The sequence below is a fragment of the Hyperolius riggenbachi genome, chromosome 1 (assembly GCF_040937935.1).
Source record: "Hyperolius riggenbachi isolate aHypRig1 chromosome 1, aHypRig1.pri, whole genome shotgun sequence".
NCBI lineage: Eukaryota > Metazoa > Chordata > Amphibia > Anura > Hyperoliidae > Hyperolius > Hyperolius riggenbachi.
The window spans coordinates 557,823,062-557,884,517 of record NC_090646.1 but is presented as its reverse complement, the minus strand read 5'-3'; the positions used below and the strand labels follow the sequence as shown (position 1 = coordinate 557,884,517).

Below are 61,456 nucleotides of genomic sequence, written 5' to 3'. Positions count from 1 at the left end.
CAAGTGAGAGAGTCACACAGGAGTTTATAGGAGTTCTGCTGGGTCTCATCACAATGATCTTGGTGAGACATCTGCTTGTATCACACATTATGCATTGCATCAGCAAAGTACATGAGGTTTTTGTTCATGAACAAACTATCATAGCACACAATGGGGTATATTCACTGAACCCTGTTAGTTCAGAAACCCACTAGGAGCGATTTCTAATCACTCGTGATTTATAAAAGTTCTTGCTAATGCAATGCTATGGGGGATTTTTATAAAATCACATCGCTAAAGTGGGATCACATCCATAGCATTACATTAGCAAGAGTTTTCAAATCACAAAGCGCTCAGAAAATCGCTCCCAGTGGGTTTCTGGTCTTAAAGAGGCATATAGTTAAATGTAGTAAATTATACAGGATACACACTTATGTTAAAGGGAAGGTTCAGGGAGGGGATTAAAAAAATAAAAATAAATTTCCACTTACCTGGGGCTTCCTCCAGCCCGTGGCAGGCAGGAGGTGCCCTCGCCGCCGCTCCGCAGGCTCCCGGTGGTCTCCGGTGCCCGACCCGACCTGGCCAGGCCGGCTGCCAGGTCGGGCTCTTCTGCGCTCCATTTCCTGGCACTTGTGCGTCCCACGCCGGCGCGCTGACGTCATCGGACGTCCACCGGGCTGTACTGCGCAGGTGCAGTAGTTCTGCGCATGCGCAGTACAGCCCGGCGGACGTCCGATGACGTCAGCGCGCCGGCGTGGGACGCAGAAGTGCCAGAAAATGGAGCGCAGAAGAGCCCGACCTGGCAGCCGGCCTGGTCGGGTCGGGCACCGGAGACCACCGGAAGCCTGCGGAGCGGCGGCGAGGGCACCTCCTGCCTGCCACGGGCTGGAGGAAGCCCCAGGTAAGTGGAAATTTATTTTTCTTTTTTTAATCCCCTCCCTGAACCTTCCCTTTAAATAGCCTGGCTTTTAGCATCAGAAACACTTCCTATATCTATATATTGATTTACATTTTTATGTAACCCCGCCCTACCAGCGATGCTTAGCCTAGGCTGTTTATTATGCAAAGTTCTCATCCCAGAGCATTCTGGGAGACCAGGTGTTTTTTCTACTCACTTCAGAACACACAGTAAACAAATATTTTGCAGTGATGCACCTGCCAGCAGTAACTATGTTCCCACCAGTGAAACATTTCAGAATGTAAATCAGGGTGATGAAAGATTTTACAATGGGCATACACTGACTAACTCATTTAGAAACTACCGTTATATTGTAAAAAATAAGTACTGTATATACTCGCATATAAGTCGACCCCCCACTTTTACCTAAAAAAAACAGTAAAAAATGATTTACCCCCATGTAAGCCGGGGGTAGGAAATGCTGGCTGCCTTATTCCCCTAGTGTGTCCCAGTATAGCTAGTATAGTGCCCAGTATGGGTAGGTAGTGCCCCAGTATAGCTAGTATAATGCCCAGTATAGCTAGTATAGTGCCCCAGTATAGCTAGTATAGTGCCCAGTATAGCTAGTATAGTGCCCAGTATAGCTAGTAAAGTGCCCCAGTATAGCTAGTATAGTGCCCAGTATAGCTAGTAAAGTGCCCCAGCATAGCTAGTATAGTGCCCAGTATAGGTAGGTAGGTAGTGCCTCCCCCCCCCCGTCGCCGCCGCTGCCTTTACCTTAGCCGGCGCCGCTTCTTCTATTCCCCTCCTTTCCGGCTCCGTAATTCACAGCAGTGCTCTTCACGGCGGCTGCTGAGATGAGGCAGGAAACAGTAGAGAGCGCAGCTTCCTGTAGCAGCGGTTACTATGGGAACCGCTCTCTCTCTACTGCAGCAGCCGTGAAGAGCGCTGCTGTGAATTACGGATCGCGGACGGGAGGCGCGGACCATATGACTCGCATACAAGCCGACCCCCCAACTTTTGACCCACTTTTTGGGGGTCAAAAATTCGGCTTGTATGCGAGTATATATGGTAACTTTATTCATTACAATATAGTCAGTAAAGTTCCTCTATAACATGTATAGGCAGCGCATGCTAAGTTTACCAGGACTCAAGCAAATTGCTTATAGAATAGGCAATGTAGGTGTTGTACAGCAGAAGGAAATGACAGCGCTTCGACGCCCATGGAGGCAGCTAGCCTGAAGTACACTAAAAGTGAACCTCCAGACTAAAAATCGACTCAGCAGCACTGGAAAGGCCTGGTGTTTCTTTAACAGTTTCACAGCATCAGAACTTTGTTTCTCTTATACAAGCCTCATTTTTAGCTGCACAGACGAAAACTGCCTGGGCATTTTTCCCCTGATGCTGTGCAAAGCATGATGGGATTTCTGATGTTGTTCTCATTCTGCTGTGTTGGTGCAATTTTTTTTTTCTTTACATTTTGAATTTGACATTTGAAGCCTAGCGCATGCAGCTGGGAGGGGTAATCAGGACACAGGACAGTTGGAACTGTGTCTCCTGCTCCTTGTCACCTCCTTTCAACCAAAAACATGGCTGCCCCCATGACAAAGATGGCAGCCCCCATGAATCACAAACATTTGCCTGTTCTTTTAAAACAGGGTGGGTAAGAGATTATATTACCTATCTATTCTAATTAACATAACTAATGTAACTTAATGACAGTATGTTTGTTTAGGCTGAAGTTCCCCTTTAAGTTTTGTACAGCAGAATGTAGGTGTTGCATATAGTGATGGTCAAGTAGATGCAAATAACTTCGAGTTGATGCACATTTATGCAGCTTGAAAATTAACCAATCGAATTTTGCCTCAGCAGGATTCGATTTGTTCATTTTCAAGCTGCATAAAATTTGCATAAATGTGCATCAACTCGAAGTTATTTGAATCTACTTGACCATCACTAGTTGCATATGCAATGCGAGTTTCACAAATTACACAATAAGTGGCACAATTTGAGTGAATCCCAGCACCCTTAACAAGTTTCACAGGGTTTAGTGATTATACCCCAATAAACTTTATTCAGGCCACATAGCTTTTGCATAGCATAAACATGTGCTTCCTTGTTTACCTATTTACCTACTGTACATACAGTACTAGTGTTTGAAAGGATTACCTCATGCCACCTCTTGCAATGCTTCTGCTGGTCAGCGTACAAAGATTGCCTCAACCAAACTTTGCATCACTGCAGTTACAGTGCTGGACTGTGCTGATGTTGCAGCTCATGCTCCTATTGGAGAATGCCCTCCAAAAACACAGGCTAGCCAGAGGAGGCCCCACCCACTAAAGTGCTGATGTACACCAAGCAAATCTGGCTTTTGGCACAGGCTTTACATTAATTATATAATATACCAGTTTCTGTTAAAGGAACCATTCGAGGAAATGTAAAAAAAAATGTAAAAAAAAAAAAATTCTTACCTGGGGCTTCCTCCAGCCCCTTGCCGCTGTCCTATGCCAACCGGTCGCCACCTCTGGTGTAGATGCCAACCTTACCAGATCGGCATCCACTGTGCCTGCGCAAGAACCGCTCGCGGTCGTGCTGACGTCATCTGGAGTGTATTTTTGCAGGCGCAGTATTTCTGCGCCTGCGCAGAACACTCCAGATGACGTCACCGTGACACCAATTGGCTCTTGCGCAGGCACAGTGGATGCCGACCCGGCCAGGTCTGCACTGGAGGGGACCGGGAGCCACCGCAGCTTCGGCGAGGGCACAGGATGCCTGCCATGGGCTGGAGGAAGCCCCAGGTAAGTTGATTTTTTTTTTCATTTCCTCGGACATTCCCTTTATCATTACAGTGGCTAAACGTTTTCTTGTATGTAATGATTTATGAAAAATAAAAAAATAATTTCTATATGAATTAAAATATAATCAAATAAATTACTGACTTATGAAGACAGTACTTAACGCTACACAATATTATAGATTAGAATGCATTCCAATCCAGTATTTTATTAACTGGTAAGCAATTGCTTGTCTTGGTGGCACAAACAAAGTTTGATGGTTTCCTTTTATCATGGCATCTACAACCTGTAAAAAGCAAAAAAACAAAACAAAGCTGTAATAGTTTGGATGCAATAAATAATCTTTCTTAAAGTGAATGTACAATCAGCTGCCCATGAATTGAAGTTCAAACTAAAAAAAGTTGATCAAAAAAACACAGTAAAGCATAAACCTAAGCAGTTCAAGTAAAAGAAAATGAAAGGACAACCAAGGTGACATGTGACATAATGAGATAGACGTGTGTATGTATAGCACACAAATAACTAGACTGTGTTCTTTTTTTCTTTCTCTGCCTTAAAGAGAATCTGTACTCTAAAATGTTTACAATAAAAAGCATACCACTCTATTCCTTATGTTCTCCTGGGCCACTCTGTGCTGTTTCTGCCACTCCCTGCTGCAATCCTGGCTTGTAATTGCCAGTTTTAGGCAGTGTTTACAAACAAAAGACATGGCTGCTAACCAGAGTGTAATAGGCTGAGAACAGCTCAGTCTGTGACTCACACAGAGCCTGCAGGGGAAGTGGAGAGGGTTTGTATAGCTTCTATCCTATCACAAGCAGACCAGCACATTCCTGCCTGAGTGCCTGAGCCCGACAAAGCCATCAGAGGAAAGAAGATTAGATTATATAACAGAGATAATACAGCCACTGTGCAACTAGAAAAGGCTGCAGTAAGACAGACCACATTAGAATAGGTATAGGAACTTATAGGATAGAAGAAATAAGGCTGAACATTTTGTTACAGAGTCTCTTTAAAGAGTAAAACATCAGGTATGCAAGTGACAGTTTCTATCCAGGTTGGGACCGGGTTGGACTGGGTCAGACTATAGCATAACCCTCACTGATAAGCAATTACAGCCATAAAATACATTCCGGTCAGTAAATGGAGCAGGAAAGAGATAAAAAGGGTCAATAATTCATAGATTTGAGCTTTGGCATACTTCAATAAAGGTGTCCTTGGGCAGAGACAATGAAACTGTAAAAACTTCAAAACTATATTTAAATATAAAATAAAACTGTGGGATATCTAAAAAAAAAGTCATTTTTAGGAGAAGGAGGATAGAAACAATTGTTTTTCTCATCAGTTTATTTTCACCTCGGATTTCCTTTAAAGTTTTGCAATGGCCTTCTAGACACATCCTGGAGCCAAAAGCCCACATATATTGTAATACAAAATCCAATTAGCAGGCTCCACTCAGCTCTACCCTTAAAACCCACCTATAAAATGGTAGGCACAGGAGAGCAGGTGGAAAGTCAAACTATGGGAGGATGGCCTGTGGATCCAGAAATGTGATGTCCTAGTGGCTGTCATAGTGGCTGGCCAACAAAAAACTGGTTAGAAAGCTGGAAGAGAACCATTTACTGAGCGCGCTCAAGATGGCAGCCTCTCTTTTTACCTGTTCCACACCTTGTCTCGGCTCTGGGAAGCATTAATCACATATATGCACAGAAGGAACAAAAATACTTAAGAGATTCCGCACCATGAAATCTCTGGCTACAACTGGAACCTCCTGGGAAACGTGGAAGTTTATCGATGGCTAAGTTACAAGCTGGATTGTACTCACCAAGTCATGTGTAGTTGACCTTGGTTTTGGAGTCCTGCATGGGAAGCTGAAAAGCCACACAAACAAACAAACAAAAGCCTTCTCTACTCCTACAAGGACACACAATGGAATAGGATTTCTCCACCAGGATACTCATGAGGTTCACAGCTTCAATCCTCCTTCCCCAAACACCAGTAATATCTTTCAGCTGGCAATCCGTTTTTTGCAGACTCTACAAATACTTTAAATGCATTCAGAGGCTGAAATTATATTGACTCCATTGCCTTTCTAAGTAAACCTTAAGGCCCATACACCCGTCGGATTTCCGCGAACGACGGGTCGTTTGCACGCCCCGTCGTTCGCCCGCTAAATCGGGCGTGTGTACAGGCTGTCGTTCGCTTGATAAGGGTGAGTTTGTCCTTATCAAGCGAACGACAGCCTGTACACATGCCCGATTTAGCGGGCGAACTACGGAACGACGGGGCGTGCAAACGACCCGTCGTTCGCGGAAATCCGACGTGTGTATGGGCCTTTAGTAGGCCCCATGCTTCTGCATATCAATGGAATTTTCACACCTCTTCTAGCAGATTTTCAAGGCCAGCATTTGTTTTTGTATACCCCCCACTGATAAACAACAACAATCAAAGGAAGAGCTTACTTAACCCATTCCTTCCCAAAGAGCAATGTTAATCTATATGGCCAGCTTCTTACCATCTCTCAGGCCATCAAGAGCTGCATCTCACATTGGGAAAAAACAAGCTAATTTGCTGGAATCTAGGGATTTTAAATAAAACGCACAGAGGTAAAAAAAAAAGGTGGCCAGGCCCATAAAAAGTGCCACACTCAGACTCAGTCCAACTTCAGGGAACCAGGCCCATTCAAGGAAAAGAACTTTCCAGCGATCTCCAGTGACGTTTACTGGAAATCAGAGGCTGAAAGTAGCAGAGGTTACCATGTCCCTAGTCAGGGATGCAGTAACACCCCGGCAGTGAACCCAGTCGCCAATGCTAAGCTCCATGCAGTCACCGCATTGCTCTGCAATGCCCGCTCTATAAACAATGAGACAGCCATTATTGCGGACCTTATTCAGACATGCGATTTTTCATGCATCACTAAAACCTGGATTGATGCCAATGCGGGCCCCACATTGGAAGCAACCATCCCATACAATTACTCAGTTCTAAGTGAGGGAAGACGAGACCACAGAGGAGGGGGTGTAGCAATTTGTGGCAAAACAACTCTGCAGCTCAGAGCCCTGAATGCTGGCTCAACAGCCCAGATCTCAGCTGGTAAAGGCTTCAAAATTTTAGTGGTTTATCGTCCCCCCGGAGATGCTGACCCATTCCTACAGGAATTCTCAGAACTTCTGGCAATGCTGACTCTGTCTTATCCGACATGGATCATCCTTGGTGACTTCAACGTCTGGGCTGATAACACTCAATCACAAAATGCAAATGAACTAATAAATCTCATGGGTGGACTAGGCTTCACACAAGTTGAAAAATCTGCTACCCACAGAGGAGGGCATACGCTAGACTTACTGTTCCACCTTGGAATGGACATTAGTAACATAACAGTAACCCCAGTGGTGTGGTCAGACCATCACATAATACAGTTTACTATTGAACATCACCCTATCAAGCAGCTCCCTAAAGAAACAATCAAAATCCGTCCCCCGAATAAATTAACACCGGAGAGGATAACTGCCAACCTGAATTTTACAAATCTGCTCCAGTCAAATGGACCCAAACACTCTAGTAAACCAGTACAACAACACGATATATGAAACACTTGACAGTATTGCCCCATGGCGCACCAAATCAGCAACCAAAAAGCAGAAAGCTAATTGGTTTGACAAAACCATCATGGATCTAAAAAAAAAAAGGGGCGCAGACTAGAAAGACAGTGGCGTAAATCAGGGTCTGAGGAGCACAAATCTAGCCTAGTTCAACACCTTAGACAATACCAACAAGCAATAACCAAGAAAAAATCAGACTTTATCTCGCACAAAATATCTACAGCAACAACAGAGCTGGTCAACTCTTCCACACAGTGGAATCACTCTGCAACCCTTCCTGCCTAAAAGCCCCAACCACATTCTCCAGGGAAAGGTGTGAAGAATTATCTGCCCTCTTCACAAACAAGGTGTCTACCATCCGTGCCAGCATTACACCAACAACAATTGACCACTGGACTTTGCATCTGCCTACTACCGTACCACCATGGCAAGACTTTGACACTCGGAGTGAAGAAGATTTTGGAATTCTCATTTAAAGTCTCCGCCCCACTACCTGCGACCTGGATCCTGGCCCAACTGGATCCTTAATGCAGTGCCCAGAGCTGATCAGGCCAGCACTTCACAAAATCACTCACTGCTCCTTGCAAAGTGGACTTTTCCCAGAAGAACTAAAGAAAGCAATCTTAAAACCCCTCTTGAAGAAACCATCACTAGATCCTGATTCTGTAACCAACTACAGACCTGTGGCAAACTTACCATCCCTATCAAAAGTTATCGAGAAAGCAGTCGCCAACCAGCTAGAAGCCAGGCTTACAGATAACAACATCTTTGATACTTTTCAGTCAGGATTCAGGAAAAGGCACAGCACTGAAACGGCAATAGTCCGAGTAATGAATGATCTACTTACTGCAAGGGACAAGGGTGATTGCTCAATTCTGATTCTTCTTGACTTGTCTGTAGCATTTGATACTGTGGATCATGAAATACTAATCCAGCGACTGAAGAATAACTGTGGCCTAAGGGGTACTGTTCTTAGCTGGTTTCAGACCTTCCTATCTGGCAGGACACAGCAAGTATGTCTGGGCACACACTACTCCAATCCAGTGCCATTTCCCTATGGAGTTCCACAGGGTTCTGTACTATCACCATTACTCTTTGCAGTCTACATGCTCCCACTGGGCAAAATAATCCAGAACTATGGCCTAGGATACCATTGTTATGCAGATGACACACAACTGTATCTGTCCTTCAAACCTGGCACCCAAGACCCATCAGCATCCATAAATGCGTGTCTAGTGGATTTACAAAATTGGATGAACACCAGCTGGCTGAGGTTGAACTCTGACAAAACAGAGGTGTTGGTGGTAGGTGGTCCACACATGATGGATAAAGTTCAAAACCCTCACCACCTCAAACTAGCAATTGGGGGAGGTACAGTATAAAGACTCTGTGCGAAACCTTGGGGTGATCCTGGATGGAAATCTAAAACTCAAACAGCAGATATCAGCTGTCGTCAAGTCTTCCTTCTTCCATCTAAGAAATATAGCGAAAGTCAAACACCTTATCCCAGCTGAAGACCTACCTGTCCTGGTTCATGCATTTGTATCCTCCCACCTAGACTACTGCAACACCCTGTTCATCGGATCTACAGATAAGGTTCTGCGCCCCTTACAGCTAGTACAGAATGCTGCAGCCAGACTCCTAGCCAATGCCCTCCGCAGCTCACACATCACCCCAGTACTGCAAACTCTTCACTGGTTGTCAGTAAAATGGAGAATCAATTTTAAGATCTGCCTGCTGACATTCAAGGCTCTACAGTGTACCACATGGGACCAAAATACATAGCGGATCTATTTGAACTTTATGCCCCTCCACGCACCCTCCGCTCTGCCAACAAGATGAAGCTGGTTATTCCCAGGATACACTTTACATTTGGTGCTCGGGCCTTTTCCTATGCAGCCCCTACTCTATGGAACTCACTTCCACAATCAGTATGAGAGGCTCCTTCTCTGGACAGCTTTAAAAAAAGGCTAAAAACTCACCTCTTTTCCCTAGCTTTTGAGACTGCATAATGCAGGGTCACAGCGCTTTGAGTCCCCAGGGAGAAAAGCGCTATATAAATATTATTGTTATTGTTGTGACCACAAATTTACATCTCAAAATAAGGTAGAAGCTGCAACTTTTTACAGTTACATTTGTAACTAGTGTTGATGTTTGCAGTCAGAATCCAGCATTCGGAAACCAGAATTAGGCAACACTGCACTTTAGCACCAAAGCTAGAGGAGAGGGTCATGGGGAGGTCACTCATGCAGTTCACTCTGCGATTCACGAGGCTGCGGTGCTTCATCCTTCTGGCTCGGAAGGAGAAAGCATCTGAGTCACGTGGAGCGCGACATGGACTACAACCCCGTGATCCTTTCCACAAGCATTGGTGTTTCAGTGCGGTGTAAGGCATTCAGTCTCTTAATAAAGAAACCCGGATTCGAACAACAACACTATTTGTAGTTATGATTCAAGAGTGATACAAGTCTGTAATGTGTGCTTATCTGAATCACTGACCATCTGCTATTATTAAAGGAAACTTGGATTTTAACTGTTAAAATCTATTGAGTCCCAGTATGTACCAATAATCTATTGAGTCCCAGTATGTACCAATAATCTATTGAGTCCCAGTATGTACCAATAATCTATTGAGTCCCAGTATGTACCAATAATCTATTGAGTCCCAGTATGTACAAATAATCTATTGAGTCCCAGTATGTACAAATAATCTACTGAGTCCCAGTATGTACAAATAATCTATTGAGTCCCAGTATGTACAAATAAGCTATAGAGCCCCAGTACATACAAATAATCTATTGAGTCCCAGTATGTACAAATCTATTAAGTCCCAATATGTACAAATAATTTATTGAGTCCCAGTATGTACAAATAATCTATTGAGTCCCAATATGTACAAATAATCTAATGAGTCCCAGGCCCAGTATGTACAAATATGATGCTAAAACAGTCTTACAATATAGTGGTGCGGTGAATAGCACTTGCAGCGCTGGTTCAAATCCCAGCAAGGGCACTGTCTGCACTAAGTTTGTATGTTCCCCCCGCATCTGCCTGGGTTTCCTGTGGGCGTTCCTGTTAACTCCCACATCCCAAAAACATACAGGTAAGTTAATTGGCTTCCACCTAAAATTGGGCTAATGGTGGCCATACATGGTACAATTTTTTTCCATCCAATACCATTTCTATGTAATATAAGGGAACTGCCTACATTATCCTTCCAGTATATTCACTTAAATTTACCCTTATACTACATAGAAATGGTAAGACTAGATGGATGTTTTTTTTACCATGTATGGGAACCATTAGACTACAATAGACATCTAACTATAGTAGGTGTTGGATAGTGAGCTCCTCTGAGGGACAGTTGGTAACAAGACTATATATACTCTGTACGCTAAACGCTGCAGAAGATGTTGGCGCTATATAAATACTTTGTAATAATAAATTAAAAATTAATAAACTGAGGCAAAAGAAACACAACAATTGGTAAACAGTCCAGAAACTACTTATAGTGATGGATTAAAAATAAAAATTCAAAATAATGAAATACATTAAGACAGATGGGGTAGCCCTTCCATCATGCAAAGAAACACAAAAGAAAAGAAGCACAAACAATCGTGCACAATATTTTTAATAACAGATATATTGTATTTAACAATGGTAACACTCACAATAGCAGATATCAGAGGACATATTGTCCCCACATAGGAGATCTATACATGGAATAATCACTGTAATGCTGCATAAACATCTGGTTTCCACCTGCTAGAGATGGTGGAGGAAGACTTTCTGGTAGCCAATAGTAGGAATGTCCAGGAATGTCACTAACCCACACGTGGATATGGTCTATTCATTTTGGGATAACACCCATTTCCTCAGGACTCTATTGCTGTCTCGCATGAGAACGACATGCCAGCTAACATCTGTCTGGCACTAGTATAGTTTAGGGGACCCAGCAGGAAACCTCATAGGGAACAGTTCTCCAATCACAGCACCCTCTACAGCATAAAGCATTGTGACTGGCCAAATAGTGTGGGTGTAGATTACTACAACCTATCTGAAACCTATGTAACAGGGATACAGAGGTGCCAGAAGAATAAAAATGTCTAAAAAGTTTAAAATTTGTGGAGGCAGTGGTGGACTTCCCCCTTCCCCCAACAGACACAAGATATGCCAACAAAGTTTAGCAGAACAAATTTATTTACATACTCCAGGGGAAAATGCAACACATTTTGCAGGTATGACCCCTCTTCATCAGGCAACAGGTTGGAGTGAGTACAGTGCAGGTCTGTAGCTGGGCCAAGTTCTGCTAAACTTTGTTGACATATCTTGTGTATGTTTGGAGGAGGTAAGTCCACCACTGTCTCCACAAATTTTAAACTTTTTAGACATTTTTATTCTTCTGGCACCTCTGTATCCCTGTTACATTGCTCTAAGTACACCCTTGGTGAAGGGGTGTCATCCCCCTTTTTCCTGATCTGTGGAGAGCGACTTCTTAATCCTGAGTGGGGTCAGGTCTAATCTCCCCACCTGCTATTACAGTGGTTGCCTTTGAGGTAACACTGCTTTGTGAGTATATATTTGTATTTACTCTCAACTTCATCCCATATTACCAGTACATACTACACTATATTTGGCTCTTGGTGTCCCTATCTTTGTTGTCTGAAACCTAACAGCTTGAGAGGGTATCGGGCACTTAAACACAAAAGCTACATTTCCCTGTGAGGTTTCCCTTAAACTAGACTAGCACCATCTATTTTTGTGGCTGTAATAATTTTGTAAGTGATCCTTTATTAAGGGACTCCCGAGGCCAAAATGACAAAAATGACACTTTACCTTTTTCTCAGCATAATCCATGGAGGACGCCCTCCGCATCCTCCGCTCCGTTCCACCGTCAATCTAGTCCTTTTAGTTTCCCCAGGGCTTGTCCCGACCCCACTGAACGGGTTGCATCGTCATTCCACCCCTAAGATGGCCGCCGCGTAGTGGTTCCCGTCATCCTCCTGAAGCGTACGTTGGGTGCGGCTGGAGGCGGGCTAAAGGCTGCGCAGTCGCACTCGCTGCAAAGCGTACTGCGCAGCCGCGGATCAAGGCGGCGGCCATCTTAGGGCTGGAAGGACGATGCGACCCGTTCGGTGGGGTCGGGACAAGCCCTGGGGGAACTAAAAGGACTAGATTGACGGCGGAACGGAGCGGAGGACGCGGAAGGCATCCCCCGTGGATCCTGCTGAGAAAAAGGTAAAGTGTCATTTTTGTCATTTTGGCCTCGGAAGTCCTTTAAAGAGATTAAACATAATTGGGTGCACCTTTCTATTTGTGCATTTACACATGCATGATGATATATCGAATTACAAACGCACAGCCATATCCTGAAACAGGAAAGCCAACCTGATCAAGACAAGATCTAAGATAAATGGAGAGCAATGAGTTAAAATGGATTATTTATGTTGTAACTAGGGTTCCAACTAGATGGGTAATAAAGTACTGCTCACAAAGTAAAGCACTTTGCAGAATCTGCGTTAAAAAATAAATTCTCGCCTGAAGCAAAGCTTTGATTAAAGAACTATAATGTCTCTTGGCTTTGCTGTCGAGCAATAATAATATTTCAGTTCACAAATAAAAGGGACTGTTTTACACACTCCATCAAACTTCAAGAGCTTGCAGAGGAATACATATCTTTCTGCCGAGGCCTGCCTTCCTTTAGGAGGCATACATTTTATGATTGCAGTCAAGTCATTTCCCTGGTATGGAAGCTAAACATTCTCCCATGTGGCCTAGTACGCCTGTGATATTTCTTGCTAAGCCAGCGTAATCAAAAAAGAATCAATACAAGCAGGAAATGAAATTGAACTTTACCTGTTCTCTAGTGAACCAACGAGCATCTTCTATTTCAATCTTGTCAACTGTAATATCTGTGGATACTGCGACACCCAGGCAGCCAATCATCAGAGAGGATGGCATTGGCCAAGGCTGGCATGAAACATACTGAACATGCCCAACTCTAACTCCGCTCTCCTCTTCTACTTCTCTGCGGACAGCATCCTCTATGGTTTCTCCTGTGGACAATCAATAATGTTCTTAACTATTATCTTAAACATTAATCTAGAAATCTAACAAATGCACTCCACATTGGTCCATTAAAGGATTTATTATTGTACTTGTTTTGATGGATATAAGATCAGAAGCTAAAGATGGACAAAAATAATAATAATAATAATAATAATAATTCCATTAGAAACCGCATAGAGACTTGTCAGGAAACCTGAAGTTGCCCATTTCACCAGTTGATGGCATTGTTCACTGTTTTGGGATAAGATTTTACATTGTGTGATAGGCTACAACTGGATGGCTGGATACAGTTTTGGGTCTCAGACATCATTTGTGTCTTATTGCTGGAAGGACTTATATTCTTGTTTGTTTCTGCCCAGAATGGTCTTAAGATTTTGGCAGTGACCCTGCCTGTGCTCTGACCTCTTGCTTCTCACTGTCCTATATCTGCACTTGTTCTAGTCCTGCTAATGTTCCCGTTTATACCTACATTATAATCTATAATTTACATTATTTATATACAGTGGTTTGCAAAAGCATTCGGCCCCCTTGAAGTTTTCCACATTTTGTCACATTACTGCCACAAACATGAATCAATTTTAGTGGAATTCCATGTGAAAGACCAATACAAAGTGGTGTACACATGAGAAGTGGAACGAAGATCAAACATGATTCCAAACATTTTTTACAAATAAATAACTGCAAAGTGGGGTGTGCGTAATTATTCAGCCCCCTTTGGTTTGAGTGCAGTCAGTTGCCCATAGACATTGCCTGATTAGTGCTAATGACTAAATAGAGTGCACCTGTATGTAATCTAATGTCAGTACAAATACAGCTGCTTTGTGACGGCCTCAGAAGTTGTAGAAGAGAATATTGGGAGCAACAACACCATGAAGTCCAAAGAACACACCAGTTAGGTCAGGGATAAAGTTATTGAGAAATTTAAAGCAGGCTTAGGCTACAAAAAGATTTCCAAAGCCTTGAACATCCCACGGAGCACTGTTCAAGCGATCATTCAGAAAGGTAAGGAGTATGGCACAACTGTAAACCTACCAAGACAAGGCCGTCCACCTAAACTCACAGGCTGAACAAGGAGAGCGCTGATCAAAAATGCAGTCAAGAGGCCCATGGTGACTCTGGACGAGCTGCAGAGATCTACAGCTCAGTTAGGGGAATCTGTCCATAGGACAACTATTAGTTGTGCACTGCACAAAGTTGGCCTTTATGGAAGAGTGGCAAGAAGAAAGCCATTGTTAACAGAAAAGCATAAGAAGTCCCATTTGCAGTTTGCCACAAGCCATGTGGGGGACACAGCAAACATGTGGAAGAAGGTGCTCTGTTCAGATGAGACCAAAATGGAACTTTTTGGCCAAAATGCAAAACGCTATGTGTGGCGGAAAACTAACACTGCACATCACTTTGAACACACTATCCCCACTGTCAAATATGGTGGTGGCAGCATCATGCTCTGGGGGTGCTTCTCTTCAGCAGGGACAGGGAAGCTGGTCAGAGTTGATGGGAAGATGGATGAAGCCAAATACAGGGCAATCTTAGAAGAAAACCTCTTGTAGTCTGCAAAAGACTTGAGACTGGGGCAGAGGTTCACCTTCCAGCAGGACAACCACCCTAAACATAAAGCCAGGGCAACAATGGAATGGTTTACAACAAAACATATCCATGTGTTAGAATGGCCCAGTCAAAGTCCAGATCTAAATCCAATCGAGAATCTGTGACAAGTTCTGAAAACTGCTGTTCACAAACGATGTCCATCGAATCTGACTGAGCTGGAGCTGTTTTCTGTTTTGCAAAGAATAGGCAAGGATTTCAGTCTCTAGATTTGCAAAGCTGGTAGAGACATCCCCTAAAAGACTGGCAGCTGTTATTGCAGCAAAATGTGGTTCTACAAAATATTGACTCGGGGGGCTGAATAATTACGCACACCCCACTTTGTAGTTATTTATTTGTAAAAAAATGTTTGGAATCATGTATGTTTTTCGTTCCACTTCTCACGTGTACACCACTTTGTATTGGTCTTTCACGTGGAATTCCAATAAAATTGATTAATGCTTGTGGCAGTAATGTGACAAAATGTGGAAAACTTCAAGAGGGCAGAATACTTTTGCAAACCACTGTATAGAGTTTGCAAATAGTTACCCCAGAAAAGGTCCATGAGCAGATGAACAGGGACCTGCAAGTTACCTGCCAGTACTATATCAGAAAATATATAAGTTTGTAACTGTGAGGTCTTTAGGGCGGCTTTGCTTGGCACTTTGAAAGCAAAATGATAGGAGATGGGACTGTGGGAAATTACGGGAGGGCTGCAGCTCCTTTGAGAAAGAGGGGGGTGCTAAGGGGAGATGCTCTCACTGTGCACCTTGATCCCCATGTTCCTGTTGTGCTTGACAAACAGAGCACCATTAAGCTGCCCTGATTCATACATTTCTGCATGCAGCAGAGTAGGGTGGGGTAGGAGGGCTTCAGGAAAGGCTAATCATGGTTATCAGGCAGCTGGAGAGCCAGTCAGATATCCCTTACCAAAGGCAGCCCCTGGTTTTAAAACAATCTTGAGATGACTCATGCGGCCATAAGCTGGATTCAACCCTTTCACAGCCCGGACAAGATAGATCTTGGCAACCCTTTCACAGCCCTGACAAGATAGATCTTGGCAATTCCTGTCAACGAAGTGTACAGTATTGTCAAGACTGATCTAATCAATGGCAGTTAAAGTAAGGCCTGATTTTCACTATACAGCGAAGGTGGCCATTCCTTTGTACATAAACAAGTCACCTGTTTTACTCTCCAATGTAATGCTGATCACATTCACTGAAAATGAATGGAACTGCACTGAGCTGGGGACCAAAATACATAAATGGGAACATCAGACTGTGTAATCTATCTACTTCTGATGTTCTTGAGTACCGCACACCCCATACGATATTGAACTGTGCACATTTGAACTTCTCAGACAGCACACCTTGACTTGCCTTGTTGGTCGTGCCAGGTCTAGTCCATGTGGTTAGCAAGGACTTAGTAGAATCCAAGATAGAAAGATGACCAGCACCGGCCGTTTCTTAAAAATGCAGATGTTTATTCACCAAAAAATATGTGAACAAAATGTAGCCAGCAACATCCAAAAAACATATAAGGATGTAAATACAGCTCTTCAGTATTTATAGCTCCTAGCTGCAGGAGATAGCTGAACACTTGACAAAGAACGGTCTACCCATTCGAAACGGCAACTGTCCGTTGTGTGGGCAGAGTGGGCTGCAATGGAGGCACATCCTAGGTCCTGCTGATGTCTTGAGCTATCTCCTGCAGCTAAAAGCTATAAATACTGAAGAGCTGTATTTACATCCTTATATGTTTTTTGGATGTTGCTGGCTACGTTTTGTTCACGTTTTTTGATGAATAAACATTTGCATTTTTAAGAAACGGCCGGTGCTGGTCATCTTTCTATCTTGGACTGAACTGTGCACAGAAATGCTTAAAGGGAACCTAAACTGAGAAGGATATGGATTTTTTCTTTTAAAATAATACCTGTTGCCTGACTCTCCTGCTGATCCTGTGTCTCTAATACTTTTAGCCACAGGCCCTCAACAAGCATGCAGATCTGGTGCCCTGACTGAAGTCAGACTGCATGCTTGTTTCAGGTCTGTGATTCAACCACTACTGCAGCCAAAGAGATCAGCAGGACTGCCAGGCAACTGGTATTGTTTAAAAGGAGACATACAAATCCCTCTTAGCTTAGGTTCCCTTTAAGTGAAAGTGAGGTGAGAGACCCATGGGAGCTGCCATCTCTATTTTATATAATACCAGTTGCCTGACAGTGCTGCTGATCTTTGTGGTCAGTAGGGTCACACCTGAAACAAGCATGCAGCTAATCTTGTCAGATTTGTCAGACATCTGATCTCCATGCTTGTTAGGGTATTAGAGGCAGAGGATCAGCAGGACAGCCAGGCAATGTGATTTCTTTAAAAGGAAATAAACGTCAGCCTCCATATCCCCGTCAACTCGGGTTCCTTTTCAGTTCATGCTGTGCAAAGGAGACCCATGTCTACTGTGGTGAAGGAAGTGGTAGGTTAACGTGAAGACCTACTTTCATGCGGTTTCATATCCTGGGACACTGAACTCTATCTCTGCAAATAACTGAAACCAGCAAATGACCAGATGCCCCTATATTTAGTAAATAGTGCTTAGCCATCTGATCCCTGTCCAGTTGGGGTGAGGATACATGTCACCTTAGTTCTTTACTATGACTGGAACTATTCCTGGTAGACTGGACAGGGCAATAGCAGCATTCATTACCACACACATGCTCAGAGGTGCGTTTGACTTGTGAACAAGAGCTAGACACATTTACAACAGAACAAAAGTAACAAACGTGTGTATGTGTGATTTTTTTTTTTCTGTTTCAACTTACCCGGCTCAATAAATCCTGCTAAACAAGAGAACATTCCAGGAGGAAATACCTTCTTTCTTCCCAAGAGACAATGGTTTCCATCCGGATGAACAATGAGCATTATCACCACAGGATCTGCGTATATTGAGACAGAGAAATGGATAATGCAGTGTAGCATTACTGAGATTTGCAGGGTTCGGCGCTTGAATCAGTCACAGCGCTTGTCAATATCTCATCGGGTGGCAGAAATGAAATGCGTGTCATAATTCTACAAAACTAACAAGGAAGTTTAGTTCTGCAATGAGTTCTGTTTGCAAAACGCATCTGCGCAAAAGCGGCAACTTCCAGGAAGCAGAAAGCAAAAGACAACCAATATCACGGGGTGGGTGGCTCTGGCAAGGGATTTCTGGCCAGCCTGTTATAATAGCAGACAGGACATTACCCTGCTTATTGCAATAAAATGGTACTGATTAGAAGACACTACGCCACCTTGAGGGGACTCACGAACAGCAATGCTCATGTGTCTACTACAGTGTGGTGGTGACTGGTCCATTTAACCTCTATATCAAGGTATTGTAAAAAGCTAAAATACATTTTTCTCCTTTTTGTTGGCTTTTAATTGGTCGAGAAGCAGAAGTGGGAGCTTTTTTACACAGCTCCAGTTTCCACTCCCACAGACGTGATGCTGTAGCAGTCTTTGCCAATGATGGATCAAGATGAAATGGGCAGGGCCGGCGCTATCATAGAGGCAAAGGGGGCCCCCAAGGTGTCTCCCCCATCTTAACTGTTGCTCCCCGGGGCCTCTGCAGAGTCTTTGGCAGAGTAGCGTATCACCTGTGATGGCTGGCAGATGAGACACTACACTGCCAAAGACTCTGCAGGGGCCCAGGGAGCACAGTTAAGTTGGAAGGTGATTGGGAAGGAGAGTCAGCAGCTGGCTCAGGGGCCCAGGAGGGAATTTTGGCTGCAACAAATGGCCCTTCATGCCGCTTTTTGGTCGGTGGTGTCTGTTGGGGGCCCCCAGGCTAATCTTGCCCTGGGGCCCCATTGTTATTAGAACTGGCCCTGGAAATGGGGCCCTAGGCAAGTTAATCTAAATCCAAGAAGTAGCCCAGAAGTAGAAACACTGTACACTTTATTTGAGCAGAGGAAGAGGCTTATGCCGGGAAACGCGTTGTCCCAAGTGCTGAATAAAAGTCTTCATCTTTTATATAACCTACTGTAAGCCTTTTTTTAAAGTGGGATTGTCACCATAAAAATCACACTTCAACAACAACTGGTCTGAGTGTATTAAGTGATAAAGATGCTAAACCTGCATTCAAAACATTTTCTGCTGTTATGATTTGGAGTTATCACATACTTAAGGAGCACTGGTCCTTTAGTAGTAAGCGCCAAACAGTTGCATGCTGGGTTTTTTTTTAATCTATAATATATTTCTCCTCTTCCATTTATTTTCCTGCCTAGCTGCTTATCTGAAACAAGATCCGATGCTCACTTGTGTGTACAAGCAAGGGTGAGGTGGCTCAGCGATTGGAGGAGAATATAAAAAAGTAATGGGCAGAAATAACATCAGGATTTAGCCTAAACTGTGGGCAAAAGACATGGCGCCCACCAGGAACAGAATTCTCTTCATTTACTATATAACATTCACTGAAATCAAAACGTGGACAGTACAATACATGTGTTGTGTAAGTAGATCAAGTATTTATCTACTTATTTATGTGTTTTTTTCCCTGGCATAGTATGGCTGATCCTACTGCTTTAAAGAGAACACGAGGTGGGGTTCTCACAACAAAATCCCCATACAGAGGCTGGCTCTGCCTATCGAGCCCAGCCTCTGTTGCTAATCAGATCCCCCCTAAATCCCCCCTGCACTCAGCCAGACCCCATAAAATTACAGCCGCGCTGCCGACACGCAGTGTGTTTAGCTTCCTAACGTCAGTCTCTGCTCTCCCCCGCCTCCTGTATCGCTCTGGTCCCCGCCCACGTACCTTCCCTCCGCACTGATTGGAGGGAAGGGATGCGGGCAGGGACTGGAGCTCTGCAGGAGGCGGGGAGGAGCGCCGAGACTGACGTTAGGAAGCGCGGCTGTGATTTATGGGGTCTGGCTGAGTGCAGGGGGGATTTAGGGGGGATCTGATTAGCAACAGAGGCTGGGCTCGATAGGCAAAACCAGCCTCTGTATGGGGATTTTGTTGTGAGAACCCCGCCTCAGGTTTTCTTTAAGTAGGATCAGGGCTCTTTGCTATTTCTTTATCTTTGAGTTGTACAGTATTTCTACTTCTGGGCACCTCCAGTTCTTGGATTTAGATTATCTTTAACCACCCTACCTCGATAGGGGACTCACCCCACAACCTGGCTGTGGCATGAACCTTTTTGGAGAGGAAACCACTATATTCTTAGCAAACCCTGAGTGGGGGTGGTACTTCCACACATGCCCATACCAGTGGATGCTTCTTAGGGCAACCCACACTTGTGAGTACATCTTGTCTACTATTTTACACCCATTACTCAGCGATATTTTGCCAGACGGGCTCCCGGTATCTCTGTGTTCTTTGTCTCTACTAGCACTGACCTAGGCATCAGGTCATCCTGATGGTCCATTTGGCAATCTGAGGTGGGGGACAGGACAGAGAAAGAGGCAATTGCATCCTCTGACACCCACAAGGCTCCAGGTACCTGCCTAGGATGCATCATGGATGATCCTGCTCTGGTTTGCAATCTCTGAGATGGATGTAAAACTGGTCATTTCAGTCAATACAGCCAGTTTCACCGTAAACCACTTCAGATGAAAAACATGGCTTGTGTTTTGTTTCCACCAGTAAAGAGAATCTGTATTAAGAGGAACATAATGCGGGCATCTCCCTTTTATAATTAGGCATTGCCTGACTGGGATGTCTGTCTTTTGGCATCAGTAAAGTCACACAAAAGTGGAACAAAGAATGCAGCTAGTGGACTTGAAGCATGTTACTGGCAAATTCATTCTGGGTCAGTGATGCAGAAAGTTTAGGGGGAAACACAAGCATAAAAATCAGGCAAGATGTATTTAAAAAAAAAAAAAAAAAAAAAAAAAAAAAAAAAAAAAATAACATGGCAGCCTGCCTTTTCCTCTCACATTTTAAGAAACATCAATCATAATAAATATTTTTTATATAGCGCCAACATCTTCCGTAGCACCGGACATAATACAGAACAAAAAGAGGGTAGCATAGATACATAGCATGTTCAACAGTACAGCTCTGTACAATCAGGACATCCAGTGACACAAATACAAACATGGCTGATGTGTGGTTTCAGAGATCACCAAAACTGGTACGTGTTCATTTGATAAAGAACAACAAAAACAAAATTAACCACTTCGGGACCAGCACCCTCTGCCCCCTTAAGGACCAGAGGGTGCTGGTCCAGTAAACCGCCGCTTCCCGACGAATCGCTGCTAAAATCCGCCGCTCCCACCACTCTGTCCCCGCTGCAGGCTGCTCTCTCTGCCGTCGGTATGACGGCAGAGCGCTGTGCGCCGGTCAGGAGCCGCTTTCATTGGCTCCTGACCCTGTCACTCCATGTAAGCCAATGGGAACGGCTTACAGTAATGACAGGGCCAGGAGCCAATGAAAACGGCTCCTGCTCGGCTCACAGTGCTCTGCCGTCATAGAGGCAGCAGGGCAGTATATTGCGGCGCAGATCGAGCTGGGACAGCGGCGGGGATGGGCGGGGGCGCTCAGTCAATGGGACGTAGATTTATACTGCAGCGGTCCGCAGTAGGTTAAGTAGGGGAAAGTCCCCGCCCTTGTGTGCTTATAATCTATATAAGGTAGTGGGGTGGAGACACTAGGGTAGGAGATGAAGGAGTGAGTGGAAGAATAAGTGAGCCTCAAATGCTATCTATAACAAATCATAACCTTGCCTGAAAAGGTGTGTTTTAAGAGAGCGTTTGATGGTTCCCAGGCTTGGAGTGTGACTAACAGGCTGTGGGAGAGGGTTCCAAAGGAGAGGTAACACTTGTGAGAAATCTTGGATGCAGGAGTGAGAGGAGGTTCCCACATTGGATAACAAGATGGTCTCCTGTGAGGAGCTAAGGTTGGATGGTATCTGGAGGTTAATGAGGAAATGTATGAAGGGGACCACCTATGTAGAGCTTTGTATGATAGGGTGAGGAGTTTAAACTGGATCCTATGGATAATTGACGGCCAATAAAGGGATTGGCAGGGAGGTGTGGCAGCAGAGAAGTGGTGGAAGAGGATAAGGATTAAGTAACATAACTACACGTGAATTTTGAAATTGTTGATGGCAAGACACCTAAATGTACTGGACACCAAACACAGCATGCCATAGAAATGCCCGGCATCCGTTTCCTACATCAGTACAAGCTATAATACTCGGAACTATACAGGGCTATTCTATGATGTTAAATGACACCTGAACTGAGAGGGAGATGGAGGCTGCAATATTTATTTCCTTTTACATAATACCAGCTACCTGGTTGTCCTGCTGATCCTCTGCCTTTAATACTTTTAGCCATAGACCCTGAACAAGCATATGCAGATCAGATGTTTCTGACCGAAGGTCGACTTAATCTAGTCATACTTCAGTTGCAAGCTGCAAGCTTGTTTCAGGTGTGTGATCCAGATACTACTGCAGATAACAGAGATCAGCAGGACTGCCAGACAAGCCATCTTCAAAGAAAATAAATATGGCAGCCTCCATATCCCTCCTAGTCCAGGTGTCCTTTAAGGGCATAAAAATTACCTCAATACTAAGAAGTAGTCAAGCAAACTGTACAAATGTTGAAGGAAAATGCATCACAGCAATCGGGCAGGAAACATACGGTTATGCGACAAATGTGAATTTGCTGTAATATTTGCAGCCATAGCACTGGTACAGAGAGGACCTACGCATGCAAGGACTGTAAATTCTGAGACATAACAGATATTGAGATTTATATCCTCCAGTGTACTCTGGCTGAACAGCCTGGCAGAAGTTATACAGCTCCTTCTGACATGGGAAATAGCACACTCCCTGCCTTCTATAAATACCGCTGCTGACATGGTAATACAACCATAAATTACTACATTGCAATAAAGTAACGTCATATATACTCAAAATAATACAATTTATGCACTTTTTCGGCCAGTGCTTCAGTTTCTCTATTTAAAGCTTTGGCTACTTCACTATAACTAATCACATAACAATGGCTGCCTTTATTAACAGCAGGTGCTGCACTGAGGGAGGCACAAGGGCAGAGGAAAAGCATAATCTCATGTAACGTGTATCTCTGTAAGATATATTACATAGATGAGGCGTAAACGTTACAGGTGTACAGTGAATGTAATCCACATCAATGTACTATGGTGCATAGCAGAAAGTAACAGCTGTTGGCATGGGAATATTCAACTTCAAGTGATGTATGAGGCTACATATGCTAATTCATGCATGTGTATCCTCCCACCAGGATTACGGCAATATCCTATTCACATGATCAGCAGAAAGAGTACTTTGATTGTTATAGATAGTGTAGAATGACACAGCTAGGCTCCTAGCAGTTTGTCAAAGCAGGAAAAAAGGGCGCTACCATAGCGGGCAATGATAAAAGCTATGATTAGCGGCAATGGGCTGAAAAATTAGGGTTCGGGGTTTTTTGCATCAATTTTTTTTTTGCATTCAAATTCACATTCATATGCAAATTTTTGCATACTCTGGAAACCTGCATGCAAAACCTCTCTACAGTTTTACACTCAGTGACATTTCAATGTTGTGTCTACTGTCAGTTATCTATTTTGCTTGTACTCACCAACTCTTGGGTAGGAGGTGTTGTGTATCCCCTTCAGGCTTGGGCATCCTGCTTTCAAACATGTCCGCTTATAGCCACCGTCTTCAAGGACTGTCTTACTGCCACAGGTGGGGCAGAATATGTATCGGCTGTGCCAAGCAAGCACTGATCGTGCTTGTGCTAAAATCCCTGGAGATATAAATATAACAAGAGAATCATCACACAGAAACACTACATGCCCTGAACCAAAATCTATTCAATGGTTCCCGACTACCAGTGAAAAATGTTTGATTACACAGAACCTTGTTAGCAGAGAAGCCATGCTATGAAAAGATACAGGGCCAGCTTCACAACAGACAAAGAAGCAGAGGTAACTTAAGCCTGGTACACACCTTCAATTTTAATTGGCTAATCAGTAACCAATTTTACATGGTAGTGGTAAAAGTGGTCAATTGATTGGTCAATAAAAGTTGAAGGTGTGTACCTGGCTTTAGATGTGTTTCAAATACCCATCGGTCACCTGGGTGTTAGCAGTTTTCTTCCTTTCTGCTGGAATAGTACAGAGGGACTGGAATGATCACACAAGTTATTTATCTGCAAGCTCTATTTTATATATTGTAATGTGATAATAATTAGAAGAGGGTGAGCAATGTAATAGCCGACACTAGTGAAGCTTGTGTCCAATTATTATATTTTTAAATCAAACTAGTGCCTCCTCTTATCCCACTAGTCATGTAAGTGTGGCCTAACTGTTGAAAGATGTCCTTTATTTTCTAGGAAACCGTGGTGCCAACCCCAACCACTCCATGTCCTGCTTCTAAACACACTGTTCTCAACCCCCACGGCCTTCTGGGAGGGGAGATGTGGCCAAGTGGCTTCTTATTACCACTTTCAATCAAGTTGTGGGAGGGGGCATGGCTAAGCTGTGACTCAACCCCTTTGCTATAGGGGTCAGTGGGGGAAAGCGGAGGGTGCAGAGAACTGGGAGAGGGATGAAAGACTGGATTTAAACCACTATGTCAAGGTAATTTTCTAACACTTTTTTTTAAATTGAATAATTCAAAAGTCTAAGAAACGTACACAAATTTTGCAGTGGACGGCATATGCACATTATAGTATTACATTAGCACATATAAACCCATGCAATGTGCTGAGGTTATACTGAACCAAGTACATTTTGGGCTCAATTCACAAAGCATTACTGAATTTGAACATCTTATTAAATGTCACTGCATGGCAAGCTGAAATTACAGACCAGTGAGGTAAATTACCGACTTGTGCGGTAAATATCTCAAGAGAAGTCAATTCACAAAGATTAGAGCATGTGGTAAAACCATGTGAGATGTTCGGTATTTATGTCCAGCCTACAGCTGTCGATAACCAACAATCAGCATTTGGTAAAATGTTACAGGCCAAGTAGTCAGCCAATGAGAGTCACCCCATCCTATTACTCCCCACTGGTGCAGATATACTGCGGGCGGGGCAAGTTTCTCTTCCCCAGGAAGCAGAGAAGAGAGCCGGCACAAGAAGCAGTTTGCCCTGCAACCATGTAGAGGTCAACTATTTAGGACTCGTTTCCATATACAGCGCGCTTATGAAAACACAATCGCAGGGACAGCAGACTGTGCATAGACTGCACTGTCTGCCGTTTCCATTCATGCTCAGCGATTCAGTGCTGAATTGTCGCACATAGTGGACTGCTTTTCGGGGCGCTTTAGCCTACGATCCCATTCAGTAATGAATGGGATTGAAAGCCCCACCCACCAGGAGTGGCACGCAGCGCAGAGCCACTGGGCTCTGCACTGCTATGGAAACAAGCTCTTAGACTCCTGCTTCAAGATGCCGAGAAGCAACTGGTGAGATCATCCAAGCATGGTCTGACTTATGTTTATTAAAAGTTCATCTAAACTTAGGCTAAAGATGTTAAGAAAGACCGATAGACAGATTCAGAGTGACTAGAAGGGGACATGCAGATCTAAAGGGATGCCTCCTACTATTGTAATGCAGTCACAGCACAGAAGTGGGAGAACACCACCATAGCAGTAGGTCTCACAGCTTGCTGCTGAGACCTACTCCACAGCTGGTTAGACTCCTACGGTTTGCCGAACAGGTCTTCGTGAATTGAAGCCATGTTTTTCAGTAAATTATCGCATGTGTGAAAATCTTAGTGAATTTGAGAAATTGTCTAAAATACTGAATGTGCTATTTTACCGACCTAATATTTTTTACTGAACATGTCTTAGTTAATTGAGCCCTTTACATGTATGCATTTTAAATTTTACATGATAGTTGCCCTTTAATAACAAAATCCCTGCTTTTACTAGCTTACAACAGAAGACAAAGAGACACGTTTCCCATCTGCTGTGTTGCATTACCTGCTTCTGTAGAGGTGAGCTGTAACAAAGCTGGCATTGGAGGCTGCAGGAAGTAGCAACCTTCATACTTCCTTGCAAAAGGATCTGCAGACGCATTGAGTACATTTAGAGCGAACCAGGCTACCAGCCCATCGTTGTCTTCTGTCCTGGTCTTCTCAGCTTCTGTAGAGGACGGATTATTGACTTGTTTATCCACACCCAGAAAAATTAATGAGTTCTCATCGGGCTTTGACAGATATTCTTTCACATCTTCATGCTGAAGTCTGCAAAGCTTGATTTCTGGCTCCTGCGCACTATCTTTAGCTCCAATTAAAGAAACTAAAGGGCTGAGGTTGGAAAAAATAATGTACACGGAACTGGCATGCGTCTGTTTGGATTTCAACCAGTTAACGTCTGTACGTTTGTCACTTTTTCGATCCAAGAATGAACTGTTAAAATAGTTCTCATACTCCTCTTTGGTGTCTTCCAGAAAGAAAGGCTTTGTCCCACCTTTGGTGTTGGTAAGCAAGTCAACAATATGTTTGTGACCCCAGAATTTGGCAATGTCCAGTGCAGTCTGCCTTGATTTGTTCACTAATGTTTTGTCACACCTAAAAAAAAAAACAAATGTAAAAAATCTTTCTACTTACTGATGAAACAACACTGTGCAAAAAAGTGAACTTTACAGCAAGCCTGACAGTTTGCTCGATTGTGAGGAAAAACTGCTGTCTACTGTAGCTCTAAAGAGAGTCACATGTTCAGCTTAGCTGCCACTAGAAACACTGAGGAGGGAAGGGGCAGGACCTTTATCTTAGAAATCAGAAGGTGATTGGTTAGTCATTTTCAGAACTGACCTGATGAAGAAGCACCTTTATGGTATGTCACAAGTATATTCTTTGTTGCACCTTAATTTCGAAGAAGGTAATTACAGATTTATTTAAAAATTCCCTGCTCTGTGCCCTAGATAACCATATTTGGAGTAAATGAGAAAAGGCTAGGTGTACCATCAATGAAGCTGGTTACAAAAACTACACAAATAGTTCACAGATAATAACTGGTGCAAAATACAATTTTAAACTTGTAAGCCATGATCTTTCACTGTGCAACAAGTTTTAGTGGCCAGAATGTGACAATAAACTTATAAGTTGATTCATTTTATGTGTAGTAGCAATGGCAAATAAAGCATAAGTACATAGAAATGGGTTTTATATTTTTCTTTTCAGCATGATTGCTTAATTTTTAGATTGCATCACACTGTCACAGTTGCCACACTCTGCCTTCTTAAAGGAGTTATCAGGCAATAAGTAATAAAACAAGCGCTACTTACCTGGGGGGCTTCCTCCAGCTCCAAGGTCCCAGCATGTCCCTCGCCGCAGCTCCCCCCGCAGCCATTCGCTGCAGCTCCGTCCCGGTCCAGGTCGGCCTGTACTGTAGTAGATCTACACAGTCCGCTCCGGTCCACGTGGTGGTGATTGACAGCGCCGCTTGCGCAGGTGCAGTACAGGCCGACCTGGAGGTCAGCCTGACGTCATCACCAGGGTCCGGGACGGAGCTGCGGCGAATGGCTGCGGGGAGAGCTGTGGCGAGGGACATGCTGGGAGCTTAAAGAGAATCTGTATTGTTAAAATCGCTCAAAAGTAAACATACCAGTGCGTTAGGGGACATCTCCTATTACCCTCTGTCACAATTTCGCCGCTCCTCGCCGCATTAAAAGTGGTTAAAAACTGTTTTTAAAAGTTTGTTTGTAAACAAACAAAATGGCCACCAAAACAGGAAGTAGGTTGATGTACAGTATGTCCACACATAGAAAATACATCCATACACAAGCAGGCTGTATACAGCCTTCCTTTTGAATCTCAAGAAATCATTTGTGTGTTTCTTTCCCCCATGCACTGAAGTTTCAGGCTGCTCTTTTCTTCCTGCAAACAGCTTTGCCCTTGTTTGTAAATCCTCAGTATGTGAAAGCCCAGCCAGCTCAGAGGACGATTTATCCAGCTTGTAAAAGATAAGAGAGAGAAGAGAGAAGCTGCTCTAATCCTAAATAACACACAGGCAGTGTGCATAAAGGGGAGTTCATAGCAGAAATATAACACTGAAGAACTTGGCAGCCTTCCAGACACAGGCCGACAAGTCTGACAGGGGAAAGATACATTGATTTATTACAGAAACTGTGTTAGTAGAAAGTGCTGCAGTTAGCCAGAACACATTAGAATAGCTTTTGGAACTTGTAGGATGATAAAAAACAGGATGCAATTTTTGTTACGGAGTCTCTTTAAGGCTTGAAGAAGCCCCGGGTAAGTAGCGCTTGTTTTATTACTTTTTGCCTGATAACTCCTTTAAGCTAAAAGAGAAGTGGTGACTCTGAACTTTCCCGCAGTAAAACCTCATTAGAAGCCTTATCTCAGGGTTTCTTAGCTGGTTTAGCTTCTAATTACTTTTCAGGAAACTGGACCGAATTTAACAAGCTGTCAACAAGCTCTTTTGCATAGATAACAACTCAAGCTTTTTTAACATGCCGTACTGGAAAAAAGAAATGGATTACAGACAATTTCTTACTAGGGATAGTATTATATGTTCCCATGTTTGTCTCATCATGTCACTTCAAGTACAATTTAATCCTTGAAAATGGAAGGTATGGCAATATGTCACTCTTAAAGCGGACCTGAAGGACAGCTTCTGTCAGACCCCTGCAGCCATCCTGTGCCCACGCCGTCCTGGAACGATCCATTCGCCCCCTGTGTCTCTCTTTTGTTCACGTCAAGTTGACGCCCACTGTGCCTGCGCCTCTCTACTGCGCCTGCGAGGACCGCACAGGCACAGTGAACGGCGACTGCCAGAAGCAAAAGTGAGCCTCAGCGGGGGAACGGAGGATCATTTGGTAACTTTTCGTGCACAGATCAGCTACAGGGGGCTGGCAGAAGCCCCAGGTAAGTGAAACTCTTCTTTTTTAATCCCTCCTGGTCAACTTTAAACTTTGGGGAAGGGTTAGACACCCTGTTAGGCTTTGTGTTTTCACTGTAGAGAGCTTCCTTTACGTCTTATTTTTGTGGCACTGATACAGATGCTTTGGTGAAATTCCGCCAATTTTAAATTGGAGATTAAACTTTCACTACCTACTATAAGTGACTGCAGCATAGAAAAAAATGTAATTTACAGTGCATTTTACTCTTTGAGACATGTTTAAATTTGTCATAATTGCTGTCCTTTAAGACACCACGAAGGCTTGTCAGCAAGGTAAGATGGTTATACCGGCAAATATTTTGTTGACCGCTCTGACTGGGGACTGCTGGCCAGCAGCATGTTAAGCTGGATGTTCCTCTGGCTGGCAGACAGGTATAATTGGATGCCTGAGCCAGTCACCAGGAAGTGCCAAGCACTTGAATAGGGCAGTGGTATTAGTGCTAAAAGGATGTATCCAAAATAGACATGGTAATCTTTGTTGCAGAGTCCGGTTGAATCTTTCTTTGGATGGCCATAGACACTGGCTTTATTTGAGAAATATAATAGAACTTGGCTTATTACAGCCATACTCTGTTACTGACTGGTCTGACAGGAAATCTGCAAGTCTTCCTAAGCTCTCTACAGAACATTCTATTGTGCATACATCCTTTTAACCAACTGTGGATCATGTCAGCAGGTTTGGGTAAGTCTTTTACAGTATTTTAAAGTTACCTGTAGGGGATGGTGCAGCATGGCAGTCACAGGGCTATGGGCACAGACCGCAGTTGTGCCATAAACCAGAATTTCACATATTTGCATGTAAAAATGGCTCTCTGTCTTCACCATTAAAAACACCAGTTCTAAAAGGCGCCTCTTCATGAGTTAGTCTGTATTAGGAGGGCTGCTGTTGCTGCTTTGTCAGCAGGGAGGTCCCACTCCAAGTGACATGCTGTCCCCTAGTCTGCAAAACTGGCTAAAACCAAAAGAGATCTTATTCTAATTAAGCATTACATTATGCAATAGGAGAAAGGGAAGCCTAAAGTTTACACAGGATATTGGTTCATTAAGTATATTTATCTTCCACTCTATAAGGCTGACTTTATATGTGTCTAATGACAATAGTGAACATCAGACATTTTTTAAAAATTCCTAACTGTATTTTTCTTTTTTTACCACTAGAGGTCAGGTCTGGATAGTTTTTCTTTACCTTCTGATATGTGGTTCTGTTTTAGCTTTGCTTTATCAGTTGGTTTTAATAGATTAGTAGGGAAGCTAGTTTAATGTAGGTTCTCCTTTGTGATTTAAAGGGAACCCGAGGTTCCCTTTAAGCTATGAGCAAAGCCTTGGTTTGTGGAGTTCTACAAATATATTATCTAGGTGAGCTCTTTATTTTCTCGATCAGATAACCCAGATGCAGAATCTGTATGTGGCCAGAAGCACCAGCAATACAAATATCTGTCTGGAGTTAAGCTCTGCAGAGCTTCCCTCTGACCCCTGCGCTCCACAAAGCTTCCCTCTGACCCCTGCGCTCCACAAAGCTTCACTCTGACCCCTGCGCTCCACAAAGCTTCACTCTGACCCCTGCGCTCCACAAAGCTTCACTCTGACCCCTGCGCTCCACAAAGCTTCACTCTGACCCCTGCGCTCCACAAAGCTTCACTCTGACCCCTGCGCTCCACAAAGCTTCACTCTGACCCCTGCGCTCCACAAAGCTTCACTCTGACCCCTGCGCTCCACAAAGCTTCACTCTGACCCCTGCGCTCCACAAAGCTTCACTCTGACCCCTGCGCTCCGCAGAGCTTCACTCCGGCCCCTGCACTCAACCATGATTTTCACAGAGCTTCACTCCCACCCCTGCGCTCTGCAGAGCTCCTCTCCCACCCCAGCGCTCCGCAGAGCTCCACTCCGACCCCTGCGCTCCGCAGAGCTCCTCTCCCTCCCCAGCGCTCCGCAGAGCTCCACTTCCACCCCTGCGCTCCACAGAGCTCCTCTCCCACCCCTGCGCTCCTGCAGAGCTTCACTCCGACCCCTGCGCTCCACAGAGCTCCTCTCCCACCCCTGCGCTCCGCAGAACTCCTCTCCCACCCCTGCGCTCCGCAGAGCTCCTCTACCACCCCTGCCCTCCTGCAGAGCTCCACTCTAACCCATTCTCTCCACAGAGCTCCCCTCCCACCCCTGCGCTCCACAGAGCTCCTCTCCCACCCCTGCGCTCCACAGAGCTCCTCTACCACCCCTGCGCTCCACAGAGCTCCTCTCCCACCCCTGCACTCTGCAGAGCTCTTCTACCACCCATGCAGAGCTCCACTCTGACCCCTGCGCTCCGCAGAGCTCCCATCCCTGCGCGTTCCGCAGAGCTCCACTCCGACCCCTGCTCTCCAGAGCTCCTCTCCGCCCCTGCGCTCCGCAAAGCTCTTCTCCCACCCCTGCGCTCCACAGAGCTCCTCTACCACCCCTGCACTCCTGCAGAGCTCCACTCCGACCCCAGCGCTCCACAGAGCTCCTCTCCCACCCCTGCGCTCCGCAGAGCTTCACTCCCACCCCTGCGCTCCGCAGAGCTTCACTCCCACCCCTGCGCTCCAGAGCTCCTCTCCCACCCCTGTAGAGCTCCACTCTGACCCCTGCGCTTCGCAGAGCTCCCCTCCCATCCCTGCGCTCTCCGCAGTGCTCCACTCCGACCCCTGCGCTCCACAGAGCTTTACTCCGCCCCCTGCGCTCCACAGAGCTCCTCTACCACCCATGCAGAGCTCCACTCCGACCCCTGCGCTCCGCAGAGCCCCCCTCCCACCCCTGCGCGCTCCGCAGAGCCCCCCTCCCACCCCTGCGCGCTCCGCAGAGCTCCCCTCCCACTCCTGCGCGCTCCGCAGAGCACCACTCCGACCCCTGCGCTCCACAGAGCCCCCCTCCCATCTCTGCGCGCTCCGCAGAGCTCCACTCCGACCACTGCGCTCCACAGAGCTTCACTCAGCCCCCTGCGCTCCGCAGAGCTCCTCTACCACCCCTGCGCTCCGCAGAGCTTCACTCCTCCTCCTGCGCTCTGCAGAGCTTCACTCCAACTCCTGCGCTCCGCAGAGCTCCCCTCCGGCCCCTGCACTCCGCTCCCATCCCTGCGCACCACAGAGCTTCACTCCGACCCCTGGGCTCCGCTCCAATCCCTACGCTCCGCAAAGCTTCACTCTGCCCCCTGTGCTCCGCAGAGCTTCACTCCAATCCTGCGCTCAGCAGAGCTCCACTCCCACCCCTGTACTCCACTCCCACCCCTGTGCTCCGCAGAGCTTCACTCCGACCCCTGCGTTCCAGAGAGCTTCACTCCGGCCCCTGCACTCCCCAGAGCTTCACTCCGGCCCCTGCGCTTTGCAAAGCTTTACTCTGACCCCTGCACCCCCAGAGCTTTACTTTTATTCAGTAGTCTATATGTGACTTTATAGCTGCAGTGACAAAATAGTACAGGGCTTTTCAATTTATGTATTATTATAAATCTGCAAAATGTGAATAGCATACATTCGTAAAATGCATCCCTGATATACACTGAGGAGTTCCTGTATGCTTATTATTGAAGCTTGAATCATTTTCTCAATCTGCTCCATACACACAGCTGGAAAACGTACATACAGACATCAAAGAGCAGCAGAACAATAGGAAGAAATTGTTATTGTGAGTGAGCTTCCCATGGGTCATTAGAGAGCCATGCATTCAAGCTAAAGAGAAGATAGCAAGTCACAGGGGGGTTTGTTATTCATCAGCGGCAAAAGTTTCAGCTTAATCAGCCTACCAGCTGAACTCACACTCAGGTACAATTAGAAGCCGTCATGCTCGGTATGCGGGAATTATGATGCTGGGATCATTTCAAGGGATTCTGTATTAGTGAGTAAAGCTAAGAACCGAATAAGAGAAAAACCTGGATTCTACAGTATGTACCCCCCCCCCTCCTCCCCTTCCCCATCAAAAAAACAAAAACAAAAACATGCATGAGATATCTAAAAGAAAGACGTGTAAAATTACCCTTTCTCCAGCAGCAACTTCACTGCATCAAAGTGGCCGTTCCTGGCTGCGTACATGAGAGCGCTCCATCCATTTTCAGCAGTTTCATTAATGAGGGAGGATGAGTGACTCAGAAGAGCAGACAGCTTGGTAGTGTCACCCAGAGCACAGAAGCTGTGCAGCTGAGCGACCATTTCCTTCCTGGGATTCTGCATCTCTGAAACACACCGGAGAACAGGCATTACGGCAGAGAATCACACAGCAATGGCACTTATGGTTTTTGGACATCATTTGAACAGGTTACATTGGTCACTCTCAAAAGCTAAATGACGTCATTAAATATAAGCTTTAACTTGGGTAGCGGCACTGTGTTATAAAACTTTCTGTTCTATAGAGATTGTCACAAAAAGTTAGAAAAAAAAGCACCTTTTCGGCTCTGTATTCAGTGAAAGTGTCACCTGTAACCTAGTGTAAGATGTTACTAAAGCCACCCCCTGTATGCTGACTGCCGCTGGAGAATAAGGTCTGTTTCACACAGGAGTTACAGATTGCCCAGCAAGCTCATGGCAAAAGAGAACTACGGAACTACACAGGGTACTCACCGCTCGACGGGTCCAGTGACGTCCCCTTGAAGACGGTCGCTAGCAACACCTCTTCCTGTCGGTTAAAGCGCGAGGTCACGCGACGTACATGGTGGTGGGAGTGAGACTTCATCGGAGACGTCAGGGATCTCAAAGATCCGACCCGCTGTGTTGGTCCGTCGTCACTGGCGCGACGCTAGGCGACGTTCGCAATCGTGCGCCTGTACCCACCTTGCAACGTGTCCATCTGCGTTGGGCTGATTTTGAGGCCTCTTTTTTTTCCGATTCCCTTGGGTGGGCTATTCGGTTTTGTGCTTAGTGGGTTTCTGAGCATTTTTTTCCCAAGCGGTGTTGTAATTCACTCACTGACGCAAGTCAGGAAGTGAACTCTTTCACCCGGAAAATAATAAATACAATATACAATGTATTTATTCTTAAAAACACAATCGGTACACACATCGATTTTGTGAGCGTTTCGCGTTGCTCCTATACTTTCCATTGAGGCGGAAACGCCTCAAAAATGGTACACGGACCACTTTACTGAATTGACAGCGCAGGACCCGCGCTGATATGAACCTTCTCGTAGACATTCATTGTCCACGCGGTCATGGGGCGTTTTTAAAAACGCACGCGGGCGAAAAAAAGCCAAAAATGCCTGCAGTTTGAACAAGCCCTTAGAGTGTGTAAGGGGCTATAAAGGATCAAAAAGCTTAAATGTAAATCCTACCCATAGAGCCACATTAATCCATGCCATGCACTGATGAAGACCAACCAGTCTGAAACAGTCTGTACGCATGTTGGATTATTGTTGCTCTGTACAATTAACCAGCTGACACATCATTGCATTCCAGAGGTTCTGGGGGTGTGGTTAGCTTACAGGGCCAACAAAGGATGAGTTGCATAATCAGTAGAGATGGGAAGTTCGGATCTTTTCAATGATCCGGATGATTCGAATCGGATCATTGAAGAGATCCGGATCTTTGATCCGAATCTCGGATCATTTTACTACCGGAAGCATTCGGGGGTGAAATGAACAGCAGGACAGGTCTGTGGACAGGAGAAGGGGAGGGAGTGGACACACAGAGAAGGGGAGAAGATGGACAGAGGGCAGGGAGTGGACAGAGAAGGGAGGAGGGACGAGCAGAGAGCAGAAATGTTTGCACGTAATACCCACATGCTGAAGTCATATGCTTTACATATATTTCACCTATATGTTCATCTGTATACCTTGAATGCAAATGTCGCACAGTGAAAGAAAGCATTCCCAGAAGATAAGTGCAACTGTTTAGTGCCGAGTGGAGGAGGATTATATTGCCTTTCAATCACACTGCCTGCAAAGTTATTGAGCTGTGCTGAGCCAAAAGCTTCCAATGTGATCACTGTGCAGCACTACGGAACAGCCAGCCTATAATGGGCAGCACGTTATAGCCAGTATGTGTGCTCTACACATATCTGGCAGTGGCACCCATGTCCCCTCTCTCTCATCTACCTGTCTCCCTGCAAGGCTGCCTCCCCTCCAACAGAGCGATCCATCTCTGCTCTGCTTCCAAGACTCCGCTGCCCGCTGAGAGGGGGCGTGTCGCTCCTGGCCCCGCCCCTTTTGCGATCCGAATCACTCATTTTGATGATTCGGATGATCGACTCATAAAATAGATTCGGATCAAAGATCCGAATCGTTCATGATCCGGACAACACTAATAATCAGCAGTGATGCATTGTGGGACACCTCACATGCTCACTCCAACCTGCTCCAAATGGGAACCTCCTTCAATAGAGGAAAGCCTCTGGATAATCGAGAGGCTTTCCCCATACTCCTCCACTGGGCAGTTCCAGCACTGGCTCCTCCAGAAAGGGCTGTGCCTGCATAGCAGCATGAACCTGAACGGTCACAGCTATTTCTGCCGAATCCCTAGTCAGTCTGTGCTACTGTGCAGGTGGCAACTATCGTTCATGTACAGGAGCGCCACAGCAAAGATCCAGGGCTCCCGGCATACAGGAGGGGTCTGGAGAAGGACGTGGATCATGTACAGGAGCGCCACAGCAAAGATCCAGGGGTCCCGGCATACAGGAGGGGTCTGGAGAAGGACGTGGATCATTTACAGGAGCGCCACAGCAAAGATCCAGGGGTCCCGGCATACAGGAGGGGTCTGGAGAAGGACGTGGATCATGTACAGGAGCGCCACAGCAAAGATCCAGGGGTCCCGGCATACAGGAGGGGTCTGGAGAAGGACATGGATCATGTACAGGAGCGCCACAGCAAAGATCCAGGGCTCCCGGCATACAGGAGGGGTCTGGAGAAGGACGTGGATCATGTACAGGAGCGCCACAGCAAAGATCCAGGGGTCCCGGCATACAGGAGGGGTCTGGAGAAGGACGTGGATCATGTACAGGAGCGCCACAGCAAAGATCCAGGGGTCCCGGCATACAGGAGGGGTCTGGAGAAGGACGTGGATCATGTACAGGAGCGCCACAGCAAAGATCCAGGGGTCCCGGCATACAGGAGGGGTCTGGAGAAGGACGTTAAACTGGATCCCCCAGAGGGAAGTATCTAACATTTTAATTTCTAAACATCACAGGTTTGCTTTAAAGCGGACTTGAACTCAGAACTTCCTCTCTGCTCTAAAAGATATGCAACAGCATAATAACCTTTGAAGAAAAACATGTCTGTTTCAGCTGATACAAATCCGGTTATAAATCTGCTGTGTGTCTACTTCCTGCTTTCATGGAAGATAACACATAATAGTCTCAAATACCACCTGCAAATAATGTACCCTAAGCCCAGGTGAGCTATAAGGTTAAACTGTCCTTGAAGTAAATACTAGCAATATAAACTGTGTGCATGAGGATCACTTCTCTGACTTGCAGACATACGAATTGTATGCAGCTTGGAATGGAGTTCATTTCCTGCCAATTTACGCCCATACAATTCGATTCGGTACAAAAATCATCCCACCACTGCTCCTCAGTTTAAGAAAACATTGACTCCCACTCCAGGTACCCAAAAAGATTGCTTCAACTCTGACTCCCCAGATCGGCACCATTACCAGTAGCTGAACCGATTGATCCAATGGTTGATCCCTTGGAAGATTGTACCGTTAATGGACATCTTAAAGGATATCAGAGCTGGTGAGAGGGGGAAGACTAGATATACTTACCTGGGTCTTCTTCCAGTCCCTAGTAGTCTATGTGTTCCCTCGCTGTAGTACCACTGTCGCCTCCAAAAGATCTCTGACCACAGCATCTGTGCGCCTCTCTCAATCACAGCTCCTGTGTTATGCGCTTGCACAGTTTAAGCCTTTGTGAACTATGCAAGCAAAGTGAGCACGTGATGACAGCTGTTGTTGTGGATCTTAGGGAAGGGGACAGCAACTTCCTAAAGAGCAGCAGAACTATAGGGAGGGACCTGATAGAATGAAAGGAGCTGGAAGAAGTTCCGAGTAAGTAATACTAATCCTCCCCCCAGCTCGGATACTCACATCTGCAAAAAAGCATGCGTTGTTCCGCACATGCATTTGAGCATTTTTTTCCTGCTTTTCTATTTCTAGATGTGTGTTTAACTTGCACTTTTGAAGTCTGTGTTTTCTTCATCCACATGAGACAACCCCATCATTAGACATAACTTAACATAAAAATGCCTATAGGATTACAGACGCTAGTCTACTTTAGGGGACCCTAAATCTCATAAGGAACAGTTCTCCAATCACAGAACCTTCTTACATCAAAAAGCGCTGTGACTGGCTGAATAGTGTGGTCATAGTTTACTGCAACCTATTGGAAACCTAGCAGTTTGTGAGAGTGCTGTTCACCCAATCACGATAGCTGAATTTCCCTATGAGGTTTCCTGCTGGGTCCCCTAAACTAGACTAGCGCCGGATTACATTCGGTGTCCAGTAATATGCAATTTCACATTGCAGGATAACAGTTGCCCCGTGCGGACCTAAAAAGAAATCCAAAAACAACTTGCTGGATTTGTTATCGCAACCGTGCTCCTCTTCATGCACGAGCCTCACCGTACTGCGCCTGCATGAGTATGACCATGCCTGTACAGTAAGCCAGGGCCACTTGTGCAATATCGTGCAGAAAAGCATTTGGCATAATTTGCTGTCCATTCATCGTAGTGTTTTGAGCTCTAGGGGGTACCGTAACTGCAAATGCTGCTGACTCCAGAAGCTGCATCACAGAAAACTTGATGAACCGCGGTGCATAAGCAATCAACTGTAAATGACGTGAGGTGCTCGCACCCCATTCATCTCAATACACCACATGGTCCTATGCTCGTCCATCCTGGTCTGGTACGCCAGCTCCTCCACCAGCGACAAGCTCAAACTGCAGAGGGTCATCAAATCTGCGGAGAGGATCATCGGGAGATCCCTTCCCACTCTGGACCTCCTCTACCACTCCAGGCTGAACACCAGAGCATTAAAGATCGCCAACGACCCCTCACACCCAGGCTACCGCTTCTTTAATCAGCTCCCCTCGAGCCGGAAGCTCCGGTTCCAATCCATCTACACCAGGACCTCAAGACATAAGAACAGATTCTTTCCCTCGGCTGTCAACCTCCTGAACTCTCTCCATGGAAATGCCCATCCCCACAATACCATGACGCACTGAAGCACTCCGCACATAGACGGCACTCCAGCTCAAGCGTACCTTTCGGTTGTTTTTTGTATTGTAACTTATGCCACATTGTCTCCCTCTGCATAAAGGTTATATATTGTTCTGTATTCTGTATAATGTTCTGTTCCTACTGCATGTCCTGTCCTGTATCTGTAACTACTGTATATCGTGTATCAGTACCCTGTACGTGCCAAGCCCAATTCCGGGCACGACCCAGTCGTGTTTGGCGAAATAAAGTTTCTGATTCTGATGGTGGATCTCGGTGGTAGAGGCTGCAGGCGGACGCTAACAGATGTCTTATGCCTGGTACACACCATGCAATTTCCATTCAGATAGCTTTTCCGACAGGTCCGATCTGATTTTTGATAGATTTTTTTTATCACTTCTATACAAAATCGTCCAGAAAAACGATCCAAATTCAGATCAGACTTGTCGGAAATGATCTATTCAGCCTGTCTATCTGACTGGAAATTGCATGGTGTGTACCAGGCATTACTGGACTGTCCCTTAGGCCCTGTTCACAGTGCGGGAGGCTGAAACGCGCAAAATCAGAAGTGCAAAGATAGACTGCACTGTCTGATATTCACACTGCATGCGTTCCGGACCAGTGCAGTCCACGAACGCACGCTGCACGCATTTTTTAACAAAATGCGTGGCTGACCCACTCAGTATAGTGAATGGGATCAGCCACACAACGCATGCAAACGCAGATGGCGTGTGTTCGTACGCGTTGCATGCCGATTGCACAGGCATCCGCATTTGATAATACCAAAGATAATACGTAAGATAATTACTTTGCACACAAATTATTTCAGGCTGGTTGTTGAAAACATCTCCAGTGAGAATGCCCAATCATTGTTTGCTATGGCATGCAATAAAGTCCATAATACTGTGCAGTGTACACTGAGGAACTGACGTGACCTCAGAAATCCCTGCTTATGTAAACTTCATTCACCATGTGTCAGCAATTCAGATCAAACGTCTTCCTAAAAATAAATGCAATTCAGGAACATAGTATTGCCTGGTCATCTATTATGAAATAATAATGCCATGTACAGTGGCACCAGGGCTGTGCATTGCAAGCTTTGTCCTTGTCACTGACTCCTCAACTTATACACAACACAGTAAACACGAGCAGTGTTATTTCACAGCAGATGCAGAACTACAACTCCCAGCAAGCATTGCTGCATTCTGCGGTAAAGCTGTCTCCCTACACTCCTGATGGAAGATGACAAATAACACAGTAATAAGAGATGGATAGTTCTAATCCTGCTTCTGGAGGAGGTCATTACCCGAGCACAGCAGACAGCAAGCAGAGATCACCTGTAGCCCGGCTGGTAGAAGGATCGCTGGGTAAAGCTCACACTTCCTACTACCGTACAGCTCCTAATACTGCACCAGCCTCATTCCAGCTCTGCAGCTCTGCAACAGCGCCTCTGGCGGTCACTGCTGCTCACTGCAGACATGCTGCTAATACTGTTCGAACTGATCAGAGTTTTTGAGTCAGAAACTGATGAAGTTGAAACTTGATCAAAGGCACACTCCTTCGCTTTTTTTTTTTCATTTGTCCTTATTTCTGCTCTGTTGATGTACAGATTTTTTCTAAAATACAAATTCAGTACTGCATATTTACATAGGCCTCAATTCACTAAGCTTAACTCCTGTCTTTAATAACTCTTCAGAGCTCTTCAGAGCTGTTTTACAGTTTTCACAATTATATCACCATGGTGAGTTAAGCTTAGTGAATTGAGGCCATAGTCTATGCAAAAAGGACACTGATGAAAAAAAGGGCACCCGGTGAAGCCAAAAAGGGATTTTTTTCGGCAATGACAGCTAGGGCTGGTTCTAGACTTTTTGCCCGCTGAAGCAATACATTTTGAGGACACCCCCCTCCCCCCACATGTGTGTGCAAAGCCGATCCGGGTAGGAGAGACACATCGGGCTGTGCACTGCAGGCACTGGCACTACGCTTACCTCCTTCTGGTGCCTCCAAGATAGCAACACCACCCTGCTGGCCTCAGAGGCGTAGCTAGGGCTTTCAGCACCCGGGGACAAAGACTATCAATGCGCCCCCTGAAGGGAAGGCTGCGACTACCTTCCAGCATGTTCCAAGACAAATTCAGCAATCATGAGCCCCCCCCCCCCCCCCCCCCCCATCAAGACAAATTCAGCAATCATGAGGCCCCCAACATGACCAACTCAGCAATCATGAGGCCCCCAACAAGACAAATGTAGCAATCATGAGGCCCCCAACAAGACAAATTCAGCAATCATGAGGCCCCCAACAAGACAAATTCAGCGATCTTGAGGCCCCCAACAAATCATGAGGCCCCCAACAAGACAAATTCAGAGATCTTGAGGCCCCCAACAAGACAAATTCAGCGATCTTGAGGCCCCCAACAAGACAAATTCAGTAACCATGAGGCCCTCAACAAGACAAATTCAGCAGTCATGAGGCACATAAATAGACAGCATTTCACATAAATAGGCAGAATGCCCCCTTAATATGGTAGACACCTCTCACCTGGCAGCAGTTCCCCAAAATACACTCAATCCGACAGCAGTGGTTCCCCAAAAATAGGTAGCCCCAGGTCTATAGATGTCCCCAGAATAGGTGGCCAGCAGTATAGATGTCCCTAGAATAGGTGGCCAGCGGTATAGATGTCCCCAGAACAGGTAGCCAGGGGTATATGTGACCAGTATATGTAGCCAGGTGTATATGTGCCCAGTATATGTAGCCAGGTGTATATGTGTCCAGTATGTGTAGTCAGGGGGTATATGTGCCCAGTATATGTAGGCAAGGGGTCCGTGTTCTCCCCAGGCTCTTTTAGCCGGGGGCTCCACCCGGCTAGTTTTGGTGAGCACCCGGCTGTCATCTCTTCTGAGTTGTGCAGAGAAGCGCCGGCCCAGTATTCTCTCATTTTGCCCCACCCGGCTACTTTTCCATGCCACCCGCTGGAAAAAAATTCAGAACACTGGGGGTATATGTCCCCAGTATCTTTAGGCAGGGGGTATATGTCCCCAGTATATGTAGGCAGGGGGTATATGTCCCCAGTATATGTAGGCAGGGGGTATATGTCCCCAGTATATGTAGGCAGGGGGTATATGTCCCCAGTATATGTAGGCAGGGGGTATATGTCCCCAGTATATGTAGTCAGGGGGTATATGCGCCCAGTATATGTAGGCAGGGGGTATATGTCCCCAGTATATGTAGGCAGGGGTATATGTCCCCAGTATATGTAGACAGGGGGTATATGTCCCCAGTATATGTAGTCAGGGGGTATATATGCGCCCAGTATATGTAGGCAGGGGGTATATGTCCCCAGTATATGTAGGCAGGGGGTATATGTCCCCAGTATATGTAGGCAGGGGGTATATGTCCCCAGTATATGTAGGCAGGGGGTATATGTCCCCAGTATATGTAGGCAGGGGGTATATGTCCCCAGAATAGGTAGTCAGGTGTGTCCCCCAGCATGAAGGGAGCAGCGCAGTGGAGGGAGAGCTGTGAGCAGCGGTGGAGAAGGGGGGCCATCTCCCCCCTCTTTCTCTCACCTTAGGTGCTCTCCCTCCCTCGCTGTCCCTCCACAACTAATGTCCGGGTGGCTGGCAGCGGTGGGCGGGACTTACCTGCGTCTCGTCGCAGCGCTGGATGGATCTGCCGCTACTCTGGTCTAGTCCATACCAGAGCAGCGGCTGCAGGACCCGAACTTCCGGCGCTGGAGCGAGACAGAGGTAAGTCCTGTCCGCCGCTGCCAGCCACCCGGACATTAGTTGTGGAGGGGACAGCGAGGGAGGGAGAGCACTAAGGTAAGAGAAGGAGGGGGGAGATGGCCCCCCTTCTCCACCGCTGCTCACAGCTCTCCCTCTCTGCGCCTCTCCCCTCTCAAAATAAAAAACAAAACCCTGCAGCTCAGCTGGGCGCCCTCGGGGACCCGGCGCCCCGGGGCACAAGTCCTACCCCGACCCCCCCTAGCTCCGCGTCTGGCTGGCCTGCAGCATCTGATCCCCAGGATGCCAGGTATGTGCTGCATCGGTGCTGCATCACTCACCCGCTCTTAGCTGATGAGCAATGGGATCACGAGCCACACATGAAGTACTGCTTCCTCTCTGACTATAGAGGGGCCTCATGTGACCCGGCATCATGTAACAGGTCACATGAGGTACCGCTGTAGCCATGGATACAGGACACTGGACAGGCAGATGGAGATTCCACCACTGGAACGCTGAGAGTAGATGAGTGAAGCAGTGCCATGTATCTAGGGAGGGGGTGCCATGTATCTAGGCAGGGGGAACCGCCCCTGGAAACTTTAAAAGAAGACTGATTTCGTGGTTCTTATCTGATCACACAGATCAGAGGCACTTCGCCTTAAGGGGAATGTCCAGGTAAATAAAAAAAAATCTATTTACCCCAGGCTTCCTCCAGCCCCTTGCAGCCGACATGTCCTACGCCGCTGCTCCACTCACAGCCGCCGGCCCAGGGTTCCCGCCTGTGCAAAGGACGACCCGCTGTCAATCAAGTCCACGTTGTCCGGAGTGTATTGCACAGTCTCAGTAGTTCTGCACCTATGTAGTTCACTCCGGACAACGTGGACTTGATTGACAGGGGTGCTCACGCAGGTGTAGTAGAGGACGACCTCATGAGGTCGGCCTCTGCAGTGGAGGGTAACGGAGAGCGGAGCTGCGGCGTGGGACGTGGCAGAACACAGTGGACTTAGAGTATCTATACACACTCCAAATTCTCAGTGTTCCACTTTAAGACACTGTGACCCTTACCTGAAGAATCGGGTAAGACACACAAAATGCGTTGTCTTTTTAAGTGTACAAAACAAAATGTCTTTTGATACCCAATCCTTCATTTATAATTGTAACGATCTTTGGCATACATTTTTGATCTGGTCCCTCTTCCCATCTATCCCCTTCTAATAAAATGGTTATTGAGTACCTAAACCATGCACCCTATACCAATAAAGTTTAAGCACAGGGCCCCCCAAATAATTATAGAATGTTCTGAACTAAATGGCTTCAGAGTGACAGTATTATCACGCTGTAGTCATTTCAGCTTGCTGAATTGGAAGAGAAATGTCACCATGTGGAAATCCTGTGATTGCCCCTTTTCTGTGTCTTCCTCCAAATGGTAACCGCTCATTGTGAAAACATTCAAACAGCTTCATTCCTGGGCTTTGCTAACCTCTCCCTTAGAGGAATTCATCTAGCCTGTCAAACTCATCTCTTTATGTACTGACATATCCAGGTTTTACAAGTGTAGTGATTAATTGAATTTCCTCTGTGCCTTGCTCTCATATTATAGCCCACATAAGTTGTACAAGCCATATATATTGGTGATTAATGGCAACCCAAGTGTCCATAGACAGAATATGATAGAGATAGACTGGAGTGGAGGATGATTGCTTGGTGCATGGATACTTCAGTGTGATGAATGCCTACCTGGTTGAAAAATAAATTGGTCAGGTACAATTTTCTTGGTCAACAGCTATTTTCCCTGAAGGTAAGGCAAGATGCCAGCTCAGTGCTTACTGTGGGAACTGACCTGTCCAGTCTAGTAGCCTGTTCATCAGTCAGGCACTTACCGCTACATCTCACTTCTGTTTACTTTCTCTGACTGTCTTTAGTCTATTAATGATTAGTAGATGATAGAGCTATGCTCCATATAATACAAAATGCAAAAAGCACACATTTATTTAGACTATTTCCTCTTTTAAATGTTTTATAAGATTTATAGTTATATCAATCTTCACTTAAAAAGACATATATCAATACAATCTACAAATTGCAATACCGTTTGGCTCTAATATTAAATACCCTAACATTGCAAAAAAAGAACAACAAAAATCTCCAAATAAAATACCCACGTTGAAATCACTAAAAAGACTGTTTGCATGTGGTACCTTACCTCGAGTACCTAAAATGACCCATTGTTACTCCTAATGCTGCTGGAGAAACTGCTCTTATACAGGCACACATCTTCATCTGCTAAGAGATTGCCCACTAGTTACTCTATATTGAAAAGTAGGGGAATGTACCTGTATATCAACAATGATAGGATCACGCATTCTATTATCTCCCCAACTCGCTTTATTTCTAATAAAAATAGAACAATTCCCAAAAGAACTAAGACTAGCAATAACGCATACCATATGCACTTCTAGGCATCTCCTATTGACTAATTGGTTACAGGTACAAACCCCCTCCATTTGCCAAGTAATCCAACTGAGAGACTATAATCTAAAAATTGAATATTTATTAAGATCCAGAAAGGATCAAAACCTATGGATAGACAAATGGTCCTTTGATTGGGCTTCACTAGTATGTTGCTTAATCCCAAAACTTTACGGTCAAAGTAGCGATCAGCTCCAAAATCTAGAATTGTAGGAATGTTCCACCAAGCTCCCCTACCTGAGATCGCTGTTTTCCACATGATAACAGACGATTATATCATCATAGGGGTAGTGCACCACCCAGCGGACTGGAGGAAGAATTGCAACACTGGAACCCAAGGAAGTGAGTAATGTGCAGGGCTGCTGCAGATCTCTCCGGGGTATGATAATTTTCTGCTTTTAGGGTCTAAAAGCACAAGAAAAGATGGTACTACTTTTAAACCCTAAGAATCTTACCACCAGGGAGGTTAACAAGGAAAATATCGCTTCTTAATGCTTTATTTCTGTGGAGAAGTGAATAAGTCTCTGAATTTCTACTGTTTGTTTCGAATGGGTTTTAAAATGTGTGGCTGCACTACTTCACTCTGAAAAGTTTCACTTTCAGAACAGAACTTTTGGACATAACAATACTCCAACCCTCTGGGAGTTCATCCAACGTTAATTCGTATATATTTATTTGGACAGGACGGGCATAGCACTGCATTTCTATCAGTATGTAGCAGAAGGTTATTGAAGGGCATGCTCCCAGGTCCCAGCAGTATAAGTGACATTTGTGTGTCAGGCCTCGTATTCTTAGGTCCCTCCAGGGACTATGTCTGTGACAGGTCCTGCTGTTTCCGCATATGTCCTGTTTCATGAATAATGTTACATAACTTTACATATTGCATGCTTAGCAAAATATGTACCATTAATCCAGAGGGGAACATTTCTTTTTCAGTCAGACTATTGTTCTTGAAATGTTAACCATTTTCATCCTATATAACACATGCTCAGCTCTATACAGGAATAAAAAAGGGAGGGGGATATGAAGGTTACCATATTTATTTCCTTTTAAACTATGCCAATTGCCTGTCTGTCCTTCTGCTCTGCATACATGTAAAAACAGGCGCTTGAAAATGTTGTCGCTCAGGAAAGTTGACAGTTCATTTTGTGCCTTGAATGTAGTAGAATATTGGTAATATTACCGTTATTCTACAATCACCTATCATAACTTAACTCTCACGTTGACCCTCCCCTACCTATACCTAACACTAACCCCCTACCTACTCCTAACACTAACCCCCTACCTACTCCTAACACTAACCCCCTACCTACTCCTAACACTAACCATCCCCTACCTATGCCTAACACTAACCTCCCTACCTACACTAAACCCCTGGAGCAGCTCGGTGGCATAGTGAATAGCACTTTTGCCTTGCAGCACTGGGTCCCCGGTTCGAATTCTAGCCAGGGCAGCATCTGCACAGAGTTTGCATGTTCTCCCTGTGTCAGTGTGGGTTTCCTCCAGGCACTACAGTCTCCTCACCCCCCCCCCCCCAAAAAACATGCAGGAAGGTTAATTGGCTTTCCCCTATATCGACCCTAGACTACAGATACATACACTACACACGATGTAAACATATGTCTATGGTAGGGATTAGATTGTGAGCTCCTCTGAGGGACAGTTAAGTGACAAGACATTATACTATATAAAGCGCTGCGGAAGATATCAGCAATATATAAATAATAATAAATAAATAAATACCTATACCTAACATTAACCCCCTACCTATGCCTAACAGTAAACCCCCTACCTATGCCAACCCCAACCCATGCGTAACACTACCCCCATTTCCCCCATCACTGCTAATTGAAACTGCTAATTCGGTCTGCCGCTAGGTACCGTGCACTGTAATTATACAGCTTCCACTGCCATGTGATTATCATCATTATCATTTATAGGGAGCCAAAATAAACAGGTCTGAGTGTCGGCCATAATTACCTGTCTCTTCTGATCCTGTGTCTGTAATACTTTTACTTTTAGCCACTGTCCCAGAACGAGTATGATCAGATGCTGCGTTTACAATCTGATCATGCTAGCCGCATGTTTGTCAGGTGTGGGATTTAGACATGACTGCAGCCAAAAAGAATCAGCTGGACAGCTAGGCAACTGGCATTCTTTAAAAGGAAATAAATATGGCAGCCTCCATATCCCTCTTACTACATGATTCCTTTAAAGAGAACCTGAACTGAAAATAAAAGTAAAAATAATCATGCACAAGTCATACTTACCTCCTGTGTGGTGTACTACTCAATCTCTTTCTCCTCTCCTGTGTCCCATTTGCCCACTGTGATCAATGGAATTCTCTGTCCTCCATTTTAAAAATGTCCATTACCCTCTAACAGCTTCCCGGTCAGCACACTGTTAAACTGTAATATCACCCTCTTGAGCCATAGGGACACATGGACATTACCTTGCACATTCAGCTGTAACTGACAGCTGCTGATATATAACTGACAGCAACTGCTATATTTCAGTTCTGACAAAATATTGTCAGAACTGGAAGGGATCACTGTAAGAAGAAAATGGGTATCTTCTCAGAGGAACTGGCGGTGAGGTTAGTATGTAATATTCATTTGCAGCTACGTCATGTGTTTATTTTAAATAATTTTCCTCGCTTCAGGTTCCCTTTAAAGGACCACTATCATGAAAATCGTAAAATGTAAAATACATGTAAGTATATACAAATAAGAAGGATGTTTCTTCCAGAATAAAATGAGCTAAAGAGTAAATGAGTAAAGAGTAGACAGCATTCGTCACCAACAGGTTCACATTTTGTATATATATCATGTGCCTTTTTGTTTATAATAGATAGCCATTAATAGCTATCTTACTTTCCTACCTGTATAATTATGCATCTCGAAAAGCAAAACTCTTTTACTACTAGGTAGACACATGTTTCAATAGAAGCATTTTTACAGTGTATAGAAACGTAATAATTGCCGCACATCTACAAGTAAGCTGTACATTTCCTATTATGCCACCAGATGGCAGCATTGTCAAATTAAATTTTTGTACTGGGGAAAATCTTAAACTGTATAATAAATAAAAGAGTAATGTTTATCACATAAAGTAAAACTTAAGAAGTGTTATTATTTATATAGCAACTGTCTTGTCACTTAACTGTCCCTCAGAGGGGCTCACAATCTAATCCCTACAGTAATATGTCTCTGTATGTATTTTAGTCTAGGGACAGTTTTAGGGGGAAACTTATCTTAAACTTAACTTACTTGTATGTTTTTGGGATGTGGGAGGAAACCAGAGTGCCCAGAGGAAACCCACACAGATACAGGGAGAACATACAAACTCAGTACAGATAGTGCCCTGGCTGGGATGCGAACCCAGCGCTGTACTACGTCATTTATAAGTATTTATGTTGAAGTATTTATACTTAAGTGTGTTTTATTAACCTCCTGAGCGTTACGCTGCTCAGGAAGGTTTGCAGCTGAGTGTCCTCCAGTATAATTTTAATAGATTGCATAGCTGTAATAGCTTCAGCTAGCACTAGGCTAGCTAGTAGTGGTGTCCGGCATCCCCCCAATTACTGTTGATCCCTCAGATCGCCCGCTAAATACATTACCCAGCCTGGATCCAGCGATCGCGCAGCCTCCCCGGGCAGCTCTGCTCTTCTCTATGGGGAGCATCGAACATGACGTAATGACGTTGGCGACGTCATGATGTCATGCGCAGACCCGATCCTCCCCATAGAGAGGACCGGAGATGTGCAGGGAGGCTGCGCGATCGCTGGATCCAGGCTGGGTAATGTATTTAGCAGGCGATTGGAGGGATCAACAGTAATTGGGGGGATGCCGGCCACCACTACCAGCTACCCTAGTGCTAGCTGAAGCTATTACAGCCATGCAATCTGTTAAAATTATACTGGAGGACTCCTGGGGACAGCCGGTGATATGCCTGACGACGCAGTGTCGGGCATACCGCTAAGGAGGTTAAGGCCCTGATCAATGATATGAATTAAAGCAGTGTCACCTTATGAATAGGCACAAAAAGGGACCTTATGGTATGGATTCAATGATATTTAAGTTCATAGAATATATGGCTATTTTTTATTTAATGTGAGGACTGGGGGAAAAAATGCATACATCAACAAAGGGTGCCCATAAATTTGAAAACCAAGTAACCCCTATAGTAGAATACAGTAGATTATCAGTAAATTTACAGATATTGCCAACGTTCTCTGAACTGAATATTACAATATTACAATTAAAATGTAAAAACGATAGTAAAATATCGGTTTTAAATATTAATATTTTACTATAGCTAAACCTAAGCCTCTTCTCACACTGAACCTGCGCCTCACTCCTAGCGGGGGGAAAGGGCGGGGCTTGAGATCCAATTCATTACTGAATCAGATCCTCGGCTGAAGCGCCCCAAATTGCAGCAAACCAAGCACAGCGATTCAGCACTGAATCTATGCACTATCCCTGTGATCATGTTTCCATAGGCGCAGCTGAAAGCGCACTATATGGAAACAAGCCTTAACCCTTCCTACCTTAACCACCCCCGCCATTGCATCCACCCACAGCTAACCCTTCCTACCCCACACCTAACCTTAACCATCCCCGCCATTGCATCCCCCACAGCTAACCCTTCCAACCCCACACCTAACCTTAACCATCCCCACCATTGCATCCCCCCACAGCTAGCCCTTTCTACCCCACACCTAACCTTAACCATCCCCGTTACTGCAGTCCCCCACAGCTAACCCTTCCTACCCCACGCCTAACCTTAACCATCCCCTGCCACTGCATCCCCCACTGCTAACCCTTCCAACCCCACACCTAACCTTAACCATCCCCGCCACTGCATCCCCCCACAGCTAACCCTTCCTACCCCACGCCTAACCTTAACCATCCCCGCCACTGCATCCCCCCACAGGTAACCCTTCCTACCCCATGCCTAACCTTAACCACCCCCACCATTGCATCCCCCCACAGCTAGCCCTTTCTACCCCACACCTAACCTTAACCATCCCCGTTACTGCAGTCCCCCACAGCTAACCCTTCCTACCCCACGCCTAACCTTAACCATCCCCTGCCACTGCATCCACCCACTGCTAACCCTTCCTACCCCACGCCTAACCTTAACCATCCCCGCCACTGCATCCCCCCACAGCTAACCCTTCCTACCCCACACCTAACCCTAACCATCCTCGCTGCTGCAAACCCATGCCTAACCGTAACCATCCCCGCCATCGGCAAAAAGAAAAAAGGCAAAAAACTACAATCTTCAGGCACCGCCATAGGAGGAGCCCATTGTAATTATTGGCAAGGAGGGGAAATTTTGGTGCGAGAGGGCAACCAAATTTCCCATCCTTACCAATAATTACAATGGGCCTCTATGGCGGCGACTCAAACTTCCGCCGCTAGCGGAAGGCCAAATTTCCTGCTTTCAGAAATGAATTCCTCTGTTGTAGTTTCAGTATATTTGTGATTTGTGAGTCCATAAGGTGTCTCCTTGCAGACGTTAGGAAGAACCCCATAGGGGAGACATGTTGAGGAGAAACATGGTAAGTCCAAAGTAGGTTAGCACATCATTCTACATAAAGTTGCTTTTCCATCAATTCGTCAATACTGTAGCACTGAAAATTGTTTCGGGGCCACACAGTGCCCCTCTTATCGAAGCACAGTAGTAGACAATAACTGTTTACTACTGATGGAATAAAAAGCAACTATATGTAGACTGGTGTGCTACTACTAACCTACTTTGGACTTATTGTGTTTGAACATCGGTAGTTTGGCTACCTTGGTTATGCATCCAGAGTACCTTGTGTAACGGTGTGCGACTCTGTACCCGCCCACCTGTGATGTTGAGGAGAAAGTGCATTAGTTATTCCTGTCCACACTTGCTATAATAATAGCTGTATTCTTCTTTATTGTAACATCAAGAATGAACAGACTGACAAGGTTCACATTCCAACCAGCAACTATTGCATTTCAGACTTTAACAGTTCTTATTCATATCGGTTCATATTCATATGAAACAAAAGGACTAATAAGGTCTAATATGCATTAGCTGCTCTTTGAGATGTGAGCCTTGTCTACCTGTTCACCTTTGATGTAATAATAAAGAAGAATTCAGCTATTATTACAGAAAGAATGGATGTAGTTTCTTTTTTCTAAGTCATAAGGAATGTGGCACCTCTGTCTAGCACTTCTATTTGACACCCCGGCTGGTAAATGTGGGGGTTGTGCGGGTTTACCTGTGTGCCTTTATTCTTTATTCCTACCCAGTGGTGAGCCCAAATTTCGCATATGCAAAATTACGCATCGGAATTCGCAATTACGCATCGTAATCGTAATGCAAAATTTCAGTGAAAATCGTAATGAATTTCGTGTGTAATAGTAATATTACATAATTTCGCTAAATTTTTTGTGTAATTTTCGTATTATTTTTCATGATTTTCTGCTGAATTTGGAAGTTAATAGCCAAGCCCCTATACATGCAATTGCTACCAAAATTGCTACATATGTTAGGAAGAATAGTGGGTACAAGTCAAAAAAAGAATTTTTCAAAAAGACCTTGTAGTTTTTGAGAAAATCAATGTTAAAATTCATTTTTCTGAGTTTAAAAACCATTTTTTCTTTGCATTTCTAAAATCAATTTTCTCAAAAACTACAAGGTATTTATGGAAAATTATTTTTTTAACGTATACCCACTATTCTACTTAACATATTGTAATAGATAGTGGAGATGCCGCCGCAGCAGTAAGCGGCATGGCGGCAGTCTCCGCGTCTCAGCCGACGGCCTTACACAAAAGTTTATGCGAAATTACAAATGACTATACAAAGTCAATTACATTTACAAACTTAATTACGTTTAAGCATAATTGCGAAAATGTATGCAAAATGTTGCGTAATTGTAATTAGCTGATTACGATCATCACTACTCCTACCTAAAATAGACGGGCCCATTTTTAGGCATCTGCTATTATTAAAGGGGCGCTATGGCGAAAAATTGTAAAATTTAAAATGTGTGCAAACATATACAAATAAGAAGTACGTTCTTATTTCTCCTATGTTGCTGTCACTTACAGTAGGCAGTAGAATTCTGACAGAAGCGACAGGTTTTGGACTAGTCCATCTCTTCATGGGGGATTCTCAGGGATTTATTTATTTTCAGAAGCACTTAGTGAATGGCAGTTGCTCTGTCCAACTGACAAAAAACTGTGTAGCGAGCAGGGAGGCTGGCCAGCATCATTGTTTAAAACCTTTTTAGGGAATATCTTTATGAAGAATAAAAGCCTTGCTGAGAATCCCCCCATGAAGAGTTGGATTAGTCCAAAACCTGTCGCTTCTGTCAGATTTCTACTACCCACTGTAAGTGACAGCAACATAGGAGAAAAGTAATTTATGGCTCATTTTTCGCCATAGTGCCCCTTTAAAAATATCAAGGATAATTCTAATAAAACTAGGTAGCATTTTTGTAATCATAGCTCTTTAAAAGATATATAATTTGCATAATTGTTTTGTATTCTTTTGAATATTATTATCTAACACATTTTGAATATGTACTGTATATGATGTTATAGTAAGTGGTAACTCTGTTAATGTCAAGATCCTGGGATTTGGACACTATTTTTTTGTCTTATACCTCACTGACCAGTGGGCGGCATTGCAGGAAGTGACGTGAGCGGTGGGACGCAATGCTAGAATGGAAGAAGGACGGTGAGTCATTGCTTCCCGGCCCACTTGCTGCTGACTTTTAATGCTGGGAAAATAGCTGGAGGGGGGGAGCGCAGTCGTGGGAGCCCCAGTTGAGGGAGGGGGGTCTGACCCCCCTCCAAACCGCTGTGCCTGCCTACTGACTGCTACCCCCTCCAGGCTACCTATACTGGGTGCAATGTTACTTCCTGTTGGGGGGGGGGGGAGGCAGTAGCCTCACAAGTTTACCTCAGGTGGCATAAAGTCTAGAACCGTCCCTGGTCCCCCTTCTAAGTTGTTTCAAACAGCATGTGAACGAGTGTCCTGCAGTGTTTTTTGGGTGGGCAACTAAAGGAGTGCCAGTGAGTGTGTACCCCAACTCCCCATATAGAGATTCCAGTCTCCAGAGCTTTTGAATATTTAGACATTTGGAAGGAAATATATTCTTTTGGGGGGGGTGTTGGCCTCCAGAGTCTACCCCGTCCCTCTTCATCCTTCTGTTTCAGCGTAGCGCTGTGTGCTCCTGAATCTCACCACACTGCACACCAGCGGGTCTGTACTACCATGCATGTGTGAGCAATCAACAAGGGCTGGTCCATGGTTACGCAGAAGGGACTGCAGGGGAACGGCGAGGAGGATTGGGACGGGTAAGCTGTTGGATTATCCAAAGGCTTCCCTCTACCTAGGGAGAAGTACATACATTCTCTTTTCCCATTTCTAGAATGAGTCACAATTAAAAAAAAAGATAATTTAAAGAGACTCTGTAACAAAAATGTTAGCCTTATTTCTTCTATCCTATAAATTCTTGTACCTGTTCTAATGTGGGCTGGATTACTGCAGCCATTTCTAGTTGCACTGTCTCTGTAATACATCTAATCTTCTTTTCCTTGTCAAGCTTTGTTGACCCAGAGAGGAATGGGCTGCCTCTTTTGTAATAGGGACAAGTGATGCATGCCCCCTCCAGGCTCTGTGTGCTTTGTTTACTCCTCACTCTCTGCTCTCAGTTTCTGCTTGTCTGTGATGTGATGCAGTTTGTGAGGCTGAGGGGGGAGGAAGCTGCCTGTCACATGCTTAGAAACTGTGGGAATCCCAGACTGGAGTGCAGATAATTCACTATGCAATAAAAACTTGTAGCATCATGTCAGGATCTCTCCTGTAGCATGTTCTGTCGGTTGCAGTGGAACTGCAACCGAGTAGTTCTGACTTATCTGCTTGCATTGGGTTGCGCATTCGCAATAAGTCTCATTGTCATTTGCAATCACTCTGCAGTTCAGAGCAGATCAGGATGCTGTCATGACTCCTCCTATTGCTTGCTGCAATTGAACTGCAGCCATATAGCCATGGATTTTCTACATTCATGTTGTTGCATAACCACTTCAGGATCACAGGTTTTTCCCCTTAGAAACCAAAACAACTTTCACATTTCAGCGCTCCTCCCATTCATTCAGCGATAACTTTCTTGTTACTTATCACACTGAAATGATCTATATATTGTTTTTTTTCGCCACAAATTATGCTTTCTTTGGGTGGTAGTTTTTGCTCTGAATTATTTTATTTTATATGCATTGTAAAGGGAATAATAAGGAAAAAAAGAAAAAAAATGATTATTTCTCATTTTTCAGCCATCATAGTTTTAAAATAAAATGTGCTTTGGTACATAAAACCCACACATCTTATTTGCCCATTTGTCTGGTTTATTACAACGTTTAAATTGTGTCCCTAGTACAATGTATGGTGATAATATTTTAACTGGAAATGAAGGAGCATTTTTCCATTTAGGGATTTTTAATACTTTTTCACTTATTACAAGAACTTTTTTTTGAAAAAATATACTCTCATGACATCCGTATTACAAAAGTCCCTAAGGTAACTATTTATGTAAAAAAAATTAAATGTAATTTTTTTAATTTTTTTTGTAACAAGTGTTTTATTTCTGTAACTGTGGGGCAGGGATGGAAGGGGTTAAAAGTAATAAAAAAAATAATAATAATAATAAACTTTCTATGGAAAACAGTATAGTGGCATAAATAGGTGTATTTTACTTTTTGGCCACAAGATGGTGCTATTGAGACCGTGTTTCTATTAATAGAACACAGCCGAACAAGGAAGTGTCGGGTCTGAGAGCTTATGCGACGTTAATAAGCTCTCCGAAGACACGGGAACGGTGATCGGGATTGAGAATCAAAAGATTCTCACATCCTGATCACAGATGGAGGGGGCTGCGATGGTGGATCGGCGGAAAACAGCGCGGGGATCGTGAACGCGATGGTAAGGCAGCAGTATGCATATCTACCCCCCTGATCCGCAGGTGAAGTTTAAAGGGGCGTGGATATGCGTACCAAGGATCCTAAAGTGGATAATATTGCATGTATTTGTTATGAGAGTCCTTCAGCTAGCAGCTTGTAATCAAGCTGGCTCAGGATTGAGTAATTACCATTCAGCTGTGTGGGAATTTGCATGCCTGCATTCATTGGCTGATGTCGACATAAAAGTCTGCCTCCCATTTCAGACCCCGCCCGACATAGCATTCAGCTCCCTGAGTTGTCGCTGGGTCATTCATGTGAATTGTATATTGCATTGTTTAATCTAAAGCAGCGGTTGCCATTAGTTACGCTCCTACCTGTAAGTCTTGTCTATGTCAGTGTGAATGTTGCTGTCGCTGGCACAGCGACTAGATTGGCAAAGCATTCCATCTATCTGTCTGTTGTTTGTCTTGTTAATTGTTATTACTTGTGCTTTAGCTAATTTCTTGATAAATATATATGCAGGTCTGCGAATATATATTTATCCGTAAGTTGAGCCATTTGTTATTTTTCTGAATTAACGTGTATGACCTTAGCCTGTTACCGACTCCAATTCCGCCTAGTCCACTGTACCACTGCCATCTGATCTATCGTGTATGACCCAAGCCTGTTACCGAGCTAAATCTGTTGTGTATTGTATCACATAACATCTAGCCTGATAGGCGGCCCAGAGCTGCAGTTGCTCTGGGCTATCTTGCTCCCTTGTTCATTACTCCTGTGTCCATCTGTGTAGCCTCTTCCATCACCCAGCTACATAGTCTGGAGCACACACGCTGACTCAGAAAGTGTGCCCCCCAAGCATTACACATCACTTCCTGGTTAGTGGCCATGTTTAGCAAAACACATACACAATAAAAACAGGATATTGTAGTTCCACCCCTAAATACAATCTAATACAAATTCCATATGAATGAATACGGGTCTTTAAATGAACAAGTAAGTCTTTTATTCTTCTTCAAATTTCTTCACGATTGCGGACACACATGTAAACACAATTTTGGATTTCCAAATCACAAAAACGACTGCCTGACACGTGTTTCTCGGTCAAAGACCGCTTCCTCAGAGGTCATGGACATGTGGTACGATAAGGTTTTTTTATTGTCTCCTTTTCTGTTCCTGTATCCTGATATACACATAGACCTTGGCTGGTATGTAATACAAATTTCATTGCATGTTTTTAACAGATGTGTGTGTATACTGTATGCCTCTGAGGAAGCAGTCTTTGACCGTGAAACACGTGTCAGGCAGTCGTTTTTGTGATTTGGAAATCCGAAATTGTGTTTACATGTGTGTCCGCAATCGTAAAGAAATTTGAAGAGGAATAAAAGACTTACTTGTTCATTTAAAGCCCCGTATTTATTCATATGGAATTTGTATTAGTGGCCATGTTTGTTTGTTTGTAATCACTACCTAAAATTGGTGATTAAAAGCCAGGATTGTGACGGGGAGTGGCGGAAATGGCAGAGGGATCCAGGAGATCACAGTGACTCGATTGGTATGTTTTTTGTTTTACAAATCGGACAGTACAAGTTCTCTTTAATATGCTTTCAGGCACATTTAAATGTGATGATATTAACATATTAACATACCGTCTCTTAGCTAGCTAGCCCAGTTCTCCAGCCTTGCTGGAACATTGATAATAATGAATTCCATTATTGTATTTATGTGAGGCAAATTCTCTTATGCTGAGTGATCAGGCCATCACTCATACACCAAGCAGTGACCTCTAGCAATGGGATGGAGCATGACAGTCTCATCCAAATAATGCTTCTGAAGCCTGAAGCCTGTGATGTTTGTTATCCCGATATTCTATCATATTTTATTTTTTAAAGCTGCGCAAACAGAGAGAATATATAAATAACATATCTATTATTTAGCAGCCAAAGGTTTTCAAATTACTGGGACAAAAAGAACCTTATGAAAATATGCAGTTTACATCTTATTATGACAGCTGTTTACAATGCTCTGTTACTCGAGAGGAAACACGTGATGTTATCACAATGATAAGTTATTTTTTCAAAACTTTCTTACAAAATCTTGTTTATCATTATCATCATATTTATCAAAAACTGTTCGTGAGCTTTTCCGCAAAAGTTTGTGAACTAAACTTTCCCAGCAAACCCCATTGACTTTAATGGCAGGCAAACTTTTAAAAACTTCAGGGCATCTCTGTCGCCACAATTTCTTTAAAGGAATACTGTAGGGGGGTCAGGGGAAAATGAGTTGAACTTACCCGGGGCTTCTAATGATCCCCCGCAGACATCCTGTGCCCGCGCAGCCACTCACGATGCTCTGGCCCCGCCCCTGGTTCACTTCTGGAATTTCAGACTTTAAAGTCAGAAAACCACTGCGCCTGCGTTGCCGTGTCCTCGCGCCCGCTATTATCAACAGGAGCGTACTGCGCAGGCGCAGACTGGACTGGGCCTACGCAATACACAAAAAAGGAAATCACTGGGTCTCGCCCTGGATTTAGCTATTATAGCTTTGGCTTTATTAGCACCATAGCAGCATAGACAACCTGCGCAATACACTCCTGGTGACGTCAGTGGGAATGAGGGCGCGGCCACGCAGGTGCAGTGTTTTTCAGACTTCAAAGTCTGAAATTCCAGAAGTGAATGGGAGGTGGGGACAGGAGCATCGGTGAGTGGCTGCGTGGGCACAGGACGTCTGCGGCGGACCATTAGAAGCCCCGGGTAAGTTCAACTCATTTTCCCCCGACCCTCCTAAAGTATTCCTTTAAAAAGGTGTACAAAGTGTCCAAAAATCTTGACAACAGCATGTCTAAGTGGGATCAATGACAACATCTTACCCCCAAAATACGTATTTTACTTGGAGCCTTTTTTTAATGTGTAATGCAAAAAAAAAATGTTGCTTTTAGTGTGTGACCTCAAAGCTGGCCACACACCATACAATTTTTTAAATATCTGTTCAATTCAAGAATAGCAATACATTTTTCTGACTGACTACACCATTTTAAAAATCTGACCAATTTACCAGTACCACACACATGTTTAATTTTTCCAGTGATGATAAAAATAATTGGAAACTCTGAGAAAATTGCTTGGGTGTGTATATTAATAAATTGACAATCTACCACCACACACCATTCAATTTTAATAAAAATTGATTAGAAAATCCACCATTACGTTCGACTTTTATAGAATAGAAAAAGAGAAATCTGATCACATTTTTTGCTCGGAAAAAAAATAGTTTCACATTTTTCGGGAAATCTGATCTCTTTTTATCAGATTGCCGTAAAATTGGATCATTTTATTGTATTGTGTGTGGCCACCTTAAACATGCACTACAAACTCAATAGTGACGTGAAACATTTTGTGGGACAATGTCTGGTTAGGCGTCAACATTTTTTTCATGTGCACTACGGTCACTTAATGTGCTGTTTGCGCAGTGTGTGAGCCTAACACTGCACTACAAAGACAGTTCATTTTTCATAGTACAGTGCGGCGCCGGGCACTCAATCACTTCATTTTAGCACGGTGACTGACTGACGGGCTGTAACAATGACACAGCCACACACTACACTATACTACTCGGGTAGTGTCTATAAACAACACACCACACCACAAACAGCAACAAAAAAATATTAGCAGGATCAGTCCACAACTATTGGTGTCCCTATAGGTTGGTGAATTATAAGGAGCAGAAAAAGTAGGAGAACAGCTACACAGCACTGTATCGCACAGAACTGCTATTTATCTGCCCCTTAACCAGCAGCACAGATCTCCCTACACTGACTCCAGGCAGGCTGTAAAATGGCTGCCAGGTTTGTTTTTTATTATAGGGGGGTTTGGCCCGTGTGGTATATATTGTCCGACCTGACAAATTCTGTAATAACCCCCCCCCCCCCCCTCCGTCTCTGCGGAATACTTACATCGGAAGGGGGAAGCCTCTGGATCCTAACAAGGTTCCCCTCCTCCAGTGTCCCCGCAATCCAGCGCTGCAGCCCCCTGAATATTTACCTCTCTGCATCCTGTGCAGGTGCATTAGCGGCTCTCAGTTCAGGTTAAGGCGGAAATTGCCGAACTGCCCAGACGCGAGTCCTTTGCACCTGCACAGTAGAGTAGATACGATCGGGTTTGGCTATTTCCGCCTTACCTGAATGAAGAGCCGCTAGTGCGCCTGCACAGGATGCGGTGAGGTAAATATATTACAGCTTCTCAAGCTTGTCCCGGGGGTGGGGGGGGAAGGAGGGGTTCAGGCGAGCCAGCGCTGGATTCCCTGACAAGGAAGCCTCATTGGGACCAGGAGGCTTCCCCCTCCTGAGGTAAGTATCCCTCTAAGCAGTTTTTTTTAAGTACAAAGTTTCTTTAAAGAAAACCTGAACTGAAAATTAAAAGTCAAGATAAGCATACACAAGTCATACTTACCTTCCATGTAGTCTACTCCTCAGTGTCTTTCTCCTGTCCCGTCCCCTGTTTGTTCACTGTGATCAAGGTAATTTTCCGTCCTCCATTTTGAAAATGGCCATTACCCATAACAGCTTTCTGGTCAGCACACAGTTAAACTGTAACATCGCCCACTTGAGCCATAGGGAAACATGGACATTACCTGGTACATCCGTTTTCCTCTCAGCTATAACTGACAGCAACTGATATTTTACTGACAGCAACTGATATATTTCAGATCTGACAAAATATTGTCAGAACTGGAAGGGATTATTATCAGAAGAAAATGGTGAGCTTCTGAGAGGTACTGATGGCAAGGTAACTATGTAATGTTCATTTGAAGTTACCTCATGTGTTTATTTTAAATATTTTTACTCAGTACAGGTTCTCTTTAAGGATGAGGGGTCAAAAATGGCTCCATGTTAAAGTATAGGGCGATTGTGAACTTCACAGAACATGTTTCGTCCATCACGATTTATCATACAGTTTGAATTCTTGTTTTACAGTCTAAAACTTGTATTACAGTTTTCGTCTGTCTTAAGGTGCTCACTAATGATTCTATCTTGATTGTACAATCTTACCAATTCTATTTAGTAGAAGGGTGAACTGAGTGAATATACTTTGAATGGACATTGTATGTAGTCCCTCTTATTACACAGAAGTGGTAAAGGTACCCATACATCAAGCAACTTGGCAGCCGATAAACCATCCAATTGGATTATTATAACAGGAATCAGATGAGATTCGGTGCCGCCAAGTGGATGCCTAATCGACGATACAACCAATTTCAGGTCGATGGAAGAGAGACCCAGGGCAGGTAATGAAGAAACGCACACAGCACACCTGTACATTTCTACACTAGGTTACGAGTCTAACACACCCTGTCCCCTTACATCAGTGCTGCCCTATACATTGCTTGACTAAATTTGGCTTGCCAGGCTATTGACTTATGTGCCATGTGCCATAGATGCAATTGCGCATGTGCTTGCTCAGTACCTAGGTCAGTGATGGCTAACCTCGGAACTCCAGCTGTGACAAAACTACAAATCCCATCATGCTTCTGCCTCCCCAAGTTATGCTTAGAGCTGTCAGAGAATTGCAATGCCTCATGGGACTTGTAGTTCCACCACAGCTGGAGTGCCAAGATTAGTCATCACTGACCTAGGTCATGGCTTGCCTCCTTGCATGTAGCAAGCTCAGGAGGGGGGGGGGGGCATTTAGAGACAGGCTTCTCAGATGTATTCTTACTGTGCCTAAACCATGATTTCTGGGGCCATTCAACTCCCTTTAACCTGACAGGCGTGTTCTCATTATTGTTGTGTGTGATGTATAATAATCTGAAACACTTTTAGTTAGAACATTGGATTTTGATCTCATCCTTTCTTTTTCTTCTACCAGCTGTGTACGAATGATACATTTATACCTCCAGTACACTCAAGGTAATAACTGAATAACTCTCTGGCTTCTTACATCTCTTGGGCATTTAGTTGGTGAAATCGCTGCACATAAGTTCACAATATTGTCAGCTTGCATGACAGGCTTATTTTTACAGGTTTTTTTTCTTTTTTCCTTTATCCTTACAATAAATAGAATAAGAAGTCAGTAGAGGGGATTTACTGAAGGAGATTTGCAGTGCTGAGCAGAGAGCATGCACTGGGGCTTGCATAGAGGACTACACCAATTTTGATGCAGTGGCCAAAAGCAACCAGGCAGTTTTCACTGGTTAACCACTTGAGCCACACTGATGTGAGTCTCACGTCCACGGCTGCTGTGGCTATAGCCACATGGATACTCATGTCTGTGTAGTTTGGGGGGGGCTGCGCGCACAATCATGCAGCGGAAGCCCGCGATCGTGATAGTCATGGAGGCAAGGGGGATTGTTGGCAGGGGACAGAAGTCCCCTGAGCCATTCTGTGCATGTCTGCCGAGAATGATCACTGTTTTTGTTCAAAAACAGTCATCATTCTCAGATCGTGCCGTCGCGCTGCCTCCCGCTCACTCGTTTCCGTCGCTACCGCCGTCGATCTTTAGATTAACAAACTGAATTCCTTAATCTCCCCTCTAGGTCCACGAGATCGCAGGCATCATCAATGAGAATAAAATACTACTTAGCATAATGTACCACCCAAAGAAAGGCTAATTGGTGGCAAAAAAAAAAAAGGTTTGGATCATTTTGTTGTGATAAGAAGTGATAAAGTTATTGGGGAATGAAAGGGAGAAGTGCTGAAATGTGAAAGCTCCTCTCGTCCCTAAGATGACCCCCATTGCTTTAACTCCCAAAATATGTAATTATGTGCAGAGACGTTTCTGCTCTTGTAAATGTGGAGCCAGGCCCAGATTTACCTCACAGGAGCCTATAGGCACAGATGTCCTGGCACCGACCTTAGACTTTACCCTCCATGAACCTACAAATCCCCACCAAACTGCAACGCAAGTGTGCTGACTGGCCCAACTGTCACTTCTCCCTGACTTCTCTTGCCTGTCATAGCTACAGGTACCCCTTAGTATTAAGTAGTCAGAAGTACCCTCAATATTAAGTAGATAGGGATGCCCCCAAGTATTAGGTAGCTAGAGGAAACTCAGTATTAAGTAGCTAGGGGTGCTCCTTACTGAAGGGAGACCTTGTCAGTAGAATGCCGAAAGCAGGGTGAGTAACCTCTAATTTACACGCTCATCAGGGAAGAAGGGAGGAAAATGCTCAGGGAGGGGAGTAAGCCGCCCTTCCATCATCAGGCGCCTGTAGGCACGTGCCTACAGTGCCTTGTGTTAAATACAGCCCTGTGTGAAGCGGTGCAAAAAAACCACCAAAAAACTGTTTGAGGGAAGGATCTGTATCCCATAGAGCTAGCCATAAAAGCTATACATCCTTTTTACAGTGGAGGAACCCTGCAAATACTTTTTGGATTGCAAGGAAC

At 44.6% G+C, this 61,456-nt stretch overlaps 1 protein-coding gene across 1 annotated transcript; it reads right to left on the bottom strand.

Annotated features, from left to right (window-relative positions):
- Positions 1 to 917: 917 nt before the first annotated feature.
- NUDT12 (nudix hydrolase 12) lies at positions 918 to 39,352 on the bottom strand. The gene is made up of 7 exons (XM_068247450.1): positions 39,248 to 39,352; positions 32,779 to 32,974; positions 25,861 to 26,450; positions 23,507 to 23,674; positions 17,740 to 17,853; positions 13,128 to 13,327; positions 918 to 3,958 (listed from the first exon to the last, which is right to left on the bottom strand). The coding sequence occupies exons 2-7, from the start codon at positions 32,970 to 32,972 to the stop codon at positions 3,848 to 3,850; spliced, it is 1,377 nt and encodes a 458-aa protein (XP_068103551.1). The 5' UTR covers positions 32,973 to 32,974; positions 39,248 to 39,352; the 3' UTR covers positions 918 to 3,847.
- Between the last annotated feature and the right edge of the window lie 22,104 nt (positions 39,353 to 61,456).

Excerpts from the sequence above, each read along its gene's own strand:
- NUDT12 (XM_068247450.1), bottom strand. The coding sequence starts at position 32,972 with ATGCAGAATCCCAGGAAGGAAATGGTCGCTCAGCTGCACAGCTTCTGT. Across the intron at positions 23,675-25,860 it reads GCTCACCTCTACAGAAGCAG|GGATTTTAGCACAAGCACGA; the intron begins GTAATGCAACAC and ends TTATATCTCCAG. Across the intron at positions 3,959-13,127 it reads GTTGGTTCACTAGAGAACAG|GTTGTAGATGCCATGATAAA; the intron begins GTAAAGTTCAAT and ends TGCTTTTTACAG.